This window comes from Tachypleus tridentatus, chromosome 6 (genome assembly GCF_004210375.1).
Source record: "Tachypleus tridentatus isolate NWPU-2018 chromosome 6, ASM421037v1, whole genome shotgun sequence".
In the NCBI taxonomy this organism is placed as follows: Eukaryota; Metazoa; Arthropoda; class Merostomata; order Xiphosura; family Limulidae; genus Tachypleus; species Tachypleus tridentatus.
Genome location: NC_134830.1, coordinates 165,424,776 through 165,492,896, shown reverse-complemented (window position 1 = coordinate 165,492,896; position 68,121 = coordinate 165,424,776). Strand labels below are relative to the sequence as shown.

The following is a 68,121-nucleotide window of genomic DNA, read 5'->3' as shown; positions in this document are numbered from 1 at the left end:
CAACCATCAGTGCACTGTAGCTAGATTACTGATGCCGTTTCGGTAGCTTTTAAACAGTATTCGTCAAGAGAAAATTACGGTAATAAATTCAAAGAGTTCAAGGTTGTGGAATACATTTCAGACACTATGATTGGGCGTTTAGTATATCAGTGAAAGAAAATATGATAAGATTAATGAGTTTTATCAGTGTCGCTTATAATTGTTTCTTTTCTGTACCGCCATGTTTTTCCTCTGTCTCATAAGCGAAAGCACGCATGGCGTACGTGTTATGCTTTGCGAAATAATGTAACTACTTTATACAATAAAAGGCGCTGTATTCAATCAATCTTATATCATTGCACATGTTCACGCTTTCATTTAAACGCTACGTGGCTGCTAGTACACCTAGTTTTAGAAAGAAAAAGTTAAATTAATACCTGTTTTTAAAAATACCAAACATATAAATATTTCATAATTTACACGAAAAGATTATAGTTTGTTTATTTCACATATTCGCACAAAACTACAAAAAGACTATCTGTGCTAGTTGTTCCTAATTTTGAACTAACATACCAGTCAACAGCATCCACCATCAACTCATTGAATACTTTAATCTAATAGCGGGAGTTGGCCCTCACTCTAAAAATGCATATTCATCCCGAAAATTAGATCGCGAATTTGCGACAACAGGATGCGAACCCCAAACCATTGGATTTCTAGTTCGACACGCTATAACCAATAGGTCACGCCCATTCCTAGAGGAAAAGAGTTCGAACTATGCATCTATCAGTGAATACTGTACAAATCTTACGATTTTTCTTAAAGTGCTTCCTGGTTTCGTCAAATGAGCGTTGGTCAATCTGTAATCGAGTCTTCATTTAACGCCTTGAGTTCAAATTCTAGCAAACGGAACTTCATCAGTTGAACCAGATCCCTCACATTCATCACTTTCACTCTCCAAGGAATTATCAGCAGGACAAGTATTCACAAGATCCCTGTCAGGTCCAAAAAATGTTTGTGACGCATCTATAATATCGTCTTGTGAATACGTCTATTATCTGTGTTTGGCTTGCTTTTTTAGCCTTGCTCGATTCACAGCACACGAGAGAAACACGTTCTCCTAAACAACAACATTATCCTAAGATGAAACAGTGATTTGCTCGCTAACCATTTGGGTTCGACAACAACTCTAACCCTAACCAAGCCGTTCCCAGCAATAATGATAAACCCCTTAACTGGCAGAGTAGGTCTTACTCCAACCACAACTAGTCCCGAAACTAGGTTTGATAATAAAAAAAATATTATGAACAGGAGCATTAACAACGCTACCCTTAATACCCTGAGCAATAACAAACTCATTGGTGGCAAAACTAGAATCTAAAGGATTAATAATTAATCTCAATAATGATTGAGTCACTCAAGCATTACGTAGGATATATATGGGTGTAGAATTAGCAGTGTCATTTGTCAATGACACAGAACCAACAGACACAAAATATTTAAATTCCTCCTTAACTACATCCGCCTTTATATGAGTGGCCAAATCAACAACATTGGGTAATTTGGTAAAACTACGTTCACATGTGGACGAACGCAGTGGGTGTTGCCTTCTTTTCTTTTTTAAACACCAACGATCGGATATAGCATGACCAGAATTTTTACAAAAATGGCATACAGACCTTGATTGTTTTGACGAAGTTGTATCCTGACTGTCAGGAGACTTCTAACTAGAGGAAATTGATTTTTAGAAGTATCCTCAACTTTAGTAGATTGAACAAATATTATTTTTTTGCTGAGATGACAATAATTTCTTTTTAGGAAAAGTGGTTTTATGTGATAATGTGTAAACATCAGAAAGTGCAGCTGTTTCTTATAATATTTTAACGTTTTTTCGTTCAAGTAAGGTTTGAGGTCCTCATGTGAACAACATTTAAACTCCTTAATTAGACATAATTTTCTTAGTTTGTTGAAACTGTTGTCAGTATGCATAGAAACACACCGTTGATCAAATTAAACCCCTTTTCCTTAGGCAAATTTCATATAAGTTTGATTATCTTGCTTGCAATAATTTCGAAACTCTTGTTAATAAGCCTCCTGTACTGAACTATGTATGCTTTGAGAATAGTTGCTTTTACATTAATATAATTTTTCAGAGAGAGAGAGCGGCATAGCCTTCTATGCCTGACCAGTTAAAACACTTTGTAATGGTGATGACCTTGTTTCGGTGGGCCACTCCATGGTTTGGGCAACCATCTCAAAATATTAGAAATATTTATCAACTTCATTTTCACTAAATGGTGGTACATTAACTTATTGATTATGTTCAAAGTTGTCATTTTGACTTTGTCGATTGATGTTAAGTCTAATCTCTATTTCTTCCAACTTAATTTCATTTTTGACTTCACGCGGGCTTTTTCGACCTCGAGACGTTTATTTTTATTTCACCTTCGATACAAACTTGTTATTTCTCTTTCTCGGCTTAGATTGCGAGCTTGTTCTTTCTCGGTTTCGATACGAGTTTGTTCAATCTTGACTTGTTTGAGTTTTAACTGGACCTGTAACTTATCTTTATTGCTCACTGACCGGCCAGTTTGGACGCTAGAATATACTCCTAATACTTCCTCAGACAACAAATCAACATCGACTAGTATTTCAATAATATGTTTTTAGTTAATTTTTTCTAATTGATTTTCTAACTTCTAGTTCTAAAACTGTGGCAGTTTCGAGATAAGCATATTTGTTATATCTTTCTAGTTGTTCGAGGCCTGGCATGGCCAAGCGCGTAAGACGTGCGACTCGTAATCCGAGTATTTAATTCAATTTCAAGATATTTGAAACTGTAATGCAATAATATAATAAACTGGATGCTCGTATCCGAGATCTGAATCAGAAATGAAATTCGATCTAAATTAGAATTCAATTTATATTCATCAGTGCTAACAAGACTGATCATGTTTAATTTTCAAAATGATCTTGAATCACCCTCTCTCGAACAACTAGTTTGTTTGTTTTGGAATTTCGCACAAAGCTACTCGAGGGCTATCTGTGCTAGCCGTCCCTAATTTAGCAGTGGAAGACTGGAGGGAAGGTAGCTAGTCATCACCACCCACCACCAACTCCTGGACTACTCTTTTACAAACGACTAGTGGGATTGACCGTAACATTATAACGCCCCCACGGCTGAAAGGGCGAGCATGTTTGGTACAATGGGGATTCGAATCTGCGACCATCGGATTACGAGTCGAGTGCCTTATACACCTTACATGTGCTTTAGTGCTCAGGGGAAGTACTTGGAAGTACACGTGTCGTTTTAGAATTTTTTTCTCTAAAGAAAATTAGTAATTTCCTAATGTAGGACTACTGCCGAAAGCACTAAAGCACATGTAAGTCCCCAAGCACCATCTAAAGAGTTAAAATATTGCAATTCAAGCCATACCACGCAAAAGAAAGTAACGCAGATGGAAAATAATCATAAATGCTTTTCCTGCTTTAAACATCCATTTCGGTTATAGTTTATGTTATAAACTACAAAATATATCAGTTTAACTTAGTAGACATACAAGAGATGAAATCGAAGTAACTGTCGCCGTAATAACCTAGTAATTACTGTAAATTTAGTTGGAAATAGTGAAAATATATAAAAGCTTTAAATCTAAATTATTAAATATTCAATATATACGTGTTCCTTATAGACAAAGAAGAGTGGTTGGAAAATAAAACCAGATTGGCTGACATAGGATATAAGGCATAAATTAAAGAAAAGCATTATATATATAAAAAGTTTGAGTGGAATTGTGGGAGATTTGTAGAACTATAGGCGATCAAAGAAAGCTGATTAAACATGAAATTAGGAAATAAAAATTTGTATGAAAAATGGCTGAGTGAGAATTTCTTCAACTACTTGAAGGGAAAGTAAAATGAAAAGATGATATTAGGAACTTTGAGGGGTGATAAGGAGAGCTAATATCTGATGATTATATGATTGCTGGATTATTAAATTCTACATTTTCTTCAGTTTTTAGTAGTCAAGGTTTAGGCAACATTTCTAACCGAGAACAGATGAAAATAAAGTGATCAGATTAATGCTGAGCTTGTTGGGTAAAACAAAATTGTGAAATTTAAGGAATGATAAAACTCCTGAATCGGATAATAGTTATCCAAGAGTCCAGAAAGACGTTAAGGATTGGATATTAAGTCATTCACTATTATTGTTTCTAATTTATTAAATATTGGGTGGGTGACAAGATATTGCGTGGCGGTCTACAATAACACACCGCTACAAACAAAATTTCGCGAGTTCGAATCCCTGTCACACCAAACATAATCGCTCTTTCAGCGGTGGGGCGTTATAATGTTACGGTCAATCCCACTATTCGTTGGTAAAAGAATAGCCCCAGCACTGGCTGAAAGGGCGAGCATGTTTTGTGCGAATGGGATTCGAACTTCCCACTCTCAAATAACGAGTCGAGCGCATTAACCATTTGGTCTTGCCGCGCGTGAGGATAGGTTAAGATCTCCGACCTTGCTTTCACTGGACAGGATTTAATTGAAGTGTTCAAGATTGTAATGTGAATGGATAGTGTTAATACGTTATATTTTTATAGTTAACGGTAACAAAAGTTAGACTGTAAGATACAAATATCAATTTTGGTAAAGTAGAGGTAATTTTCAATAAAGACAACTTTATTTTTCAAACAAGATGGTTGGCTATTGGAATGAGTTGCTATCACACGTGGTGGATAGTTACTTTAAAGGAAAAGAAGTTTAAGGGGTAGCTCGATAAATAACTGGATTTTAAGGGCTGACCTTGAGTTCTCAGTGTTTTGTTTAATTTACTATCTAGGATGTACTAGGACCTAGATGGACCAAACGTTCCGTTGTTGTCATATTAAATCACCTTTTTAGTTGGTGCTGTTATCTAGGGTTGAAAATATACACTACTTCAGATAAATGCTTCGTTTGTTTTAGAGCAAAGCCATTTAGGCAATCTATAATTTCCACCACAGAGAATCGAACTCTCAATTTTAGCATCACGAATTCGTAAATGTATCTGTGTCCTGCCAGAGGACGAGATAAATGAAAACAATAACTCGGACGTACATGTAGCAAAATAATGCATATTCGATTTGATTTATGCAGTCTTGGTCAAATTCCTGTCCTGTTTTAGAGCACAGTTCAGTTACCAAACTTCAAGAAGACTCGTACAATCCAGCTAGATCATCAGGTGTAATCTTGCATGCCATTAATACTCAATATCATCTTCTTATCTTTGTGTCTCTTGAACTTTGCTTATTCTGCTCCGAGATTCTACTACAAATCAGTTAAATAGAGCAAGTAATTATCGCAAGACATTTGATGAATGTTTCGATATCTAATTTCTCTTGATAGCTTAGAAGAAATGGCCACAATGCCTCTTAGATATTAATCTTCAACCAACCAACTGTCCAATTATTAAGGCTGATCACACGAAGTTCTAACGACATCACCCCAAAAACCATTGCGAGATAGCTTTCAAATACTAAATATTACTCCTTTCTTATCACCAACTCTACAATCAATCAACCATTCCATCTACTACTGCAGCAGTTAATCTCAGCCGAAATGAATAAGATGTTAGCACCTGAATCTATCTTGTAGTCGGTGAATACCGAAAATAAAGTCACTGGACAAGAGCTTTCATTTTGTTTTTGTTTTGTATATACCATCTATTTTGATGCACGATTGCGTTACCCATTCTTTGATGCATAAATTGAAGTTCATAAATTATCGAACAGTTTACTATTTATTGAAGAACTATTCACATGGATAGTGGATGAAGGATAATATGTCAAATCCATTGGTGGCTGTACTTCTTGTCCAAACATTAGGAGGTATGGAGAAGAACAACAAGTCATCTACTGTTTAGTTGTCCAGTGCACCATCATAGCATACGTTAAACGTTCTGTCCAGTCACTTTGGTCAGGGTTCGAATGAGTACAAACGTAACCATGTAGTCAAAAATATACATATGACAGTCTGCGCCACTCTTTTAGCCAGACTTCCAGACTGAAAGTGATATGATAAAGTGTGTTTTCATTATACCTAATACTCAGTACACTTCTGCAAACAACTGTATTTTGAAGTTTGCTTCTTGAGACATGTGGATCAAAAATGTAATATTCATTGTTTGTCCAATATATTTATGAAGGACTGCATAAAAGAATCCACCAAAGGATAAGCTTCAGCCCATATGGTGAAGGCATTAAAATTATCAACACATACTGATTACCTTTGTCAGAGGACAGCTCTCTCAAGTAAAGAAACTACAACTCTCTGTCAAAGATTTCCCGCAAGTTTCTGGATTTTACTCTACATAAAATACCTGGTACACTGTTTACATCATCTCTGAGGGTCTTCATGTAAATGTAAACAGAAAGTAAAACACTTTCAGACTTACAGTGATATATGACACCCTCTGCATCATGGAAAGTTCAAACTATATCCTAACTAAAACCTCTGGGAGCCATTAGCTGCATTTCAGATTGACTATTGCATCCATTTGTTCATAACAATAGTTGTACTATTGCATGCATGCCATCCTGCACTTATAAATAGTTATAAAAATGTACGCACTAACATAAATTAAACAATTTGTCAGTCAAAATTGGATTAGACTGTGTATCCAACAAATATTCATTTGCCCAGTGATACCACTGTCAGGCTTGCATCAGCCCATTGTGCTATTGTGCTACGATCAGTCTGCGTGGGGTGGGAAGAATAAATCAGCGCTGTGTATAACTGACTGGGAAATGTGCTACAGTTGTTTTTAATTTTAGCTCGTTATTGATTTAATTATAACAAATGAATCCTACTAGTGATGTAAGAAAATATTTTAGTAATACTCAAACGTACAAAAACGTAGGACAAAAAGACACTCAAAAGAAAGTCGCCAAAAATAGTACCTGTATTATTCTTAGTGGTTTGGTTTGGTTTGAATTTCGCGCAAAGCTACAAGAAGACTATCTGCGCAAGCCGTCCCTAATTTAACAGCGTAGGACTAGAGTCTTAGAAAAATAGAAAAAAGACATGTAGCAATTGTCTTTATGTTACTTTAACGAAAACAGTACCAAATAAACTTAGTAATGTTTATGTACTAAGGCGTTCGACACGTAATCTGAGGGTCGCGGGTTTGAATGCCGGTCGCACCAAACATGCTCACCCTTTCAGCCGTGGGGGCATTATAATGTTACAGTCAATCCCACTATTCGTTGGTAAAAGAGTAGCCCAAGAGTTGGCTGTGGGTGGTGATGACTAGCTGCCTTCCCTCTAGTCTAAATTAGGGATGGCTAGCACAGATAGCCCTTGTGTAGCTTTGCGCGAAATTAAAAAAAAACAAAAAAAAACAACAAAATATTATTTTATATAAATGATATGTTTCACCGTTATAATTCTTACGCTTGTCTAATGAAGTTCAAATTTAAAAGAGAAATATATTTTATAGAGACACTTAGTTGGTATATTTTTATTTGACATATAAAAATAACTATATATCTATTTTTATTCGAATTGTATATTTTTCCATTTAACTTTTTCCATATTTTTCCATACCAATATTTCTTATAACGAAAATGAAACTTGTAGCCAAGTCTTGATTAGTTCATATATATTATTGCGTAGTTTTGAGTGCATATTAACTCATGTGAAACGTAATTTTCTTGTTTTTTTAGATTATTATACCGTTTCTTAACTAGTGACATGTAGCAATATTATTAGTACAACATTAGGTTTGTTCTAGTTGTAATATTGGGTTACGTAACTTTGACTTGTGAAATTTAATTTAATCAAAAACAATAATAATACTAATAATAGGACTATGCCTTAAATTGACACTTGGAGAAAAAAAATGCTGACATATAGTTAACCTTCGACTCTTTTTATAAACATAAGTGTAAAGAATTGTACACTTCGAAGTAGGTAGTCGGTTCTAGAAAACTAGGCCCACAACTTGGATTACAAGGGTTTACCCTACAGATATTTGTTTCTGCGACAACAACTTAACATTAACTAGAAAGTTTCTTTAAAAATAGAAAAAAAACAAAAGAAAAACGGGAAAACAGAAGAACTCTTTTCGTGAGTGTGAAGTTTTAAAGTATCTTTTTTATTTTCTTAATATTAGTTTTACGTTTTTTAATATAATAATTTACAGCGAACCTTTTCAGTTTCTGTGATAAAACAGTACTAAAATTAAAACGTAGAACTTACTAGAACTTGGAAGTTATGTTTAAAATGTTTTTTTTAAGTTTTTTTATAATTGATAATTTGAGAAATTGGATATTATCCTTGTATGAGTATAACAATTAAATTTAGGAAAGATACTGAATAATGACATTATCAAAAACAAAAAAAGAAGTTTGACTTCCCTTTATTATGTGTATGTACTATAAAAATAACATCCCATTCACAGACTAACTGGTTTTTTAGCAATAGGCCTAAAACGTAAAACGTGACAATGTAAAAGAAACTAGAGACGTTTTTGTTTTTCCATTTCTGATTTAAAATCAAAGGTGTGTAACAATAACGTTTCATATCTGTCCATAATTGGTTTAGAAGTTAGGAACTTTAGTTTTATAAAATACAATTTTTTACCATTAAAAGTACATTATTTTAAACAGTTGAAAATAATGTTTAAAATATATAGCAACTCTGGTTTCTATTATGCATTTAACATTAAATATTTATTTCAGTGGTAATGAAGTGCATCAATTATCATAATACAATGATTGAAATGTTATGATAAAACAACAGCTTAGGGGAGTTTTATAATTATATAAGTTTTAATTTTATATTTTTAATGTTTAAACATTCTTTAGAATATGTTTATCACACTCGTAAACATACCAGTAACAGGATGTTGATAATGTTTCTTAAAGGTTTTATATTGTTTATTTCTAGTTGTACAGCATTACGGGGTAACAAGTGTTCACAGTTAGTGTCATAATTCTTTGCCTAGCATGTATGCGTGCATTTAAGTTAAAGCATACATAAAATAACTTCACCTTTCAAAACAAAAGTATAAACTGTATGATATTGCTTTAACTTTTTTATATCATCAAGCAGCTGTTGGTTATAAGCTTTTCATATTCCATAACTTTATTTACTTTTGCACATTTTGATGCTAGATGTGTTGCTCAAATTATATTGCATTTTTTTTTAAGGCTGGCACTTAATGGCTCTTATATGTTGCTTTCATAAACAATAAGTTCATTTTTGAGCAAATGCAGTTCCTGTCATCTTTAAAGGAATGCAAATGAGCTGGGCAGGAAGCTATTTGGACAATTACTATTAATTAACAACCTGTGCATCCTGATACCCATCATGAGAAGACTTTAATGCTTAAAGTGGTAACACTGGTCTTATCATCCATAAATAGGACAGGTACTGCACAGGTACTTTTAAGAAAGATTATTACTACATGTGGATCTTAGACCTGAAGTTGTTTTTTATTATTATTAGCAACTTTCAATTTATTATGTATTGTCTCTTAAAGTTGCTATAGGTTTGTTGAATTCTCTTTTAAAACATTACTTTTTAACTGGTGCCAAGAATTTGAGCTTCCTCTTTTGTATTTACAACCTCTGTATGTATTTTCTCTAAGCATGTCTTACTCGCAGAGGCTGTGCTGAAAAAAGTTAGACCAATTATGCATCGTTTACTGGTTATTCTCTATGGACTTTAGAGTCGTCACCAGTACTCCAATTTTAAAAACTGTGTGTGTGATAAGAGCTGTAATCAAAACTATTGCCCTTTATTTGAGATGTCTAATTTTACTAAATGGTTTAGTGAAATGAGGTATCTCAAATGAATGGCACTATGGATTCACTAAGGGAAATTCTTGCCTTATTGATCTACCTTCTGCAAAGATGCTACCTGTTATATGAGGACATGGAAAGGTGTGGACATAGTGTACATAGATATTTAAATAGCCAAGAAAATTGCATCAGTGTGGGCCAGGGAGAGACAAGTTAATTAGATTGAAGTGCAGCGAGAGAAAACAAAAGGTGGTTCTTAACAGAGTCAAGCCAAACTTCGCATTAGTTACAAGTGGTGTTCCTCAAAGGACAGAACTTTAAAGCATGTCTAATAAAAAGATTGAAACATAGTTATAGATATATAACTGAGTTTGTAATGTCTTACATTTATGAGGGGAAGATATTGCCAAAATTACAGTACTGTCAAGATAGATCAGTATCATAACTTTCTGCCTTGTTATATACTGTTGCTTTCATTAACAAAATCTGTAATTTTTCACAAAGCTCAGCTTTTGTGTCATTACTTCATGACATTTTCTGTATTCTTTATTTACTTGTCTTTACAAAAGTTAAAAGTTTGACCTTTTGTTTTAGCAAATCCTATCAGAGTATTAATGATGATTTTAACATTATGGTTATTAACCATGTTGGGCTTCACTCTGAATACTATGTAGGTAACATTCCAATTAGTCTACTCCCATTGACAATAGACTAGGAATAAACCTAAAAATATACAATCATCAGGCTATCAAATATAGAATAACATTTAGATATAAAAAAAAAACACTTCAGAACACTTTAGAAGCAGAGCATTTTTGTATTTATACTGTTTACAATTTGATGCAGTATATTTGTAAATCACCACTTACTGATATTTTTCTTGTACATGCATATATGTACTACAGATATATTACATAAAAAGAACCTAGCTTGTTCTCAAGAAATTACAATACCACTTTAAAGTTTTTTTAATTGAAAATAAATTATCATACCAATTTTGCAGAAAAAAATTATTTTGGTATATAATTACATTATATTAGACTAAATGGAAGCAGATGCATAGTTTTAGTCTCCATATTGAAGAATGGATAGTGACTTATTGTAGATAGTTCATTAGATTACTAAGATAATTCCAGTGATGGAAATATATGATAAAGCTTCACTGTTTTACTGAAATGTCACATGAAAATGAATTCAAAAGAGGTCTATTTGACCCACCTTCTGTAACCATAATAAGATTAGTTGAACTAGTTCTCTTGCTAAATGCCATTTCTTTTGAAAACAAGTGACCGATATATCCAGTATAACCAAAATAGGTCCTTCATGGGCTAATCTCATTGTTTTCAAGATTGCATGCTTCTTAATTACATAGGTGCTTTCCCAGACTTTTGTTGTAGGTATACTGAATATGTATTTGTACTGATGATGAACTTGGATCCTTTTCTTCAATTTGGTAAATCCTTTTACCAATGGCTTCAATTAGGCTTCTTTTACTTCCTACTAAATCATGTAATTTCATAACAAATATCTCCATGACTGCTAATGGCAGCTGTATATTGCAAAACATTGGACACTCATAGATACTTACTTTTCCATACCAGTCATTATCCATATCTCTAGAGAAACATTTCTAAATCACAACCCAGCAGATTACATAGGCTTTGTAATAACTATAAATGTAATAGGAAGTCCATTGAAATATTCCCTGTTTTTAAAAAACGTGGCTACCCTAATTTTCTTTGTTGTTGTACTAAAGATGAACATTTGAAGAACGAACATTTCAATTCAGCTTTTTGGGGATTGCCTGCCATAAATAATTTCAGAAATTATAACACCAACACACCGAACAGTTTTAGAGTTTCCAGTGACACCTGATCTACCTCACTTTAACCAACCACTTCTACTGCCTCTGATAATAAATGCATTTCTCACACACTTACATGTGGCTAATTCAGCACAGCTTCTGTATTGTTTAATAAGTTTCACGACTTAACACAGGACAGTATCATCAACCATGTTTCCTAATAAATCTCTAATTTCCTATAAACAAGACATTAGCATTAAAGCAAACCAAATACAGCTAGGCCTCTTAACTCTTTAGTGTCAGTGTAGTTGGTGTACAGGTTTAACTTGTATGGAGTTGAAAGTGACCCCACACTGGCATTCAAAGGTTAAAAAGGACTCGTATTCCCTATTAATATAATATAAGCATTACTATTATGAAAGGCCTAATGGTATTTCTTTGTTGGCTCACTTGAGGTCTGCCTTATGAGACTTGAATAGATAAAACTGCAATCCACAGCAGAAGGAATAAAAATAAAAGAATGCATTAAGCCTTTAAGTCACAGATTATAGTTGTAGTTTTACTTTTTGGTGAAAAGAAAAAAAAAACAGACCTGTAATATAATCATTTTGTTAGAGTATTAACAAATAGTTCACCTTTTTACAGTTTCTGAAATAACCTTAATTTATTTTTAAAGTTGTTGAAATTGTTATGAATTCTTCAAACTTATTATCTGTTTTTGTATTATTAATCATGTTTTATTAATTTGTTTAATGAAGCTCATTACTGTTTTCTTCAGTTTTATTATATTGTCATCACTGTATTTTTATCACGTATTTCTCCTCTTAAGTATTGTTTCCTTTCAAAACCTTCTGTTTGTCATTAATCAACAAGCTTGTTTGAGGCATTAAAATAGCATTTGCTCAAAATATCACCAACAAAGTAAAAACACATTGAATATGTTTAAGGTGATTTGACTCCAGAGTTGTTCTTTCACTGCATTTAACTCAATAAGAGGTAATGTATGAAACTGCTAACTTACGTTAGTACTAGTACTGATACAGTCCTAGCACTGGAAACTGCTAACTCACGCTAGTACCAGTACTGATACAGCCATAGCACTGGCCTAGCATGCTTTGCACTTGATCCATCAATAAGTCCATTAGAGAGGTACACAAATTTCACTTGCTTTATTGATATTTATTTTGCTAGTTCCACTAAAAAGTTAGTGATAAAACTCCTATAACTAGCATGCTTTCGAGAGAGAGACTATTTGAAAATGCTCAGGTATAGGGTTGTTATCACTACGAATATTATGAACAACGAGTAAAATGTCTGTAATTATATTACAAATAGAAAGAGGAACTCTTGTATCTGAAGTGACCAGGGATTTTTACAACATGAATGTAATGCATCCAAGGCAGCTGCAGAAGTTCTTTACTGAAGGCACTATCCAAGATGGCCACGAAGCCCTGAGCATAGCTTTCCATTCCTTTATGTTGGAGACTGGTTTTCAGCCACATGTAAGTTTTACGTACAAGTGTCACTAAAGTACTAAAAATACATGTAATTGGTAATGAATGTCAAACAAAAAAAATTTTTGAGTTTTGTGCAAAGCTATATGAGGGCTATCTGGACTAGCCATCCCTAATTTAGTAGTGTAAGACTAGTCATCACCACCCACTGCAAATTCTTGGGTTGCTTTTTAACCAATGAATAGTGAGGTTGACTGTCACATTGTAATGGTCCATGATTGAAAGGGTAAGCATGTTTGATGTTATAGGGATTCAAACATGCAACCCTCAGATTAAGAGTTGAGTACCCTAACCATGCTGGGCTATAAAAAAACAACAAAACAAAGGCAATAAATATGATACAACATTCTCAAGAATATTCTATATATCTGCTTTTGATTTTCTTTTTAAATACTATATTGTTTTTGCTAATATGCTTTTGATATTGGCATCAACTGAAAGGCTGGACATTAAAAAGTTTGTAGTAAGGTGTGGAGATTGTAACTTTATGAATATTTTGGCATTCAAAGGTGGATGTAATGGTTAGTTTTCTACTTGTTGAGGAGTGCATCCTTGAGAGACAGTTTCATTTTTCAGGCACATTGTTTTTATGTATCAAAAGTAAAGAACACAATCTGACATTTTTATTTTCAGTAACCAATCAGTTTTGGTAACACAGTGACCATCATCAGGGCATCTTGTATTTTATTGTTCTTTAAAGATGAAAAAAGTCCCCAGGTGTTCCACAGTTTATCTTTATAATATCATATATAGTGAGAGGGAAATATATCAACATAAACGTAACTTTTGTTATTGTAATTTTATTATACTAGAAATATATTCACCATAATATACTAGTTGCAAGTATTTTTAGTATTATTTCTGAGATTTGTTTCCAAGTCTATTCTCAGACTGGGATAGAGTTAGTACATGCTGACGATATATGTATGTTTAAGCTCTTTGTTAGGTGTAATAAATAATGTGAGAAAAGCATGTTCATGGATGTATCTTAAAACACGTACATAACACTGGTAAAAAACACTCTCTCATCCTTACATCAGCTTGTTGTAAACACTGTGTAGCAAATGTGTATTTGCAGTGAAAATATGTGCATTATTTTTTACCTTCACAGTATAATACACATTTAAAATACCAATTTAATTCATTAGAGAAATAAAAAGAGCTTAAGAAAACTATGTAGGCAACTCTCTAGAATTTACTTTTTCAGTTATCTGTTTATAGCACTTTTTAGGATAAGAATGAACAGAATACATCATATTGCAGCTACGTCTAGTAAAAGTTTCAATGAAATCTAGTAAAATAGTATGAATATTAATGAGGTGTGCACAGGGGTGTTGAAGAAGGAATGTTGTTTGCAATTCTAAATTTAATTTGTATATCTACGCAAAACGTAGAAAATGTTTAGTAAAGTGTACAAGTTTGCTACACACACACACACACACATTTTACAAAACTATTTGTTCCTCAGATATGACTGAAAATTGAGGATGTTAGTCTGTCTGGCCTTCACTGAGAAATCAGGATACAAGATGATGTTTTGTGAGAAAAATATTTTTTTTTTTTCAGTTTGCATATTGTATTTGCATTATAACCTCTCAAACTTCAACAATAAATCTGGTTTTCTTTTTACATTTACTCTTCTTTACCAAAAATTGTCACTAAATCAACAAGTTGAAGTGAATGGATACTTCTTGCATAAAATATCTAATGTTGAACAGCATACTTTAATAGGTCGTGGCATATGCATTTTGATTCCCAACCCTTAGGGTTAATTTATGCCTACAAGAAGTGCTTGTCATATAGACAAATATTTACATAATAATAAGTATTTCAAAAAAGCCAGTGTCAGTAAGATATGCTTAAAATTATGTGATCCAAAGTTATCACTTATATTGAATATTGATAATTATTGTTACTTTTAACACCTTTGATTTAAAATTTGACTATTACAGGATGCAAAGTCTATTGAGGAACTACCAAACACTTGGAGGAAAGCTGGAAGCTATTGTGCGACTTACTCTCATCCGACATGTCCAGAAGTTACGTGTACACTGACATGTGTTCCAATTGGATCATTTTTGATTTCTTATTGTAGGTTTTAACCTCTTTACAATATGATTATACTTTTCTCATAAATGTTTAACTTTGAAATATCAAAGAAACAATATTTAGGGTTTTGCATGTTAGGCTTACTTTGCCTAATTTCATTTCTGTAATAAATAGTTAAATAAATTTGATTTAAACATTTGGAAACCAAGTGAAATTATTTGTGAATTTTCAATTAGTTTAACAAATTTCCAAGTCATCATATTTATGGTTATAATGTTTGTGTTCTTACTGCACAAAGTGAACTCGCATTTCTGTTTGTTTACATTTAATTTGCAAGTTTTTTATTTAGTGTTTACAGAAAAGTCTCTTGATAGCCCCATTCAACTGAAGATGAAGATTCAGAAATACATTGAGGAGGATTTTAAAAATTCAGGTAATGCAAAAGTATTTTTTTTTTGTCATAAGTTATTAGTAACTGTACATGTCTCACCACAAAACAAAATAGTAAGTTCTAAGGACTGAATATCTAGATTGTTATTCAATTTCTTTTCTAGCAAATGAGGAAGTAAGGTTACTTCATTGTACTTTAAACATTTCAAATCCTTGTGGAGGGAAAGAAGTCTATTTCCAGCTACTTAATTTTTGACCCTATTCTTGTCAGGTTGTTTTCAAAATGAGCTCAGAAAAATCTAGATACACAGTATTTTTGCTAGCAATACTCTTGGTTAGAATCAGTTTATATATATAAAATTTATTGTATTTTGTTTATCATATTCATAAAGGATGATATATATTTTTTTGGCAAATATAAATGGTTTAGGATTAAGCATAAAAACTAAAGAAACCATTACACTAGTTTACAAAAGACAATATGTCTTTTCTAAAACTTAATTGAGTAAAACATTGTTTGAGTATAGTTGAAGTTATTTATACATAAATATGATATGCATGCAACACCTGAAAGGCACACACTGTGTGGATGAGGTTGAAGTCAAAGTGGACCCTTGCACTAGTGGATTGCCTCGAGGGTCATTACTTGGGACCTTACTGTTTCTTATTTACGTTAATGATGTTGGTAGAGGTATAATTTGTAAATAGGTAAAGTTTGCAAATGGCATTAATATTTTGGGTATTTTTAGCAGTATTGAGGATACTGAGGTAATCCAGCACAATTTGGATTAACTGGTTACTTGGACAAGTAAAATGTAATTATTGGAAGTGAGAGGTATTGTATTTGGGGTGTTATTAACTTAGATTATGCATTTAATATGGATGGGAACCTGCTCAATAATGTGACTGGTAAAATATCATGGCATAGTAATGGCATTGTCACTCAAGTCATCAAAGTAATACTTTATTGTATGTCGTAAGTTTAATAGGATTTTAGGATACATTTATAGACATATTTATTACCACTCAAAAGAGGTAAGGTATCTTTATATAAACATTACTGGTTAGACATCACTTGAAATACATTCTACAGTTTATATTTCTTTATTCAAGAAAATATAACTTATTGGAAAAGGTACACAGGAGGGCTACTAGTATAATTCTGAGATAGAAGAATTATTTATGAGATAGGTTAAGATCTTCCCACTTATTTTCTCTTGATTAAAGAGGGTGAGGGTGATCTTATTGAAATTTATTAAATTATCCAGGGAAATTAGATATAGTTTCCTGATTTCTTTGTGCTTTATTCTGAAGACAATAGGAAAAGACACATTTAAGACACTAGACTGTTACCTGAAGAATTGTTTAGGCATAATGTTTTATACTTTGTGATAACCAGGAGGTTTCAGAGATTAAACAAATGAATCATTGTTTGAGTTAAGCTTTGAGATGCACTTTGAGTGTTACTTATTATTTTTTGTTTTGGGTCAAATTTCGTAGTTCTGCAGGTTTGTTATTTTTATGCACTTTGTAGACTTTATATTTTTATGTTTCATTAGTAATAAGAACTTTCAGTATGTTTAGTTCATGTATATTTGGCTACACATCATAAGTTCCATAGGTTCTACAGGTTCCATGTTTGGGTTTCTGCCTTCTGTTTTGCTCCTACTCTATCAATTTTGCAGGTCTCCCTCACTACTCTTCTGGATTGTATCTCATCCAGTTGTTATGTTGAATCTGAGATCTGCTACACTAAACAGTTGGTGCTCAACTGGAATTTTACTCCCATCTGTTTGTTGTCTCCAAAATACACAGAAGATTGGAGTTGCATGATAGCTCTTGCCTGGTTTTTTCTTATCTGGAAACATCTTGCTTCTCTCTAGAATCCTAACTATCACTTCTGTGGGTATTTTTGCCCCAGTGTTATATCGTTTTTCATTGGTTTATCTATGAGTGTTTTATTGTCTAGTTCTAGATATTGCTTATTGATTTTTCTTCAGCTCTGTATGTGGGTTGTTGAGTGGTATGCTTGTTTGCACATCTTCTTTACTGTCTGGGTCTTCGGACTCCCAATTACATGGATAGCTGGTTTCTGCTTGCCTCTTCCCATGTTCAGTTAGTCAGTTATGTCTACTTCTTTGAGAAGATGCTCACATGGGGTTTCTCATCAAGTTGGAGAAGTCCTTTACTACCGTTTCATAGTATTTTGTTCATTTGGGAGTTCTTTTCACCTCCAATCTCAGTCAAACCCAGCCTTCTCCATATGTATTCTCTTCATGGAATGCTTTTCACCCAGTGGAACTTTCCTCAAGATCTCTTGAACTATCCTATTTCCCTTCCACCTGAGACCAGGGCTGACCTTGTTTGGTGGCTCAGCAAAGACTTGACCACAGTGGGAGATTCCTATTCCTCCACTGTGTACTGAGTATCATCTGGTTAAATGCTTTCTTGGTGATCTAAGGGACCTTTCTTCAACTCCCCAGAAATTTTAGGTAAGTAGTCTGTCATGTAGACTACTTTCTTATTCCATATCCTGGAACCTTTTGCAGTTCATCGGGCTCATATCATCTTCTCCCATTCCTGTGCAGATGAGTGGTTATGGTTCATTTTGACAATTCCACTGTTGTTGGCTGTATTACCAAGCAAGGGGGAACCAAGACCAGATCTCGGTGTTTTCAGATTCTGGATCTCCTGTACTAGACCACAACATGATTGTTCTCAAGTGTATTCCCAGAGTTGTGAATCTTGTGACTGATTGCTTATCACGTCCCATGGAGTGATCCCTTCATCATCCTCTTGTTTATATATATAATATGCATTTTTTTTTTTTTTTTGCTTACTGTAATGCCAAACTTCCTTCCTTTTTGGTTTCCAGTTACTCACCTCTGAGCTCTAGGGTTAGATGCTTTCAGTCCATAATGGATGGATCTTTACCAATGTTTACTTTCTAATCACACTCTTTGCCTAAGTCTTTCCCCATATTCATATCAGTCTTCCTACTTTCTGCTAATTGCTTCATATTTGGCAGCCTAAATGTAGTCCCATCTGCTCTGGCCATTACTGAAGCTACAACCCATGTCCTGACCTTGGTTTGATTGGTTCTCTGACAACCACAATTAGTTATTTCACATATCATAATGTCACCACACTTCAGTTTCACATGTGACTTTTGTCTGGTCCTGGGCCTCAATTCTTGGACTTGCTCCTTGTGTAATGTCTTTCCTTCCTTGCTTGTACCATTTTCCTTCCTCCTCATCTATGAAACAGAGGCTATGGTCTTACATCAGACTTTAGTATATTAGCCATGGCTTTTGACCATTCAGTCATTCTATTCCTCACCTTCCCCAATTCTTGCTTTAGTTGCTTGTTTTGGATTTGTCTGTTTCAACTGTTACTCTTTTTTTTTTAGGGTCATCCTGTCAAACACCTTCCTTTCTCCCACTTCTGGAATGCTTTCTTTTCCCTTTTTATTTTTCTCCTTTCCTGGTTCTTTTGTGTGGTCAATCCTCCATGTTCCTTTGTTATGCCAGATTGGGATCTCCATGTTGTCCTTCATGCCTTCTCCATTTCTCTCTTGGAACCCTTTGAAATGTGTTCCTTGAACCAATTTCTCTCCCCTTCTAGCATGTTATCACCATCATTCCAATATTTATTCCATTAATACTTCTCTCATGCTTTACCATTCCTTGTATGTTATCATATACTTCAATCAGGCCTTCCTTCCCAGGACATTGGCTGCACAAGAAGATTGTTGGGCTTCTTCTCATATTTACTTACCTTACTGTTCTTCTGTTTGTATCTGGATTGTCTACTTTGTCCAGTTCCTTACAAACTGTTTTATTATATGGCTCATAGTGCCTCCATACATTTATCTCATTCATTTCTCTTTGTTCTATGAAATTTTTCTGTTTCCCATCCTTTTTTTTACCTGTTATGCTCACTGGTTAGGTTCATCAACTCATATGAATGTCGTATTATGAACATCTATGGTTGGCATCTACATCATGTTTGTTCTCACCATATTTGTCATCTAACTTTGTCTTTAGGTCTTTACAAGCTCCGTCTTTTGAAGGAGATAATTCAGACTGGTGTGTGGACAACTCCCAGTACAGTTGTCACTTTTTATATGCACAACGTAGCTGTGTCTTCCTCGAATGGATAACATTTTTGTCTTGTGGAAATTCTACATGTCTGTTTACCTGTACCTAGGGTAAATTGATACATTATTCCTTTTGACATTAATTCATTAATATACTTCAGATGTTAGAATCCCAGCTGGTGGTGAGTGTATATTTCCATAATGCTCACTGCAGAGATGGGATATTTCTGTAAGACTACCAGCCACTTTCCTGGCTGTATCTGTTTTGTTTCTTTTCTTATCACTGTATCATATCTAAAGAACTGTAACTCGTGGGATGTCTTGAGTAAAGCATTTTGGGATATTTGCCCATCCCTCCTGATGTGCGATTCTTACAGTTGGGGATCTTTCTGTTTTTCAAAATTCTGATTTCTGTAATGAGTATCACCTACCCTTTTTCTTTCTAGTGGAGTACAAAAGTCTTTGCCATTTCTGATTCCCATATGCTGGAGTGGTGGACTGTGGAGGATTCTGTTGGAGTGTAATTTGTGCAGTGAAACAAACATTTAAGTCATATGTACCAACTCTGTGACAAGAAGGTTATCATTGTTATATTTTATACAGTGTCATAATATACTTAATCCAATGTGTTTTCTTAGACGTTTTTCTCTTGGGTAAATCACACTTGTTCATTGTGAGATACAAATTTTATCAAGGTGCTTCCACTGGATGTTTTCTACCCATGTCGACTGCACTTGCTGCACACAATAAGTACGAGGTGTTTCTCCTGGATGTTTTTGCTAGAACTGACTATACTTGTTCACAGAATAATTTATTGATGCATAGTGTTTCTATTAAATATATTGCTGTTTGGATGGACTGCATCTGGCATACTCAACAATATCATGAGGTGCTTTCTCCAGATGTTTTTACCTGGGCAGACCACACTGTTGATATCTAAATAACTTGTGTATAAGATATGAAACAAACAACTTTATACAAGGTGTTTCCAGGTGATTACCTGTTGAAAATTCATTTTCAGTGTTATGAAATGTTAACCTCTGCAATAAACATCTTGACTTAAATCTCCAGTTATTGAGGAAATCTATCCAGTGAGCTTTAGAACAAACTGAATCTCCAGTTATTGACGAAATCTATCCAGCAAGCTTTAGAACAAACTGAATCTCCAATTATTGAGGAAATCTATCCAGCAAGCTTTAGAACAAACTGAATCTCCAGTTATTGAAGAAATTTATCCAGCAAGCTTTAGAACAAACTGAATCTCCAGTTATTGACGAAATCTATCCAGCAAGCTTTAGAACAAACTGAATCTCCAGTTATTGACGAAATCTATCCAGCAAGCTTTATAACAAACTGAATCTCCAGTTATTGATGTAATCTATCCAGCGAGCTTTAGAACAAACTGAATCTCCAGTTATTGACGAAATCTATCCAGCGAGCTTTGGAACAAACTGCATCTCCATAATTGACAAAATCTATCCAGCAAGCTTTAGAACAAACTGAATCTCCAGTTATTGACGAAATCTATCCAGTGAGCTTTAGAACAAACTGAATCTCCAGTTATTGACGAAATCTATCCAGCAAGCTTTAGAACAAACTGAATCTCCATAATTGACAAAATCTATCCAGCAAGCTTTAGAACAAACTGAATCTCCAGTTATTGACGAAATCTATCCAGTGAGCTTTAGAACAAACTGAATCTCCAGTTATTGACGAAATCTATCCAGTGAGCTTTAGAACAAACTGAATCTCCAGTTATTGACGAAATCTATCCAGCAAGCTTTAGAACAAACTGAATCTCCAGTTATTGACAAAATCTATCCAGCAAGCTTTAGAACAAACTGAATCTCCAGTTATTGACGAAATCTATCCAGTGAGCTTTAGAACAAACTGAATCTCCAGTTATTGAGAAATCTATCCAGTGAGCTTTAGAACAAACTGAATCTCCAGTTATTGAGCTTTAGAACAAACTGAAATCTATCCAGTGAGCTTTAGAACAAACTGAATCTCCAGTTATTGAGGAAATTTATCCAGTGAGCTTTAGAACAAACTGAATCTCCAGTTATTGACGAAATTTATCCAGTGGGCTTTAGAACAAACTGAATCTCCAGTTATTGAATCTATCCAGTGAGCTTTAGAACAAACTGAATCTCCAGTTATTGAGGAAATCTATCCAGTGAGCTTTAGAACAAACTGAATCTCCAGTTATTGAGGAAATCTATCCAGTGAGCTTTAGAACAAACTGAATCTCCAGTTATTGAGGAAATCTATCCAGCGAGCTTTAGAACAAACTGAATCTCCAGTTATTGAGGAAATCTATCCAGCGAGCTTTAGAACAAACTGAATCTCCAGTTATTGAGGAAATCTATCCAGCAAGCTTTAGAACAGACTGAATCTCCAGTAATTGACAAAATCTATCCAACAAACTTTAGAACAGACTGAATCTCCAGTAATTGATGAAATCTATCCAGCAAGCTTTAGAACAAACTGAATCTCCAGTTATTGAGGAAATCTATCCAGTGAGCTTTGGAAGAAACTGAATCTCCAGTTATTGAGGAAATCTATCCAGCAAGCTTTAGAACAGACTGAATCTCCAGTAATTGACAAAATCTATCCAACAAACTTTAGAACAAACTGAATCTCCAGTTATTGAGGAAATCTATCCAGCAAGCTTTAGAACAGACTGAATCTCCAGTAATTGACAAAATCTATCCAACAAACTTTAGAACAAACTGAATCTCCAGTTATTGATGAAATCTATCCAGCAAGCTTTAGAACAAACCTACTTTTTATAATGTATATATTTATAACGTCTAAGGGCACGTGCATGCATTTGTTCAGTACCTGTTACATTTTATACTTGTTTTCAATTACTATGGAAACAATAAGTCTACCTGTTGCACAGCTGAAGGTAGCAGTTAATTGGCATACATACTTTTAACATCTAAGGTACAATTAATGTACTATTAGTACATTATCTGTAATGTTTTATACTTGTACAGGAACATGTATACTGATCTGTCCTAACTTGCTTTATTTTCTTTTAACTTTAGTGAAAATGATACTAATTCAATGCTTACAGGATAATTACAGTTTAAACACAGTCCCGTACGACCTGGTTATCACAATGTGATATTCAATATTCAGGTACTTCATTTTCATTGGGACATGTAACACTCATTTAGTGAATTGCTCGGACATAATGATTTATTTGTGGTAATGGTTAAGGTCTCATGTCTCAAGTAACTCTGTCACCTAATGAATTGTTCCAGCAAAGTGCTTTATGTGTACTAAATAACTAGTATTATGCATCTCAACTGATGCTGTAGGTAGTGAGTTGTCCTAGCAAAGTGCTTTGCAGCTACTCAGTTGTTCCACCAAAGTGCTTTACACGTAGTAAACAAAAGGTATCGTTCATCTCAACTGATACTGTAGCTACTGAGTTGTTCCACCAAAGTGCTTTACGCATAGTAAATAACAAGTATTGTTCATCTCAACTGACACTGAACCTGACGATGATTGAAGAAGGTCGAAACATTGTTTGCTCCTCTCCATAAAAAATTTTCTCAACCCAAACCAGCCATTTTTACATATATATTTTTCTCATCATCACTAATACTGTAGCTACTGAGCTGTTAGACCAAATTTCTTTATGTGTGGTAAGTAACAAGTATCGCTCATCTCTGGTAATACTGTAGCTAATGAACTGTTCTAAAATAATGCCTGATGCTGGGTGTAAGAATGTAATTTATATGGTTTTGATCAGGTATTGAGTGTATTTTGCTTATTCTTTGGTTCAACAACTGGATAGTTGGTAACTGATATATTATTGTTTATTAGACACATTATATACAAGTGATATATTGTTTGCGATCTTTACTAAAAAGATGTATTAGTGTTATTATGATTATAGATTAGTGAATATTGTTGGAATACTAACCAAACGTATGTTACAAATTTAATTGGTTGAATGACCAGCATCTCAAATCTTGTGTAAAAATTTCAATGTAGTGAATTGTTTGAATGTGATATTTTGTGGGGGGTAAATGAAATTTCTCAACTCTCGGATAACACTGTCAACCTCTAAACAGTTGAGGTCCAGATATAATAATGTAGTATTAGCAGTTAACGGTTTATTGCAACCATATATACATTTTAATTTTACCAAGTTACAGTGAAAGGTATAAAAACAGTAATGAACTTTAGGCTATACAGTAATGAAAACATTCAATTTCTATCCAACTTGCAAATGTATATTGGTGATCACAGATTCATAGTAGGAACAGAAAAATTGCTTTATTGTATCAGAAATAGCATTCAAATTTCAACTTTATTTTATGTATTTATTTATAGTACATTAGTCACAAAGTAACCATAGTAACATGATTGTGTTTAAAGTTGTGTGTTTCTACTCTACTTTAATTTTTGAGAATAAGTGATGGGAAAATTAAATATTTACTTATTTTTATATTTTAACAACATGTTCATTTTTCAAGTATGTTTTTGTAAATTTCTTAAATACTTTAATGATACATTCTATTTTTGTTTTACTGAAATTTGTTTATTTTTTTACCATTGGTTGTATATCAGCTTTAGATCTTGTACCTTAGTAACATAGTTTAGGCTTATTTGTTGTATATTTCAATAGATTCTACAAACAATATAGATAAAGTATACAAAAATTTAACCCATTTGTCCAAGATCTTCAAGGATAGTGTTGCTTACAAAATTCTGGCTTCCCTTCAATCAGGTAAGTCCTAATGCGCATAACTATCTATAAGTATTCAGTAAAGATACTGTCTTTTGTACTCCTTATTTTGATTATATTTGTGTATTTATTAAATTATTTTGATTGTTTTCCATTGTCTCCAATCTTTGTTTCTCCCAACTTGGTCAAAAACCAAGATAACCATAATATGTTTTCTGTTCAAATCTCTTGTTATTTTACAATTCCTATCCAGTTTCTAGGAATTTGGTGAACATTTTATGCTGTTTATTTACATGCCAGAGAGATATAGTATGGGATCTCCCTTCATTTCAAAACACATTAATAGTGTGCAGTCCTGATAGTATAGTATTGCTTGTCTGAACCATCAGATGTTGAGAGGCAGCTGGCCTGTAGTAAATGTTTACTGTGTTTGTTATTCATTATTGTTAAGGAAGTGAAATTTATCTGTGATTCTGTTTATTACAATAGTGATTAGTAAACAGTTGAAAGAGAAAAATGTGAAGAAGGTAATTAATGTTCTCTAACAGTGAAAAGGGTTACTTTGTGAAATTTATTACTCTTTGCAATAATAACTGTGCTTTTCTGTATTGTCTCATAAACACATGAGAATAATACATTTGCAATATAAGTGCTATTTAACCTTCAGACAACTATAAAGATATAGATTATTTAAGATGAGAAGATAACACAAACACTGTGAACATAAAGTTTGCCACATAAGGCCTAATCTTGTTTTTTGATTCGTCCTTGTCCAGGGGGCTACTTTTGAGGGGTGGAATTCCCCTGAAATTGTTTAAATCAGTCACATTGGTGAATCTGCACATATATATTAAACTTCACATTCCTTTCTTGTCAAAATTTAAAAGCCTACCAAAAAATGGCATGTGACTTGCACTGCAATTCAAAATAATAGTTTTCACATGTGGTATTATAATATGAACACAACACTGAACTGTATCAGCTCAAGTTTCATTTTAGCTGTGAATCTGAACATTGGACTTTATAATAAATATCACTGATTTTGTTTTTTGTAACATTAATCACAATAAATTCTCTATCTGTTTTTTTAAGTATCTGTATTAATTTCTTTATTTTAATAAAATAAAGAAAAAATTTTGTGTATAATAATAAAAATAAGAGGATACTTTGTTTTTCACCAGTGTAACTCACTGATTTGTTTGGAAGTTTGCCCAAAGCTACGTTAGGGTTGTCTGCACCATAAGTGTGGCCTTGTAAGTGTCTTCAGCAAGAACATTTATAAGTATAACATTTGAAATTATGTTTCAATAATAACCCCATACTGGATCAACGGTAAACTTGTGGATTTAAAATGCTGAAATTCACAGTTTGTTTACCTGCAGTAAACAAAGTATGGATAGCTTTGCATTTAAACATGCTAAATTTGAATAATAAACCAAAATATAGTCGATGAAATGTCACTGGTATGTGTATAGAATATTTTACAAATGAAACCAAAATTAGTTTAGCTATATTCAACTTTATTTGAAAGTGTTTCTAAATTTTTTTTTTTTTTTTTTTACATTTGTTTTGTGACATGTGTTGATAAATTAAACCTGTTTTATGGATTACCATCAAATATAACTCAAAGAGTTCTGTTGTAAATTGATTTTAGATTTGTGGTTTGTGTAGGTGATATAATTTCTACCTATCATTCTAAGTAGAGTTAATATTTTTTCATAATTTATTGTTTAAACCTTAAAGGCAAAGGCAAAGATTAGACCATTTCTTATTTAATTTGCTAGAGTTAACAAGTTGTGCATTTGAGATTTGTGTGTACATGAGCAAGAAATTCTGTGCAATGATAGAGCTAAATTATTATCAATTTAAATATGTGCAACTCTCATTTGTAAAGTATTTCATGGTCAGCCATGAATATTTGTAAGTTTCATTTTTGTATGTTTTAATTTAAACATTTTTTTTTAAAAGTGGTAATGTCCAACATGGTGCTTTTATTTTATGTTTTAGCAATGGGTATATGTCCTACATTCGGGTTTCCGTGTTTACCATACGATATAAAGGTAAGTACTATACATACTATTAGGTTTTTCAAGTCAAATCTCAATTAACGTGCAAGACTGAATTATTTCTTTTTCTTCACAAAGTTTTGGTCACAGTTTCAGTTTTACATGAACTAAAACACCTGGAAATGGTTGCTGAAAGTTTGAATTTGATAAAGGATACAGTGGAAGAGAAATCTTCACATGTTGCGAGTCTATATCATTATATAGATAAATTATTATTGTGGAATTAACTTGAGTACTGGATATTTCTCTTCTTTTTCCTTGTTTGTTGATGACATTTCAAATTCTGTAGTTTTCCTTTTATTACATGCATGAATAACTTAATATTAAACTCGGATCTTTGTTAATATAGAAGAATCGAATAATAACACATTGAAGGCATAATAGTTATACTTGTGTTATATTTTCATAGACAATGGAATTTTTCTTCTCTTATCCCTAATATGAAAAGGGACTTAGTATTAAGTCAGAAACATTGTTAACGTTAAAAGAATCTGCTGATAATGTACTGAGTACACTTTATAACAGTTACACTTAGTTTTTTCTAGAAATTGCTTTTACGGTCAAGTCTAAAATGTACTTTGATGTATGAATAGCAATATAAATAGATTGATGACGGTATTCAGAAAACCATTTTAATAATTTTTACTTGTTTTGTTATCACACCAGAATTATTTCTTAGTTTTAATTTTCTCTCTCTCTTTGACTAGGTTTTAATCCTCATGTATCTACCTGTGAAAGATATTTTAAGCATGTCAGCTACCAATAAAGAGTTTCACATCATTACTCAGGATACTCTACTTTGGAGGTATTTGTTTTTCAGGGATTTTCCATCAGGTGAGTAGCATGGATACTGTGGTATTAAGGTACCAACTTACAGTTAATTGTTCATTGATTCATTTGTGTCATTTCATCTGTCACTTGTTATCTTCATTTTGGTGTTCATGTCATGTATTGAACTGCTATGTAATGCATTACATTTGTAGAATGCAAACATACTAGGTGTTTTCTATAATTGTGTAAACCTGTTGTTAGTGGTCACTGGTTAAAAGCCATATCATATTGCATTTGTTGGCTGCTATTCAAAATTTTGTTGAACTACTATTTATGATTGTATGTCAGTAAGCTTGGTGTCAAATTGTAGATAATAAGTCAGATTCTAGTATGATACACTAGTTAATTTCTTAATTTAAAAGTAAGTATTGCAATAACATACCTAAATAATAATTTTTGTATCACATGTAGCATGTTGAAAGCAGCATTGGTTCAAATCAGATGTTTGTGATGTCCAAATACAAAGACTGTAGTTTCTTATAAATTAGGAACTTAACTTGCACATACTGACAAGCTAGTATCTACATTAAGAATCTCCGAACCTTTTTGTTTTTAAAAATATTCCTACATTTTCTGAATCAAACATAGTAGACCTGCCCACCTTTTTTCCATTTTTGTAGATGTTTACATACACACATTTTTGCCTGTGATGTGTAAATAACCAATCAAAGGCTCAAAATGTCACCCTAGTATCTTTCTTAGCCAATTCAAAGTATTTTGGTGGCAAATCCTTTCTTTTTATGTTAGAATCCAAGTGGTATGCAAGTCTTTAGTGAGCTCAAAATTTCATATTTTTCAAACCCAGATATAGCTTAGTCGCTAAGCTTTGTAAATTATTGTGGAATTCTCGAACATCGACATTCTAATTTATTATTTTATTTACTTTAACATGTATATATAAAATCTAAAAACAGATTATTTCATTTTGTGTCTTCCTCATGTTAACTTGTTTGTAAATAGTGGTAATGTACGAATATGCATAATATATTACATCTGAAATGTGATTGTTTTACAAAATACTAGTCCACTAAAACACAACCAAGGCAGGTCACTTTGTGAAGACCAGTTTCACGTTTTCGAATACAGTAATATGAGAGCATGTGTTGCGCCATAGCAACTTCTGTAATGTTAGCCAGGCACAGCCAAAAAGTCATTATAATAAAAATAATAAACATAATGTTATGAGACTTAAGCTATTTAGACCATACATTTGTGTTTTTGTGTCATAATTTATAGTCATTCTAGAACAAAAAGAAACAATTTATTTCCTAATAGTGAAAATAACAGATAAAATATGTGTTGTTTTTTTAATAAATATTTGATAATTATCTAGATGTTATAAAGATTTTGCCTGTGAAATTTGAAAATGTTCTGATGCATAAAAGTATTTTAAATTTTAAAATAAAAATTACTTTGCATGTTGTATAGTCAACATACGAAAAAAAAAGACACTATAAAAACATAACTTAAGAAATTTTAAAACAATCTGATATTGTGCATTTAAAAGCCTTGTAATGTTTGGTAATAATTTGCCAAAGTTTGTAAAGATAGAACTACTTTATCAAAACAAATCATAGTCTAATTACTCTCATGCATACTTTTGTGGTTATAAGTTGGGTGGATCTCAAATAAGATGTGATGAAGTATTTCAATGATGTGTAAGCTTTTATGGGAAAGTTCACATAAAGTTGTTTTTAGCTACTCATATCCATATATGTATGTAGTTTTAGCATAAAATATTGGTGAAAGGAAGTACCTAAGTTTCTTACATCCAAGTTACCTATTGTTATGGGTTATTCACTTATGGTATTATGTGATTTCTCATCGAAAAGATGTCTTCAAAATAATCCATATTAAATGAAAGTGTACAGTGATCTTATCCACTGGTAGATTAGATTATAACCTTTCTTGTTTTTAATGGGAATGGCCCAATAGTCACACAGAATTATAGATAGTGCATGCACATGGAAAACAATAGCATTATTCTTTTGTGTGTATAATGCTATATTTTCTCAATCTTGAAATGTTTTTGACAGATTTTTGAGAGCTGTTAGTCTCTAATAAAGGTACTTTCCTTTACCATACTCCTCACATTTAATTTTTTTTATTGAATGATATTGTTATACACTTTGCCCACCTTCTTTCATCTTCATTCAGTCCAGTACAGTTTAATTATGTATAATATTTTGTGCTTGAACATCATGTTATTCTGTGGTTCCTCCCATTTATTATAAAGGAAATTCATACGCTTAATAATACCACACCTCACAAAGTTTTGCTAATCATTTTCAAATAGCATAGCTTAGGAAAATTGTAACAGAACCACTATCTTGAACTTTTAAAAATAATTGCTTTCAAACCTAGCAGATTTAAAACATATCTGAGGTTCTTTTTTTTAAATTTATGTAGTAAGCATAATGCTAGGACATTTAATTGTTTTTATTGTAACAAGAAATATTTTGATAATTTCAGAAGTCCAGAAGTATGAAAAAAAAGTCCAGATTGGAAGCAGGTGAGTATGTATTGCACAGATGTGGTCAACTTTTTTAGTGGTAACTCTTTGTATATGGTCATTTTCATTGACATATGAATATATATATACACCTGTGTGTGTGTGATTTCAAAAAGCTATTTCTTAGCTTGTCAAATTTTATTACTTTTGTAAATGCCTTACCAAATTGCATTTATCTATTACAATAATTTGCATTTCTATATTTAGTTCTATCAAAAGGAATACAAGAGAAAACAAGAACTTCTTTCTTTACAAAGCCGTTCTGTAGTTGTTGTTCCAAGTTTCCCCTTTCAAAGTAGTGATCATGAAGGAATTCCAAGAGTAATGTGGCCACCAGGCATTTTAGGTGGAGAATTTGATAGACACCCTAACCTCCCAGGTAGAGTATACTTTGAATATTATATGGATGGTACTAAAGATTAACAATACATTCAGTTGTTTTCCATGTTTTTATTGTGATAAAGAGAATTAGACAAATTGCCTTAGTCGTCACAATTTTCTTTAATTTATGGAAACTTAAAAGATGGACTAATATGGTTGAAGTTCTCCAAGCATAATATGTTTCTAATACAAGTTAAAGTTAACATGAGCCTTGCACTGCAGGGATGGTAACTTTTGTATAAAGCTTCAAATTATTTGCTGTTATTACATTGCTTTACGTAGGATAGCAATAACTTGTAACTTAGCTCTTAAGTTAGAAACAAAGAAATTTTATGCTGACTTCAGTCTGATTGTCATTGAAAATTGTTCTTTGATTATCAAAATATGGTTAAGATGCATACTTTGTATAACCTGTCATCAAATACAGCTTAGATGTGCTTGTAAGTTTAATAGTTGTTTGCATTGGTTTTTGTTTTCTTAAGATTTAAAAACTATATTTCTGAATTGAGTTCTCTGATGTAGTTTACGTGTTTACCTGTCCCTGCTTTCTGAAAGACTAATATTGGGTTTGCTAAAAGAAAATTTTTAACTTTTGTGAACGTGCAACTTTGATATGCATGACTAAGGTGACATACTTGAACATGCTATAGGTGAATGCTATGTAATTATGCATTGAAGTTAAGACCTTAGCAAGAGGCAACGATAAAACAAACAAACTTGTGTATAAAAAGAAAGCATGCTAGTTCATAGGCCTAAACTAAAACTAAAGACCTCAGCTTATAAGTTACTTTTTAATATATTTAGTTTATTGAATATGATTTTATATGTAATATTTATGTCAAATATTCCTAAAACAAGCAGAAAGAAAACTATATTAGAAGGTTTAAAGCTATTTTCGTTTAATATTTAGGTGTAAGAAATAGTTAAAAAAAAAAAATTGTACTGATTTTTAGGTTTAAAGAAATGAAGAAATTATATTTTACTCATGGTGTTATTTTTATTGTGTTAAGGAAAGAATGTTTATCTTGAAATTAGTGTCTGTTCCAAATTTCTATTTTATCTCTAACATCACTTGTAAGTTTTAAATGGGAAAGTAAATATCATGTAACCACTTTATCATCTGTTGTTGTCCAAATATCTGTGGAAGAAGTGTCCCAAGAAACCCATTTTATGTAATGTACTCTGCTGCAGTGAAGGGAATAACCTGTACCTTAGCCTCAAAAGTCATAAACAGTTGAAAATTTTGTGCTAACCTGAGTCTAACAGTTCCTGAGAGTGATGTGTTAACCTCAGTCTCATAATTACCTAATTTTGTGTATACCACAGTAACTTTTATTTTTTTATTGGCAGTAATGAATACAGGAGACAAAGAATCAATTAAGTAAGCTGCAAATTTTTGAATAATCCTTTTAAAATTTTCCTTTGTTAAAAGATTACAGGCTGATTCAGTACTTGCAGTGGGTTTGTGGCTACTGCTATTTTGTAGTGTGGTATGATTGACACTGTAGGACAGAAATGAGACCTGTCACTCAGACGAAACTTTCAAAACATAATGACTGCACGATTTGTAATAATAGATGCTGTAAATTATTGTATCAATATAAATGATCTGCTGAAAGCTTACATTGTTGTGTAACTTGTTTCAACTGTAGCTGCCTGTGTGGTATATCACAATTCAAGGTATTAGGATGCAGTGATTTGCTATAGTTTTTGACTCACTTCACTGCAATTTAAGTAAGAAACTCAAACACTAATCTTAATGGGGAATTATCAAAGTTTTGTTGTTGAAATATTTGAGGTTAGCTCTGCCCACTGATTGTGCTAACGATTCTGCACTCATCTGTCCTATAATTTCTCAATATGTGTTATAATGACAGGTGGCTATAACATCTGTATATATATATATATATATATATATACACAACCTAAATGTCATTGTCATGTTCAAATATTGCTTGCACGGGTATTGTGTAATGACAGTCAACCAGGGTAAACTATTAATGATAACTTTGTTTCATTATAAGTTACCAATATCAATATGTTAATAGCATCCAATCAAAGAAACAGTTCTAAGATACTGATTTCATAACTGCTAAGTCAGTGTTCATTACTATTTAATAAAAAGTTAAAAATAGGTGTTTGTTTGAACTTGTTTCAGTACCTTATGCAAAATAGTGAAAATATATGCAATAGTCTAATTCACAGGCCTGTGGTAGAGCACACACAATGGTTTCAGGGTTAACATGATTTTCATCTTTCATTTCTAATTGTATCATTTACTGTTTTCATCTACTTTTTTATCCCAACATACATAACTCTTTATTATTGGCACTTTTAGATGTGGTTTTGCTCGACAAAGAATTTCAATGTTGCACACAAAGTTGTGACAGATGCACTATCATACATCTATATCAATGTTGATGTTTAAGTTAAATTTATATTTAGAAATGTACATAACGTATTTTAAATTTTTACTGTGAAATACTCACCTATTCACTAAATTTACAAATGCAAGAAACAACAACAATGCATTTATGTAAACACTAGTGTATCATCAGTTTTGTTGTGCAGGCTGAAATTTCTAGAAACTCTTCTCAAGCCCATAAATGTAACTGACATGCCAAGAGACAGTATATATTGTTGGTTTGCTATAGTTGGTATACTACAAACCTTGGAAGCTTTAATTGTGGTTAACTCTTATTAATCAGGAACTTCAGACATTTAACTAAGAATGTTTATAAATTTCAAATATTACAGACCATTTAACTTCAGTAGATTCACACCAGACATCAGTATTTTTTACAAAGACGTTAAATACTTTCAGCAGTGAAAAAAGCTCTACATGAGGTAAGAAACTCAGAGCTAGCTAGCTCCCTGTTGAGTGAATTGTACTTACATCAACTCTAAATTTACTCACTTATGAACCATAGATAAGATAAAGGAAGTTCCAAATCAAACAAAAGACTCCATATTGTTTATAAGCTTGTAAAACTCTTGTGCATAAATCACTATTTGTAATCACTTTGTATCATAAATTGTGTTGTTATTTGTATATTAAAACAATTGTATTAAAAAAGAAACTGTATCAGTCTTGTTGGGAAGTATCATAAATTGGATACATATTGGCATTTAACTTCTAAATCTAAATTTCAGTTTGACTCTTCAGGCTAATTGAAATTGTAAAACATAACATTGACTGGAGGGAATTTCACAATATAGATTTAACATTATAGGGTATATACATTTCTAAATATAACTTAAATATTGATAATAACATAGATATATGACAGTAAACATACAGCTGTGTGGTTTCATGGTTCATATTGTCTTCTGTACGTCAGAAACTTCTGTAGATAGCAGTCAAATATTTTCAGGTACCTTTTTGAACCAAAGTATTTTATAAATAACTAGTAACATTATCAGTGTTTATAAAATGAAAATTACAACACTTTCTGTTTCAGGTGGTACTTGATGGAATGTCAAAAGATCATACTTGTATATATCAAACTACTTAAAGGTTTTGAAGATGTAAATAATTTTAACCCATGAAAATATCTTATGTTTGTAAGATAATTCAGGGTCAGTAGCTTCTTTCACCCATCCGAGTAATGAAAGGTGTAAAACATATATTAAAGTAACTTCATGGTTTAAAAAATACTGGAACATTCTATTCATTATAGATATCTCCAGTTTCTGACATGATAAGTTTGTTTTGTGATATAAAAATGAACACTGTATTTTGAATAGGAATTATACTACTAGTTTTTTGTTTTTGAAGTTCAGTAGTGCTACACTTAGAGTTTGTCTTTTTTCTTGTAAGCCTACAGTTAAATTGTTACTACATGCAGTATATGTAGCATGTTCTAAGCCAACCAAGGCAACTATTTATATTTTATAGTATCAAAAAGATCAATATTCTGGAAAGTTATAAAAATAACTTTCTTTTAGGACTGGGAATAAGTATCAATTATACATGTCACAGAACACTGTGGCATATTCAACTTACAGTTACAATGGCCAACAAAAAAGTATTATAGCTTGAAACTAATTTTTCTAACCCATCTATGCAAATTTCAGATTTTCCCCTAAAAGTGCCTGCCATTGTTAACAACAAAATAATTCACAGGTATTGTAACTACAATTGACACAACTAGCCACCCAATGTGAGCTTTCACAAAGTACATTTTCAATTTACCATTATTGTAATATACTTAACTATAAAACTTTAGATCTGTGTTTCAGATGTTTTTAAACACACATTTATAGTGCAGTTACAGTAAGCATACTTTTTAATTTTAGTTTATTGTAATTCTCTCTGTTTAGGCCTACCCCCACAACAAACCTTTAGAAATTTTGGTCCAAGGATTCCCAGCAACTTCAGAGGACCTGCACCACCACCATTTCACTTCCTTTAGGTTTATCTTAATACTGATAAGTTGCATGTTTATGTAGAGAAAAAATTATAAAATATATATGTACACACACACTATGTTCATTTATTCAGTAAAAATTCAATTTGTTTATAAGTTATTAGTTTCAACTGACTAGAAATTATAATTTTGACTAGTGTCTACTGAACAGTTAAGAGCCTGTATTAAGTTTTCACTCTGATTTACATGATAGACACTGTTTAAAATAGTTCTCAAAAACAGAATCAAATGCTGAAAAATAGTATTTTCTTTAAACCATTGATAAGTCATTGTTCTAATCTTTAATTATTAGCTTCCATTTTATCTCTGAATGTTCTTGAGCATGTTATGAATTCTATAGATTGTAAACTTGTGTAAAAACTTTTACATCAACAATTGTTAATACAAGATTAAATTGTGATGGATAATTTTAAATACACAGCTTATGTAAATTTAATGTTTAAGAGTAGCACTATGTGCCCTACAAAACTAGTTTTGGTTTTTCTTTTATCAGGTATTAGTTCTGTAAAATATAAACCCAGTATAGTTACATTGCTTAAAACACTAAATATTTTAAAGTCTTCTATAACTCGCTGCCATTATTGTGAGAATGCAGGTAACTTCCTCTTGGAAATAAAAAGCCCATTATTTAGTTGTTGTCATATTTATTATTGTTGTGCAATAATGCTGTGATAGAAACTATTCGATTGAAATGCATTTATTTCAGTTATGTAATTTAAAGTTTTCTTCAATGAATAAACATTTTGTAAATGAACTCTCAATATTCATGGGTATGATTATACAACATTGCTCTAAGTCGGACTTTCTACACAAGCCAGGACTGAAAGTGTTTTATTGGCTTCCTCATGACAATAGTGTTTCACAACATTTACTTTGTTTGGAATCACTGCCTTACTGTATAAAAATGAATCTGCATAGGATGGAATAGCACCTCAATGTTCTAGCAGTCAGCATGCTCTCAGCTACATGTAGCTCACCAACACTTAATCAAAATGTGGCTCCACGGTTGTACTGTTTCACTATACAGTTCTACTCCAGTTTTCTTTCTGCCATCATCAAACTGTCAGTTGTTGTCAAACAGCTGGAAACTTGGAGTTGTGCAAAGAGCATAAAACTTTTTTTCTGCCCCACTTTTTAGTTTGGTTACTTTGACAGTGTTATACAAGAAAGTACATGTTCACTGAAACTCCTTTGTGTAACATTTAACATCAGTACTCACAGCAAGGTTGTTTAATCTATGCTTGACCACAGTCATAGTACATAAACACCAATTTTCCTGTTTTATTATTCAGTGCAGGAAGGCAGAGCCAAGTATGAACATTTGGGTGGGAGCATTCTTCACATACACTATGCATATTAAACCATACCACTGCAGTACCTATCCAATATCAAAGAAAAACTTAAGCTGTTTCCTGTTAAGTGTGTTAACCAATCCAGAATAAAGTAGACATGCTAACTTAATAATAAAGAAAAAGCAAACCAAATTCATATTTAACTTTCCAATAACCACTGTACTGTTAAGTCTGAACCAAATGTGCACTAGTCAAAGGTTGTAAATAAAAGTTTAGCAGTTTGGTTTCCCTTACTATCCAGCTACAATGCAAAGAATAAAATTATACTGCTGTTTAAGGTGCCCACACTTTATTTCAAATTCTCACTATTAAACTTCCAATTTATACTTGGTATAGGATAAGTACTTAAGCTTGAATTAGAGAAGCATTTCATAAAATAATTTTCCACAGAAGCAAAATTCAAGATTATTAAATTTTAATGTATTATATATGCAACGTTTATATAGTAAAAATCTTATCTGTATTGGGAAGATTCTTTGAACAAGTGACAACTGGTGTGCCACCTGCTTGTAGGAGAGAACACTACTGCAACTCCTTGCAGAAATTTTACATTTTTTTTTTCCTGTTAAAAACATAATTGCTGTCTCCTTAAAATAACTTTGAGAACATGATGGATTAAGCACAGAATTTACTTTTACATGTAAGCTTCCACCAAGTGTAGAGTTGGATATGTAATTTGCCACTTGCAAATTAGTCAAACTGCACATTAATAAACACTGAAAGTTTGGTATGCCCTGTTTGAACTTGTATACAACTCAGTACAGCCTTTAGTTCTTTTCTACAACCTGTAGTTTGATTTCTGTATACAAGTATTTTGTATTTATTACATAGGTACTAAGGCTAATTTTGAATTATTTAACAGAGTAAATGTAGCAAAACTAGAACTTAAACCAATGGTTCCAAACCTTTTTACCACCAAGGATGTCCCCCTCTATTCTTCCCACCAGACCTTATGTTTAAGATTCCATCTACCCCACCATTTTTAACTAATAACTAACTTTCCAATTTTTTACAGTTAAAACATGAGTGTGAAAAACAAAACTAGTATGAGGAATATTTGGGATTATTACACAGGTGTGAAAGGGACTTCCCAGCTCTCTTTAAAGATTTCTATACATGTCACTGATAAATTTTTTGCATTACCATTGATGCAAAGAATATCAAACTGATTATTGACTTTTTTGTACACCATTTTAATAGAAGTGCTTTTCTCTACATCCAATAGTAGAATGAAAATACAATCTATCATTATTGCTAATATAAATTATTTTGAATTTGAGCAACTATTAAGTTTGGTGGCTAACTTGTATTTCATATACAAGAAACAAAGGAATCCTCATCAAGTATGGCTACTTGAAGTTCCTTTAGGCAGTATTACAGTAAACTAGCCTCCAAGATGCTTCCCTCGTTTATTAGCAATATTTATTGTGCCAGTAATACTGATTGTGGGGGCTCATGTATATCCAATTTAATTTTATTACTCAGGATCTATGCCACCCTACCCTCACACTGAAAAATATTTCAGGCAGGATTAGAGTAATTTATTAAATCTGTGGCCGTGGTGAAATACATTAAAAGGGTTTGACACCTCCAGTTTGTAAGTGTAATTAGATCACAAAATGGTGAAGAAAGGATACAGCTACTAGCTAACAGTTTGTTAAACAAAATCTCATAACTGCTTAGCCATACCTAAAAATACATTTAACCAATGTCACTTCCTTTTCACATAGTTCAACATCTGTATTATCAAATTTTACTAGTGAATGTAAACTGCTTATTAGCATGTGCCATGAATAAATATAAACAGCCAAAATTGTAAATGAAGTGTTGAAGATGTATTTTGTGTTATCTAAGATCTCACTTTAGGTTTATATAACAGTAGGTATACACCTTTTACAGAGGAAGTGAATCAAAATTGGTTGTTTTTCTGTATAAAACTTTTAACTTGAACACGTATAAAATTAACCTGTGCAACAGTATGAAAATATATAAACAATTTTATGTTCCACTAATAAGGCACTTACTTATCAGTATTTAAGACAAGATGTTCAGTGAAGTCTGATCACTTTGAAAGTATTTTATACACATACTACAGAAATAAGATGTTAACCAGGACAACATCCGGTTGAATTATTTGAAAGAGATGAGATTCGACAGTTAATGTAAAAGTATAGCTGTGAAAATTTTAAAATACAGACACTAAAGTAATGTGTGTTATGCACATTTCACCTTTGAATCACTCGGAACTTTTATTTTACATCAGTTTGTTCTAAGTATGAAAAAAAATTGATTTAAAGACGAATTTTGTATAAGTCATATTTCCTACTGTGTATTTTTACAACAATATCCGTACATCGTTATAAAGTTACAAAAATAGCATAGAAGTGTCCTGTTGGATGCAAGAATAAATGTCTTAAGAAAGGAAAAAAACATTTGTCACAGCAGGTATTTTAATATTTCATTAAATTACATCTGTAAGTTATATAAAACTGACGATGATCAACTGATTATTTACACTGGCAACTGGTAAACTGACCTGATGACTAATGACAAGTTCTTTTTGCACCCACATACGGAGAGAAAAATAATTATAAGATCAGTTTACCCTTGTTACAAGCAATAATTTGCTGAACAAAATTATTAATATTTTTTTTTTACAAGAACAAGACAGTTCCGTAAAATCTGATGATGAAAAGTTGCTACTGAAGCTAGATATGAACAGAAGGGAACGCCAATTGTGGTAGTGTTACCTCTAGAAGATATTCTGCAATATAAAAATTGTTTTGACTGAAGAGCTGAGGACACATTCAAACTGAGTAGTCCCCATGGTTTGTACACAAGTTTTTTCTAGCTTTACAATAAATAGGGTGTTATAACACCACAGATGATCAACACACACACACACACTGTTATAGTCATATCTTGACAGACACTGTAGAAGAATTTAGGCTTACAGCAACATCATCAACTTTCACGTACCACAGCCAAGTGGATGTTAACGTCGTGGAACATAATTTCCTCGTCCACCACCTCTGTCTCCACGTCCCATGCTAACCATTCCTCTTCCTCCAAATCGGCCACCTCCCCCCATCCCTCCACGACCCATCATGCCCCTATTCCCTCCACCTAACCTACCATCCCCTCCACCCCCTGAACGTTGTTCTCTGGGCTTTGTTTTCTTCTCCTCCACATTCAGTCGGTGCTGATTGAAGTATATAGGCTGTAAACAATAAAACTTTATAGTTCAACTTTTTTTGTATCGTTAAAGGAAATATCTGGGAATCAACCCTGAAAATCAAACCTCATTTTTGGCACTTTACTTACTTGTAATGTGACACGAGTCTAAACACAATTGTATAACATAACTATTTTTAAAACTATAAACAGTTTAATAATAAAAAATTAACACAAACAACAATCTGGGCATTCAATAGACCACAGTAAGTCAAAATTTCAATTTCTTTCTTAAAACAAATTCACGATGCAGAAAAAAACATATTTTGCACTTTTTCCACAAACAAAAACAGACAAGCCTCTCAAAATTATTTAACATTTTCATTTCTGCGAGCAATAACAAATGCACTTTGGTTTAGTGTACTGTATATAATTACTAGCAATTTGTAGTACATTATTTCCTTCTGTGTGTCCTAAAGATCTTGATGTATGATTTTTTTGCCAAATTAATAAATTTTGTATTATTTCTAGTCTGCTTGAAAAGTACTAACAGACCACATCTGAAATACAGTCTATTAACTACCCATTAAATGTCACATATTACAAATGTTTAGGTTTTATTTTCCTGAAAATATATACTTGAATTCAAAAGTTACATGTTATTATCAAATTAGAAAAACGCTGGCCATAAATATCATTTTAATATAATACCGCTATCATAATTTTGTGAAATAGAAAGTTGAAAGTTCTTAATGAACTGTAGATATTACCTGCTGTAATATATTTTTATTGTTACTGAAGTACTACATGACCTTTGACTTATCTCTAAAACCTCCATAACATATTTGTTGAAATAACCAAATATTAAAAATGTCTTACCTTCTTCTGTAATATACTGGACACATCTGCAGGATCATCCATTACAATGAAACCAAAGTTCTAAATAAAACAAAACGAAGAAGTTCTACAAATGTAATTCTGACTAATACATAAATGAAAACATCCTTTTTTCCCATAAAAAAAATTCTGCCAGTTCACTTTCAACACTTATTCCAGATATTTTATATAATTTAACCCTTTTAAGCAATAAATGATCAAATACCTTTATTATACATTATATTTTAATACAATTATGGAAACTCCATATATACTATTTCAATTGTGGATATGGAGCACATTTATTATGAATTTGTTCAAAGTCAACTGAAATTAATATATTAAAATTGGTAATGTTTAGTGAATCAACAATTAAGTTACCATAACATGTAGTAAAATGTCAGTATGTTTGTTTTGATTTGTTCCAAATTTCGTGCAAAGCTACACAAGGACTATCTGTGCTAGTTGTCCCTTATTTAGCAGTGTAAGACTAGAGGGAAGGCAAACAGTCATCACCATCTCTTGGGCTACTCTTTTAGCAATGAATAGTGGGATTGGCAATCACATTATAACACTCCCATGGCTGAAAGGGTGAGCATGTTTGGTATGACAAGGATTCAAACCCGCGACTCTCAGATTATGAGTCAAGTGCCTTAACCACCTGGCCATGCAGGGCCTCAGTAGGTTTGTAGCTGTTACAAAGTTAAGCATTGACCGAGATGGACACTAAACATTTTTAATACTCAACTAACTTAGTGACCATACAAATATAACAGCATAACCATAAATACAAGTTTATTGTAACTTCCTTTTTAATGGTTCTTATACCTTCAAGGATACAAAGGCCAACAAAATTTCACATTCAATACATATTCAAATTTGTCTTTACCGAGATCATGGACTTTATTTCACAAGCATTTATTAAAAATGACAAACATAAAACTGAAATGTAATATGAAGTGGAATTTCATACACACCACAGTAAACCAATAGTCACTTATTTTATGATTATCACTCATAGCAAAGTACTATGCCAACACAATTAACACTAATTTCCACCATAGAAAACTACGTTCTCACAGTGAAAATGAAGATAAACCTGGTAATCAGTATAGCTAGACAATTTCTTTACATTCCTGCACAAAGATTAAAATACATTTTTTACACCTGTGGGTACCCTCGCTGTTAACAGTACAATCCAATAGTATACGATTATAATATAGGTCAATTTGAATTTCCACAGTACCACAAAAGACAAAGGTTCCAGAAACGTGCCTAAGCAATAGTTGCTCTTAACATTTTCAGTTCTTAGGATTTCTCGAAGAGCGTATTGTGACATAATCATCACATAATATTATGTAGCGAGAATGAGGGACAGCACACAGATACACTGGATACATAAGATACATGGATGGGTAGGGACTTACGGGCCACCCTGTATATTCTCTACCTCAAAAAGGACTGATAATTTTGACCAACATCATAACCACAAAAATCTAACATCCTTTTTTTCTGTCTAGAATGACTTAAAATTGCAACATGAAACTACATTTATTTATCACAGGTAGTTTTGAGCATGTAACAGTATAACAATTTATAATTAAGTTTTTCTGTTTTACTGCCCTTTAAATTATATTATCTACCAGTATTTGCACCATTGTAAGTTGTAAATCATTCTGGGCTTGTGCATCCCACATTAGCAAATCAAATAACATTACCCACAAGCTAATATGAGCTGTTCACAAATTTTTGTTATGCAATATAATCTTAACTATCCTAAAACAATCCCTATTTTTACATTTTAGTTACTTTTATAATAGCAATTAAAGAATAAACATGAAAAACAAGAACAATACTCACCAAATCTTTTTTCTTGCAGTTGACTGGCAGACACTTGAGCCTCCCCCCCTTTAAATACTGATGGTAGTAGTGCATTAAATTTTTTTATTTAATTAAATAATGACCCAAAAAACAGACAACTTACTCTAACAATGACAGTTTTTCTGGCTAACTATGTGGCATGAGCCATTACATATTCATTTATGCTAGCCATTGCAATTCCATTGGGAACCAACATTTTATTACAAGTGAAACTGACTTGTCTAATCAGAACACAGTACAATACACCATTTGGCATATGAAAACCTTGACTTTCTATTGGTTATAAGTAATATATATGTTATAACACTTATATTTAAAACAAAAACAAGTACAAGGAACCAATTATACATAAAATAATTCAATCTCAATTTTGAAAAAAACTAGCATAAACTTATCTCCAGAAGAAAATAAACAATCTAATAATAATACCATTTACATTTAAAAAGGGGGCATAAAAGAATAAACATATAAAACTTACTGGTACTTTAGTACCACTGTTCATTTTCATGGGAGGCTTTGTGTTGATGCGCATTTCCAAAACTCTGCCATATTGACTGAAGAATTCTTTCAGTTCTTCCTCACTGATAGAGTGGGGCAAATTCCCCACAAAAAGCTGCTGTGAATCTGGGTAAGGTAAAATACCCATTTTTCTTCCTTCTGAATCAGGTGTCCCTCCTATTCTTCCTGTCACAGAACTGGGGGTAGCCTCTCTAACATCTCCCCGATTCATTCCTTGAAAAGAGCTCCTGGGAGGACGAGACATTTTCGGGGCTTGAGACGAACCTGCACCCAAGTTTGAAGCTCCACTAGAGGCCAAGGAAGAATTTGAAGTAGACATCAAACCTGTTGGTTGAACCTTAATAAACACAGGAGGCTCTGGTTTAGGCTGAGGCTCCACTGCATTGTCCACAGGTCCAAGTGCTGTTACACTGGATAGAAATCCCCCTACACCAACTGCATGTTTACTTACCATGTTGGCATAGGTCTTAGGTTCTGTAACCATCAAATTATAGAAAGTCATCCATAAAAAAACAGTTCAATCATAAATAGTCTAACTGTAATCTTCAACAAACTGTCACATATTGAACATATTATTAATGTTCAAAGAAGCTGAAAATATACAAACGTGCATGATTAACCTTTATTATTGTTCCTCCTTAATCTTTCCTTTGAGTTGTTGTTTTCATTACTCAGAAAATTATCTGCACAATGTTTATACTCAATCCATGTAGATTTTTAAGTTAGCTTGTAAGGGATTGAAATTCTTGACTAATTCTTGCCACGCATTTGTCATTTCTCTTTGAACTAAGCAAAATATGTTCATACATGGTTTCCAAGAATAATTTAGGGCATACTTTATTGCAAATTTACTGAAAAACTTTGTAAGTTTAGAACTATGTCCACATTCATATCCAAGAATGAAGATTAAAAGCATATTTCAGATTAGTATATTAGAAGGCTTGGACTGCACTGTCCATCTTATCCATGTAAGATTTTTTTTTATATTGTGTTTCTCAACTGTACCTATGGTGTACTGATGTTTACTTAATTCTCGAGTCCCTCTAACAATTTTTGACAAAAAGTTATAAGCTTTCAAACACTCGTAAAACATAAATGGGAAGTATTGTATGGTTAGTTTTGGTGACTGAGTTTATGAATTTATATCCATACAACTACTGAGTCAAACAAATGGTGATTAAATGAATTTCAGTTATATTTAATTTCCTTAAGACAGTGTTTTTTTACAGATAGCAATGAAATATATAATTATCACAAAGACCATCCTTTGCTATAGTCCAGGACACCTGAATCTCCAATGTGGATACACCACATCCTTCAAGCAAACCTAAATAAGGCTTACTGGCCAGGCAAGTCAAGACTGTTTGAAGATATTTAGGAGAGAATAAAACAAAACAAAACAATAAAATCCAATGATCCACCAAAGACCAATTTACTGGTTTGATGATCATATTTGCTCTGAGCCATTTAATATGTTTTTGAAACCTATTTATAGTTTATTTATAAAGCCACAGAGTGGTTGGTTTTGCAACATTCTACTCTAGAGACCAGTATATTTGGAATATAAAATGCATATATGAAAGTTAACCAAATTTTTTGAAGAGTGAAATTTGCAAGTTTCAATGAGGTTTAGGAAATAATGGTATCAACTGAAAGATTAGAGAGCACTATACACCTTACGTATATTTTTCCTTTATTGCTATATTACTTTAACCAAACAACTTCTCAACTTGTCTGAACAAATTTCAATATTATTTAACAGTCAATATAAAAGTTTACTAAAACATTTCTTGATGCAACATCCAACACTAACTACTCAGTCACTAAATAATATACTATCTGCATTGGCTTTATCAGTAACAGCTATTGGGTTTTCACTATGATGTATCCCTTTAAAGGGAGAACAAACTGTCCCCTGTGGTTTAAAGCAAACATAATAAAAACTACAAAATTAAAAGGAAGCACATTACAAGATTTTTACAAACAACCCAAAAATAACCAGAAGTATAAAAAGACTCAAATATAGCTATTTATAGTAACAATTATAAAAACCCAATATCATCTGCTCACCTGGTTGTAAAGAACCAGTAGCATCATCAGTCTCTGGTTCATCAGTAGGACTCTGCCCCTCTGGTGTAAACTGCTCATCAGGCAACTCCCATTCAGATTTCTGGGGCTCTGGTTCAGGTTCAATTTCTTGTTCAATTTCAGCCTCTGCTGGACACTGTGCTTCTGGAGATACAGCAGGAGAAATAGGTTCTTCTGGTGGACAAGTTTCCATCTCATGACCATTACCATTTTGAGGACTGTAATACATAATTTAGTCAGTAAGGCATTATGTAATGACAACATACATATGAAATATTTAAAAGTTACTGATTCCAAACTCTTTAGGTGGGGATTCATTTTGTTTTCAATAAATGTTATATTTTCATCCAGTAATCTTAAAATTTAGGTTATCAATGTTTTTAGTAACTACACAGGATTATTCTACACAAATAACAGTTGCTTAGATTAATTACAAATCATACTTTTGGTTCGGTGGGTGTACACAAATGGTTTTTAATTGCACTTATATAATTTTGTTATTACAGTGAAGCCTTACTTGCAAGATCTACACGTTTCTTGGTGACAAAACATGGAACAATAACACAACAAAAACAAATATACTGTAAATCCCAATAAACATTTTAAACATGGTTATAAGTTCTTGATATAGAAGCAAGAAGCATAAATAATTAAATATTTATTATGATGCAGAATAATCAATGAAAATTTGAAAATATGCAAGATCTAATTAAACAAGTAGGAAATATGAGCTAAAATTATAAATAACTATTAAATCAAAGTTTTCCCAAGATTTTATGTAACTTAGTTTTAATACACCACGAGATATAAACTATGCTGGCAGAACAAACACTAATATTAATTGTTACTGCAAATCATACATTAAGAATCACAAAGCTTTACTGCTATCAAGCATCACGTCTGTATGGGTTGATGGTGTACCTGACAACTGCTGTAGCCAATTTAATCATATGGTACACAAGCATTAAAGTAAAGGACAATATTCACTTATTTAATTATACAAAAGTATAGAAATGAAATTTAGTTTCTTGATTAATGGAATTGCAGACACGTATCTAAAACACACAACTGCATTATTTCTCAGTGAGTTTATGTTTCAGAAATTAAATGAAATCAATTAGCACACATAAAATAATGCTGCATTTTAGTCTCAACTGATCAAATGGTATTTCAATACATCAGTCATAAGTGGATATTTTAAAATTAATTTTTTTTTTAAATTGCAAAATAAACTTTCAATCCAGTCACTCATTTTGATTCTTAAATATGATTGGATGTTCGACACTCGTCTCTTTCAGAACTAGCAGTGGACACCTGTTGTATCACTTCAGTGATACAAACTACCTCATAATGAAGCATGAAGAGAAATAAGTAGATGTGTATTTATTAAAAGTAACCAACACATTTCTTTACACATTATATAAATCATTTTACTTCCGTTTCACACAATTAATGCTTGTGAAACTTTAATTTCTGCACACACTTTTCTACACAGTAACTAAACTTATGATGGACTAATTTCCTCTTAACTCTGATTTGATGATTTCAGCTTTACCTAGCCATCATATTTAACTTCCATTAAACAAACAGATATTTTCTTATTGAAGGCTACCCTGTAGTAACAAGTTGCTACAATGACACTTTTAGTAGCTTGTGGAATAGAAAGTAACATCAAACAATCATGAAATCGATGGCTACTTGGCCTTTTAAGCATGCATGTGCCAAGGAGAAGTTTTTCTGTGAAAAGTTCAATCATTGTACGTAACAAAGTTTAAATTTTAACTATCACATGACTTTCATCAGAAGTTAAAAAAAATGTGCTTTATGTATACTGTTTATTTTACAAGTCTACATTACAAAAAAAGGGTTTATATTACAGTGGAAGAACTCAAAGAAATGATGCAAAATGCACGTGTACTTCCCTCGCTTTCTCTTAAAGAACAGCAGCATTCCCCTCACATCACTTGAATAATAAGTAATTTTTCAAGTTAATTATAAATTTTAAGTTTTGGAATTGATTTTCAATTTGTTGTCTTGCTTTGCTCTTTTTATTTTACATAAATTATATTAATTGTATTACTCTACTAAACCAGCTAGGGAAAAACTGGAAAATTACCCTGGTCAACAAAACTAACTTGACCAATACCACTATAGGTCACACTAAATTTCTTTTTATGAAGAATCAATTTTGTTTCTAACTCACCTCTCATTTATTTGTCCAAGCCAATTTGAAAATAAAATGCTCCAATAGTACAATATACCAAGAAGGCTTTTTCATGAACATTTTTTTTGTTATTTGAAACTATGTAATGATATTTAGAAACAAAACCAAATAACAGCAATAATTTATTTTACCTATGAGATACAGAATTAGGATTTGTGACAGTTTATCGTACATGCCTACTGGACATCAAAGGACAAGTTTAACAATCATTTGTCTATGGTTTCAAGATATAGAATAGCTTCATAATATTGAGAATCACAAAAATTTTCTATTTAAATACTAAGTAAAAAGAACAAATTGTTCACACCTGATTACTTCAGGTCCAAAATAATCCCCTGCTGCAGAATCACCAACTTTCACTGGTGGACTGCTTGGTATATCTACAACTGTCTCTTCAATCTCTCTATCTGCAAGATAAAAACAATTACAAAATACTGCATATCTGTAACAACTGAAAACTTATGAATAGCACGAGTCTCTTTTCTGTACAATACAGAGGTATAGAAACAGTTCAACATATTTCTTGGTTTCAAATTAAATGTATGAAGTTTAAAGTGCCTGGCAGAAGTTTCTTTATTAGAGAATTGCTCCTTACCAATTGTCTCTTCCTGGTTGTCTGTTACCTCTTCATCATCATAAATGTCATCTTGATAACGAAAGATGTCATTCCTTACATAATACTTCTTGGGGGACTGGGGTGCTAGCACAAAAGTTTGGACAAAGGGTCTCATTCCTTGCCTATTGTTGGACAATCCCCCTGCAACCTATGGATACATAAACCAATAATACATTTTGTAAATGTGTAAACAAAAATGCAGAATTTGATAACCTACCTGCAAATTAAAGATGAGTTACTATTACTTAGTTATTTCCAAAGTATAGAGTGATTAAGAGTTACCAATACATTTCTCTAAGATAAAAATGATTTAAGGGTTATTAATACTAAGTAATCACAACAGAAAGTTAAAAATCAAATAAATTACTAATATACTAATTTAATGATGATGTCTAACAAAAATTACATGACACCATACCTTACTCAATAAATATTAAACACCTTTATCTGTACCTAAAACTTCAAAAATAAAACTGTTTTTCTTTCTGTTACCTGTACAACAACTCCATTTCCTAATGTCTCATGGCTGTCCACTTGAAGAATTTTTGCACGACAGTCCCGGAAATTCAACTGCATAATTTTCTGATGAATAGCCTTTAAGAGTTGATAAAAAGTAAGAAATACCATCAATGCCTCATATGTTAGCTACATAATTAATAGTGGTTGAATAATAACCAAAATAATACCACATTTTTCATAACATTTTCTTTATCCTTAAAACTCTATTACTTCTGATGTTTAAGCATCTATGTTTTACATCTCAGTCCAAATATTTCTGACTTATGTTTTTCACTGTTTCACCACCATTATATTTATACCTTTTGCTGGGCTGTGCAATCAATTTATCAAATTTTGTTGTACTGTCATATTTCAAGTTTATATACAGCCACACACAATCACGGAAGACAAGATGATGCATTTTTGTTCCACACACTATATTTTACAATTCAAATCAGCAAACTTTTTATTTATCCTTATAAACTGGGTGCTAACTTCACCAGAATTCTGGTCAGAGAGGAAGTGCTGGATAGTATATTAATCATAAAAGCTATTCAAGTTTTCTTTTATATAACAGTAGCTTTTGGTCCAAACATCTCTTTGTTTTGTAATGCTGTTTGTATACATCATGAGGTCTGAAATGTCAGCTTATCATCAACAGTGGAGTGTGTTAAGAAACTTCTCTATAATTTTTACTTTATTGCCTCTTCATTTCACTATGAACCTCCCTAAATGTGGCTAGAGCATTGAGTTATTCACATGAACTATCTGCACTAGCTATCCTTAATTTGAAATACAAGAAAAGCAACTACTTAACACTTCCCAGTGTCACATGTTGGGTTACTCTATTGAACAATGGCACCTCATCACCTCTCATATAATGTATATCCATGGATTTAGATGAGTATATGACAATTTTTTTATGTAATAAATAGTTACAAAAAATGGGAAAATTTTACTTTGACTAATCAATAACATTTTATTACAATTTATAGTTTTTATCTTAAATAACAGTTTTTAGAACAATTTTTCAGTAAAAAAAAACAGTTACTAAATTAGGTAAATAGCTAATAACTTCTGGAATGGTGGAAACTGAAAAAGTGTCTTCCAAAATGTCTGTTAGTTGGCAATATAAACAGTTACGAAATGACCGTGACAAAAGGTAATATACTTACATGCAATACGTAATAGGCAATTTCACCAATTACAACACAAAACACTTGCAAAATCATATGGAATTCTTCATACAATCAAAACATATCACTAAAAAAGAAGATTAAAAAGTTTAAACAGCCTTAGTGAGTATTTCATCCTTACCTGTTGTCCAACTACAGGCTTTGACTCTTGTCCAGGACAGTCCAGTGCTCCATGAACAAATGAAGAGTTATAATTATAAAACCTAAAGAAATATAAATTGGGGAAACTAGTAAGAATACTATTTTTGTTGTGCCCATTAAAAAAAAAAAATGTCTTCCACTAATAAATGAACAAAAAATGTAGGAAAAATGAATACAGTTTAAAAAAACTATAAAAATTAAAGTTTATTAGGATTCATCCATACTAGTGCAATACTTTTCTTTAGACATACTTTGTATAAATACACATCTCAGAGGAATAAAATGTCAATCTGATTTCAACAGGACAATCTGCCATGCAAATCATTATCCAGAACCTAAAATTGATAAAGGTTGTCCAACAAATCACCAGGATTATAGAGTACCACAAAGACCAATGTTAGGGTTACAGAAAGATATTGAATAAACCAACATGAGAAATGTATAAAACAGTAAATGTAAATGGTTTGGTTTGAATTTTGCAGAAAGCTACATGAGAGCTATCTGTGCTAGCTGTCCCTAATTTAACACTGTAAGACCAGAGGGAAGGCAGCAAGTCATCACAACCCACTGCCAACTCTCAGACTACTCTTACTAAAGAATAGTGGGATTGACCTTCACTTTGTAGTGCCCCCACAGAAAGGGTGAGCATATTTGGTGTGATGGGGATTCAATTCAAAGCTGCACCCCTCAGATTACAAGTCGAGTACCTTAACCACCTAGCCATGCCAAGCCTAACAGGAAATGGACGGTGATAAGTAGAGATGGATGACAAATGGAAGTTGCTAGTTAAACTCCTTCACTACAGATGCATTAAAGTGCATTCTTCATGACTTTTTACATTTACATTCAAAATTTAATTAAGTCATAATTTTCCTATACTGAAAATGTATTTCCAAGAGGTACTTTCCCTCTCTCACAAGATAAGCTATTTTTGTTCAGTGCTGCCCTCTAAGAGAACTTTTTCTTTACACATACTGAAGAGCCAGATGAGAAATTCTACCAACAACAGCAGGCTTGTCAGTAGGAAATCCTTCATTAGCAGACCAACAGCAGAAGACTTTCCTCTTACACTAGTACAATTCTGTAAAACGAAAATACAACAATGTGAAACTGAATCCTTTCACCAAGGATTGGACAAAAGCCAAGTGTGAAGATGTAAGATGAGGAAGACTAGAATGCACAATGTTGGATCAAGGTTGACAAAGAAAGGACAGAAAAATGTGGAAGACAAACAGATGTTGTAACCTTTGTAACATTTGAGGCTTGAAAAAACACCAAAAAAGGTGTGATCCATAACTCAAGAAAATGTTCACAAATTGTCAAGTACAGAAACAGAGCAACAAAAATGAACTTGTATAGGAACCATTGTGTGCAAAAATAAAAACAAAACTATTGCACTGGAAGCATCATGCACATAAAGGAAAACATCTGTAATCAAATGTTACCAAAGATGTAAAGGTTTGGTAAAGGAGTGTAGAAGAAGTCACATTAGCATGTCATACTACTATTGGTTATGAGAAGACACAATTTGCATGGCAGACATACTGGAATACAGTAATTCCAAGAAGTCTTATAGCATACATAAAGAAAATGTTTGCATTTAGAAGGCTGTAGTGATCAAGAATAGCTAATCTTGTGAGTGGATATAACAGATGTTTTATCAATGTACATGAATAAACTAAACATTAAAACTTATCAATAAATACTATAGTATTATATATGTAATAGTTTAATAACTCAAGAGGAAATACTTAAATATAACCTGTCTCCTTGCATGAGTATCATGTTATTTGTTTACATTGACTTACCCAGTTCCCATTTTTTCCCTTCACTGTCTCACATTTTAAGTTTGACAACTTACTCTTTCTAGTACAGATGTTTCTAAGCATTGTCCAATTTTTCATCATCTTCAATCTCTGTTTTTGACATAATTATACGCTAGAAACTCATTCAAAGCAAAAACAAAGCTATCTCAATTCTGGGCTGCATCAAAATCAATACTAGAAAAAAAAGTCTACAGCAAACTATTTTTTATACTCCCATCAGTTTTGTAGCAGACAGAACATGCTGATCATGTGACTACTATACACCAATTATACTGAATCATTGATACAGGCACAGCTAGCTTCCTCTACCATAAAACAATCCTCTCTTTATATGTTTAAAAACGGCTGGTATGGGTAGAGAAAGCACTAATAAAATAGCAAACATTTCGACCTTCTTCCGTCATTGTCCAGGTTCACAAATAAAGAAAGGGTTACTGACCCGTAGCTTCAAGTGAGTTTTCTCATCATCATGGATTAATCCTCACTTTACAAAACTGGTAGGTGTAAATCCTAAACATTTCATATCAGTGGAAGGAAAGAAGTTAGAAGAGCCAAGTACCTATTAGAAAAACATTTTCAGGGTAAGAAGTTAACTTCCAAAACAATACTACCTTTTATCACCCAAAGTTAGAATCCCACATTGTCATTGTGAAGGTATCAGTGAAAGCACAGCAATAAATATAACAATTTGGGGCAGAACTGAATTAACAAACATAACTGAAATCAAAAGAAATATATAGCACTAAAACAAATCAATACATAACACAAAGTACAAAACCAAAGGAGCACCTGAGTATCTAATTTGTAAATCCACCCAAAGAACAAATAACAGTTCATAACAGAAAGAAATTATCTAAATGTAAGACACAAACTCCCTTTGAACTAAAGCCCATGTTTCATCAGCATACATCATCAGCCCTGAGACTTGTATCAGAAGTATTGTTGACTGTCATGTGAAATTTTATCCACTATGTTAAATCTCAGTCATATGTACAAAGCAGAACTTGAAAACAAATATTTCTAAAACAATTGAAATCAAACACAAGTTGAAACTTGAAGCAGAAACTGACAAAGTTTTGATCAAGCACAATCAAAATTTTGTAGTTATGTGATCAGCACATTTAGAAATTGCACAAAACTGATGTGGTACAGACTGATGCACAGTAGCAAAAAAGTTTTTTAATGTTTAGAATGTAGATCAGAATCAAGATAGCTATGGGTGAGAGGAGGTAGCACCATTTTGGAATTTGCACTTTGTGGTGATTACAATGTTGGTTGAATGAGTAAGAAGACATTTAGATAAAATATAATGTTTTAACTTCTTCAGCACAGACTTGGTTCCTGAAACCAACCACAGCCATTTTGTGCTTGTTATAGTTCTTATGCTTTAATATAATACCTTTAAGTGTATGTTCAAAAAATTTGACAATTTATCAATTTTTTTTCTTAATGTTTATTAACCAATGTTTCTCTCAAGCCTCTTTTTTCACATGTTGCCTATCATCATGCAATGTAATTTTCATTTTAAGATTAAAAAAAATACTTATGCATCAGAAACGTTTCAAATTTCACATGCAAAATCCTTGTGATGTCCAGGTAGTTTTATCAAATGTTCAAGAAAAAAAACATGTTTTCATATTTTCACCAACAAATCTCGGTATAGATTCAGTCGATTTGACCAATTTCATAATCACCACACAAAATTAGAAAATTAATATAATTATGACATTGTTCTAGAATGACTACAGATCATAAAACAAAAATGTTGACTAAATACCTAAAACCTCATACATTTATTTTTAATACCATGACCATTCAGCTATTACTCGTTAACACAGAAGTAACAATAACATCTGCCCTCATGTTACTGTATCCAATAATACAAAACTTACCTACAGTTTTTACAATATTTAATGTGATTTAGTTGACTAATATTTGGTAAAATACAGTCACCTCTCAATTATTGTAAACCGTATATGCATATATATATATACTACTTACCAACAAATTAAGTTTTCTTACAACACAGAACAGTAAACAAAGAAATAAAGTACACAATTATCTCTTCTAGTTATGACCTGTGTAATTGTTACTGTTTGTCGTAGCTGGGTAAGTCAAGAAATTTCTAAGTGGAGGATTCAAAATGAACTCATTTTTTTGGCTTCATTTATACATTTGAATAACCAAAAATTCATAAAATTACTATATTGATAACAGAATCCCATTGTAATTTATCAAGTTTAATAACTAAGTTCTATTTGCACTGTTGGGTTTGGTAGTAGCCTGCTTCTACCAACACTTAAAATTTGTGCTGTAACTGTTGAAAATTAGCCCATAAATTCGATTCATCTCCTTCCACTGCCCATTGATAGAGTTTCAAAGTTGGGAAAATGGGTATCAAGAGTTGTCAGCTGATAATTTGAGAGAACAAGTAGACATCTGCACATTTCTTCACTCTCATGAAATTTAAGCTTCATTTTCAAACCACCTAGTGACTGAAGATGGGAAATGAGTACTTATCAAAATGTCAAGTGCCACTGACAAGGGGTTAGTGCAGGAGACAGGAGAACCAGCTTTGTCACAGCCAAAAGCAAACCTGCACCCTAAGAAGGTTCTGCTTCATGTTTTGTGGGATAAAGACAATCACTGCTGATAGATATTATCAGCAACTGGATCAAATGGACACTGCACTCAAAAAAAGAGAGAGATCTGCTTTGGTGAATCAGAAAGGAATTGTTTTCCACCATGGCAATGCAAGTCCTCACACCACTAGGATCACTTCCAGAAAAATTGAAGAGCTCAACTGGGAGAAACTTCCCCCTTCTCCCTTATGCTCCTGATCTTGCTCCTTCAGATTGTCATTGTTTCAGAGGCTTGCAACATCATCCAAACAAAAAACAGTTTACTTCCATGGATGAGTTAAAAATAGCCTTTACACCTTTTTTACCTCAAAACTACAATTTTTATTAGCATAGTATTGAAGATCTTTCGAGACACTGATAGTCTGTTATTGAAAGTGATGGAAAATACATAATTGACTAAAGTTGTTATTCGAGTTACTTTTTCTTCCTTTAAGTCTTAGTGTTACAAACGACATTACTTATGTGACGACCCAATATACTCTAGCTTGCCAATATTGTTAACTTGAATTACTAATTCATACAAAACTATAGACTTTGTACTGTATTTTGATATCACAAACCAGTTCTGCATTCAACGTACCATGCAACACACACAAATCAGTATTTAAGCATGTTTGTTTAATATTTACTTTTAAATTGAGAAATTATATATCAAAAATTAAATTATAATTACAGTTTGATGTCAGACATGAGGAGATAAATTAATAAAATAGTAGTTCAATAACATTTTGAATGCAAGTCAGCACAAACAAAATAACATGGCCTTTGACCCATAACCTATCTGGAAAGGGTCAATGGAAAAGTTGATATTCATTTAGTAGCTTTTTAAAAGTCATGCAATTGAAGTATGATTTTTTTAAAATGAAAATAATAATTTTAATCTTACGTAAATACCAATGCACTTGGATAAGCTAATATTGACTACGCATATTCATTACAAATCTTTGGTAAAAGTACTTAATCAAAAAAACATTTTTTGATACTTTTGTAGTTGCTGGCAGTTACAAGGTGTCAGTCAAAAGCAACGAGTCTGTAAAGAATTTATCACCAGGTTCATTAATACATTAGAGTAATAGTTGAAAATAGTAATCACTGAAAACTAATTTAAACTAGATTATTTTCACGAGTCATAACATTAACGTAAGCAGAAGAGAACTGTTTTTGAGAATTCTTTATTTTCTGTTCTGTGTTTTAAGAAAAATAACTGAAAGTTGACAACTCATTTGTAAATGGTAATATATATACATATATTATAAACCACAATGTGACAATTTTACAAAATATTGGTCCACTTGCATGCAGCCAAGACAGGCTGCTTTGTAGAGATCAGTATTATATTATCAGATATGGTAATGAATGCACATACACATCACTGCAACTAGTCAGACATGACTGAAAGGCCAATAAACTGTGTACAATTTTGAGATTTAAGCTATTTCGACAAAACACTTGTAGTTTCGTGTTAGAAATATGTAGTCTTTATAAAATGAAAATAGCATAATTTATGTCATTTGCTAATTTTATAGCAATTACAAAATCGGTTAACTCAAGCAAACCCATACAGATACAACTACAAAAACAGACGTTTTTCTAAAACATGTTTGGTAATCAGCTAAAGGTTATTACAAGGTTAAAGATCTTGCATGTGAAATTTGACAGTTTCTGATGCATAAAAGTATTTTATCTAAAAATTAAAATTACTTTGCATATTGGACAGTAAACACTTGAAAAGAAAAAACATGTACGAGCAAATCAAACCTTTAAAAATTAAAACATCTGATATTTTATGTATATTAAATCATTGTAATGTTTACTGATAATATGCAAAATTGTGAAGATACATATCCTGTATTAAAAGTTATAGCATGAAAACTATAACGCATAGAATGGTCACAAGGTCGGTCTTTCTGACAGAGCTAAGTTAACAAAAGAGCTCTAATTAAAATACATAATACAGATTCAGTATCAGAGAATGATATAGAATGATTAATTTTCATCCAAAAAAACTAATTTTTCAGAATTATAAAACAAAGTTGTGATGTCAAGAAAACCCACTTGTAGAGAAAAATATGTAAAAACAGCTCGTTTGGGTTAAGAAAATTTTTTATGTGGAGGAGTGAACAATGTTTCAACTTTCTTTGGTCATCATGAACCTGATGACGACCGAAGAAGGTCGAAACATTCGCTCCTCTACATAAAAAATTTTCTTGACCCAAATGAGCTGTTTTTACATATAATGTTGTGATTCATAATTCAAGAAACCTATATAAATTCTTTTATACCAATTTATTTCTATATAAATTTCCAACACAAAATCAGAGTATCAAAATTACTTAACACCTGCAGCTGCATTAACTGCATATATACAATTCTCCAACTGCCACTGTATTAGTAATATTCCAATAAATAGTCATGGAAGGATATATTACATCCATGCATACACATTTGCAAGATAAATTCACTTATAATACACCTGGAAATAAAATTAACTAAACAATCAGCTATTTTTTGGCTTTAACACAATAGCTGAAAAAGGCATCAGTACCTGTGAAGGTATAGAGGAGCTTTGTTCATAACAGTGTAATACTGTCTGACAAATTCACGACCAACACACTGAGGACTTGGAGTATCCATGACCATGACGTATTTATCTTCAGCAACCTGTGGTAAGTGGAAGTAATCTGCAATGCAAACATCCTAATATTAAAACACCTTCTTGAAATATTCATGAACCACATCAGAAAATGAGAACCATTTGCATACTTTAAACCTTTTTTTTTACATCATAAATTTGTATTTTGTAGTTCCTAACATAAAATAATGATCAGTCATCTAATAGAACCCAATCAATTTTTGTTGTATAATGAACATTTCAAAATAAGGATGAATTTGTTGACATCTCAAAAATGGTTAAAATAAATGCATCATTTGTTCACTATGCTTAACCTTAGAATTACCAATATAAGATGGATCCCACCAACTTAACTTTTTCTAAACTATTTACACAAAACAGCTTGTGAGTCAACAAAGCTTGGGTACAAGGTCCCTGATAGCAAAAGCCACACAAAAAATGTAAACAAACATATCAGTACTGTAATCACAATCCTACTAATTGCAACTGGAGTCCCCTATTTACTACTTTATAAAAGTAAAAGAATGATTTCATACAAATATTTTAGGTTAGCTCTTATAATGAGTGTTGGTAATGGATAAAGACAGTAAACAACATTAGCAAGTTAGTAATTTAAGTCTCAGTGTGACATAGATCAAAATTATGAAACTATTTCCAAAAATGATAATTCAGAAACAGAAGTGAACAACTATTAATTAAACCACAACTACAAAAACACAACATTCATCTAGTTACCAAGTTTGGCTGGGTGTATACAACATTATGCTTTGTTCATAAGATTTGAGATGGGGTGTCAGTGTATGCAAACAAGCACCACTGAAAATTCACCACTTTTCAAAGTGTTATGACAATATTAATCAAAACATTAAACCCTTTAAGTCAAATAACAGATGTTTGACATATTGATCTTAAATGCTAAACATTTCTCAGAATGTTCATAACAAATCTTAAGTCATTCAACTACTAAATTAAGCAGTTACTACAATCAAGAAAACTATAACTTAAAAACAAAATGCAAATATAAAGACTGAATTAGAAGACTCTTTAGAGCAATTAAATACTCAGTTTCATTATTTTCTAATTTTTCAACTTTCTACAACTAAATATTTAACAATCCTAAGAACCTTAAATGTTTATGGCCAGTCTTTTATATGATGATAATAATAAAAAAGAGAGCTTGACTCTTTTTTAGAACAATAAATACCTGAATGAACAATTCCTCAGACAAATTTTACCAAACTAGGATTCAAGCTGTGCAGCTACAGACTACCATCAAAAATACCTTTGGGAACTGATTTTCTTTAATTTGATACCACTTGTGCTTAACCAAAAAACTCTTCCTTTTAAAAATACTTGTAAGAACATATAAAAAAAAAATTTAAATGATGACCTGAATAGCATATTATTCATCTCTTTTTTTTTAGAAACCATTTCGCAAGTTTGTTTTTCTTTGTTATCAAAATTGTGGCAACTTTATAACATCTTAAAAGTATGTTCACTAGCAGTACTAAAAATATTAAGATATGCACAAACTGCAGTTTGATACAGTTATGAATGGTACTGTCATGAGAAGGAATGATTTTTTTCATAACTTACTCAAACTTGAGTTTTATACAAATGTTTTCAAAATGGATATTACATACACATAATTTAAGGACACAAAAAAACCTCCTGGTACATACAGCCCACTACATCCACTAAGCTTTTTAAAAAAAAAATACACCATTCAAAGCAAGCCTTTGTGTGTGTGTGTTTTGTGTGTTTTCTTTTAGCAAAGCCACAAAGGCTATCTGCTCAGCCCACCGAGGGGAATTGAACCCCTGATTTTAGCGTTGTAAATCCGGAGACATACCGCTGTACTAGCGGGGGACACAAGCCTTTGTCAAATACTTAAAAATGTCCCTTCAATTACCTACTTTTACCACACTTGAAAGCAACCAATTTCAAATGGCAATAATGCTGTTAAAAAAAATTATTTTAGCCAAAGATGACTCCTTCCCTGACAAACTTCATTTGCATTCACTAGTTTTGATTTTCTCTCCATTAAAAAAAAAAAAAAATGATGTATCAACACTATGAAGTGCCTTAACAGTCTCAAACATCTCTATCAGATCCCCTCTGATATTTGTTTTTTTGAGAGAAATTTTCAGAAATCTTAATCCATCCTCATATGACAATCCATCTCAGATACCACCTTAGTGGCCCTTCTCTGAACTACATTCCACAATTCATTGTTTTTCCTAAAAGTAAGGAACCAAAGACCAAATAAGTATTAAAACTAATGGGCTATACAGCAAATTACAAAGTCCAAAGGTTTACTACTGTTCCACCAGGGGACTGATCAACTTAAACAACAAAATCCTATTTCCATTAACACCAATACACAGTCTGGGAGACTAACCACAAGTTAAGAGGAGAGGGGAGCAATGTAATAAAAAAAGAATGTCTGTAAAACATGCAGAGGAAACTTTCCTGGGCTATTATCTAAGCTTGTCTCATATTATATGAGCTTTCAAACCATTGTGTTCTGAACCAAAACTGTCACTGAACCAAAAATAATTTTATGTTCTTGTTTGGAAGAGAAACAGTAATCATTTAAAACTTGAAAAACAGGAAACCTACTTCTGCTAAGTGGCAACTAACAATAAGATTTAGCACCCAAAATGGTTTAGCTTAAGCATTGGATCCTTGGGAAAAAAGATTTGTATCAAGCTCTGAAACTGGTTCAAATCAGGAAAATATATAAAGCAAGCTATGAACCAAAGTCATTAGAAATATTAACCTCATCTGCCCAATCACATCACTGACCCAATGAAATAAAGTACATTTGGACAAAAAGAAATTTATTATATCATTCAATAATTAATATAAAATATAAATACACTAAACAAACAGACAACTTTCATAGAGAGAAAAACATTTTAATTATTAAAGCAGTGTTTTGTTGATAGTAATAAAGCTAACAATTTTTGGTGTTGTAGAAATACTTATTAAACATGAATAATTCTCCAGACACAAATCAACAGCAGTTTCTTGGAGGATGAAATACCTTTCAAAGTCAAATCAAAGTTAAAACTGAAAGTGGTGAAATCTTAACTTCTATCAACGAGACTTTTCATCTCCATAACTAGAAATTAAACATGTAACATTTTAATACATTACAATATTCCAAGAAAATGTTAGCTAGCTACACAGTTAACATCCTGTTTCAAAATAAAAAATAAGCTGAAGCAATCTGCTATTTACAGAAGGGCCATTCACATCTGTACATTAAAACTACACTTCGGTGATTAAAAGTCATTAGCATGCACAAAACCTATAGTTAATTACCCATATTTAAATTGAAAACATTTTCTTCATCCATACAAGCTCGCTAATAAGCTTATTAATCTAATAAGTCATATGACAGCTTCCTCAAAAACACCTGTGAATCAAGTAATGAAACCACAAAAATATCTTCACGAACAAAGAGGAAAAGAATACAAGTTAGCATAGTCATAATAAACCCAAGTGTTTTTCTTTAAGTCTCAAACAATTATTGTAGTATAATGCAATTTATCACTCAGGTCTTGCACTTCACACTGATTGGAGCATCCTAATCATGCAACAAAATAATTCTGACATATGAATAGATACGTTCCTTACATTAATGAAACAGTACTCTGCTGCTAACAGTACATTATTTCAGGTTGTTTTGAGCATAATTACCTTTTGAAAAAATTGCTACACTAGCATCACTATACTGTATACATTTCTAGTCTCCTTACCTAACAAGCACTGAATTAATGAAAATGTTCGTGAGTTAAAATGCTTCCAGGTGTAGAAGGGTTATCTTAATTTACCTTGTAAGCTCCCAATAAGTCAGTTTCACTTTCTAACAGAGTGAAGCTCATGGAATGAGTTTTCCATTTGTAGTAGTGGAGGATGGCACAATTTTAATATACAAAATTTAAGGACAATGGGGCATTTCAGTCCATCTATGTACTTTTCATGCACTGTAATAAATTCCAAAATAAAAACATACTCAAAAATAGTCCTTAAATTACTTATCAATCCTTTCCTTAAATTAACAGTATTGACCACATTTGAAGACACCCCTTTATACAAGTCAACCAACCTGTTATGAAAATAAAGTTGTCTTAGCTGAAGATGGCTCCTACCTAGCTAAAATGTATATTTACGTACCCTAATATTATTACTCCCAACATTAAACATGAAAAAACATGATGCAACTACACTATCAAAATGCTTCATTCTAACTACCACAATCATATCTCCTGTTACTATTCTTTCTCCAAGAAAGAACCTGCAGAGTTTTTAACATCTTTTTTATGATTTTTTTCCCCATCCCAGGTATCATCCTTGTAAGCCTCAATGAAAATTCAATGTCTTTTCTAAGGTAAGGAGCCGAAGAACAAACAAGACTAAACAATGTCCATTACAATAACCTTATACCCTCTTCAGATTTACATTCAACATTTCAGTAAATATCACCTAAAATCCTAATAGTCATATCATAACAGTACACTGCTTGGATGGCTTAAGAGACTCAACCAGAATACCAATCTTCCACAACCATCTTAAGGATTTTTCCCATCAAAATTATACCCATAATTCAAATTGTGATATCCCATATAAATTTATTATAATTAAAAGCCACCTGTCATTTATTTATTCAACTCATCAAATCCTCTCATAAAGCAGGAGCATCCTCTCCAAAACCAGCAACACCCTAAATCTTAACATCAGCAAATTTAAGATTTATTGACCATTCAATGTTACTACAAAAATACTATCATCTTCATGTTAATGCTTCACTATCCACATGTGTTCAGCAAATAATTTCATAAGTTGTTTGTCCTAAAATAGTAACATTTCAGTTTTAGCTACCAGTTTTGATTGTTGAAACTTATTTCATTCTGATTATATCTGCCCAAAAAATGTTTTGTATTTTGTACTTTATTAGTTTAAAAGAACTTAACTAACACCAACTCCAAATAAACAAATATTAAAACAATGATATCAGTATTTTTGTATACCACAGTATAAATGCATTGACCATTCTTTTACCTACATCACTGACACAAGTCAAAACGAGTAAACGTTACGATTAAGCCCCGAGGTATCCCATTTATGACATTAATCCAGTTTTTCTTACAGCAAAGCCACATCTGGCTATCTGCTGAGCCCACTGAGAGGAACTGAACCTGATTTGAAAGTTGTGAATCCATAGACTTACTGCTGCACTAGCAGGGAGGTAATCCAGTTTGACTAAACTCCATTTGTAATAACCCTCTGCTTTCCTCCCTTCAGTTTTCTGTATAAGCCAACATATTATACACCTAAGAAGAAAACTTTATAACAAGCCTTTTCATGTGGCTCCTTGTGATATACTTTCTGAAAATACAGATGTATCAAACATACACCTTTACCCTCATCTGTATAAGCAGTAAACCTTGGCATAATATGTCAAAATATTTATAAAGCAAAATCTTCCCTTGGTGAAACTATGTTGACGATCCAATAAAATTTTAAACTTTGGTCAAAGAATTTACAAACCATATTTAATCAAAAGATTAATCCATCACAGGACTACAATAAGTAGAACAATGTTGATCACCTATCATCAACATCAGCCAACTTTAAACCCTCTGGTACCTGCCCAGAATTTAAAGAAAAATATAATTGCAGATGGCTCACATATCCAGCCATTAACATCCTTGGTCCATTCTTCAAACTTCCCAATTTTTTTAAAGTCAAAATTAAAGTTCAATTATGTTTTCATATAGCAAGTGCTCATAAGAAATATTGCTTTACTCGTTAATAAAAATTTAATAACCCAGCCATCCCGTAATCATCGGTTATTAGACTTTCTGTACCATAAACAGACACCACTTTTATCTTAACATCTTGTTTAACATTAATGTATTAAAAAAAATATATCAATTTTCACATTTTAAGCAACCCTTTTACATACTTTATTTCCCAGCCCCATGCCTGATCAACTCACTCAGTCTTGTACAATCCTTAAAATATCTTACAGTAAGTGAACTTCTTAGATATACAGTGTTTCACGAAAACAGTTTTTTATACTTTCTACACTCTGTGAGCCAACCAGGTTTTTCACTTGCAGGCCACTTTTCTATGGGGAACATACCTAACTTAAATATTTAAGAAACCTAGGTTTGATCAGCATCTCCAAATAACATGGTTTTCCAATTCAAAGTGTATAATTCTTTTATTATTCCTTCAGGTGTTTTTTTTAAATCTGTAACCAAAATCTCATTACTTGTTATCTCCTTGTACAGCAAAACGTTAAACCCAATTGAACAATAATCATTTGCAATCCAGATGCTTTCCAATCTCCACCCTGTAAATACTTTCTATATTAAAGTTAATCCAAAATAATTTTCTTAGTATATTCCCCAAATAACTGGTCAAGAAAATCAAAATGTTTCTAAAATTTTTTCATTATTTGCCAATAATATACCATCAATTAATAGCTCATTTCTTATTTGGTTGCTGTTTATTTTATAATTTTGAAGAAATCTACCCAAAGGATATCTGCAATGCAAGACTATGGGGAATACAGCTAGTCATTACCACCCACTGCCAACTCTCAGGTTATGACCTGTGAGCCCTAACCATCCAGCTATGCCAGACCCTCATATAGTTACAACATTATTAACAGTTGAAGTCCCAACCTCATTCTAGAATTGCTCATTAATTTTACCAATTTTATTTAATTTCATGTAACAACTTCAAAGTAAGAGATTCTTAAATTATAATAAAAAAATACCTAAACAATTGCAACTTCACTGCTGCTAGCTTCAATATCAAATTGAGCAGGATAAAACTGAATTTACATACAAAGCCACTCCCTCTCTCTGTAGTACCATATCCTTACAAAAACCTGCATTTCGAAGACAGTGGCCTATCATTTCCATTGTAATAAGATCCTCCACTGATCTAAAGCCACCCATTTCTTATATTTCTAGCATAACAACACTAAGTTTAACTTACCAATACTTTTGTATTTTGTTCATACACTATTCCTTTTATCCCCCTCTATTCTGGCCCTCACCGCTACCTAGTCCGAATTTAAATTACCCTTACAGTTGCAAACAAGCCAGTCCCTATGCTATTTGAAGGCAACCCACACATTCCAAAATGCTCTTTTTCTTTTCAACTTATCCTACAAATCCAACCTGGCAACACACTCATCTTTAACTGTTAGCCAAAACATTGCATTCACCTAGTGACCTTCTTGATAACATCCCAGAAGTCTTGGAAGTATCCCCCAAGAGAATTAAGCCACTATGGCCATTTTCTTTGAATGTATTTTACTCTACATTTAGCTCATCCTACCACACCTGTCCCTACGTGCATTACAAAGATTACACCAGTGCTAGCACCCTTCACTACAGCTACATCACTAGCTATGTCACATATTCCCTATCCCTGGATAACAATTCTCTTCTCCCTGTTTTACTTGCAAACTATCCTATCCATGAGACATACTAAAAAAAATCTCTTATTACAACCACTTTCTTCATTCCCATCTGTATTGCTATTGCTCTCTTGGTGTTCCTTCCTCTCTCGCTTCTTTTGTACAAGCTAAAGTAAAGGCTGAAATCCACTAATCCAGAGAACCTCTTCATTATAATTAAATTCACTACAAGCACTAGCACAATTAATATAATTTCTATCTTCCTGAAAGTCAGTATCAGCTTCTGTATGTGAAAGATACAGTGACTATTACTTCCTACAATTCATATCGACCTCTGTTCATTGCCTTTGCCATACTAAAAGATAATCCTCAGTTTTTTTCTAATCGACAGGTCTGCATGTAAATTTTCACTGTTAGCTTCTTTAAATGTGCATTATTCCAGTTCCAATAAATCATCCTTGCAATTTTCAACCCTTAACTATATGCACTTAACACCTACACTTATTTCACCAAATACCCTTGAAATAATGCTAAATACACAAGTATCTGAAACAGCCTAATGGCAACAGTTACCCTAAAATATAATAAATATTTTACACAATTTCATCACCATGTTATCTATTCACTAAACTAATCAAGTTTATCTTTCAAATATGAAGTAACAAATACCTAGTCTTTAGATTATATCTATGTTATCATACAATACATTTAGCCTGTTTCATAAGTTACCAACAAGTTTGATTTATAGCTCAAGCTATGTTACATTCACTAATTTAAACTGTATACATGGCATTAAACAATGTTTAAACTTACAGGGGATAAATTTATACAATTTTTTGGGAAGGGTGGGTTCAAATTTTACTTTTCTAAATATTACTTTTTGCTTTCTACTATTATGCCAATTTTCAATCCACTTCCTTAATATTTATCAAAACAAAAAAAGGGAAGAAATGCCTACATAAACACATGAATATTGAACATAAAAACAGTTAAGCCTAATAAGCAATAACATACTTGTCTTTCAAAATTTGTACTGCATAGTGGAGGGATTTACCTATTTTGATAAAATATATTCTTCTATATTTATCTGGAGTGTAAAGATCGTTTTTACTTAACTTTTATCAAAATGTTATACTCTGCAAGATCAGGTAACATTCTTGAAACTTGCAGTTAATTCAAAATAAAGATTTTGTAAAATAAGTTGTAAAAATACAATAAAAATACTTCAATATAAAGCGAAAAACAGTTATAACTTGTAAGTAGATTTCGATAAACTTGGATTAAGTGCTTAAACTAAGCATTTTTGTTTCAGTGTCCAAGCTATCATTCACGCGTACTTCTTACATTTTCTCTTTACACTTAAGCTGGTTACAAAGAAGGTTAAGCCTAACCCAACTTCTTCAAATTGCAGTTGTACTAGTCAAGTGATAATTTACATATTTTATCCATGTGGTCATAACTTATACTCTTCCAGTCAGTGAATAAGAATCGATATAGCTGCAAATCCAAAACTAGAAAATAGAAACAGGTAAAAGCACAACCAAACAACTACTGTAATTTCTAATTGAGCAGTTGGTTATAGCAGTGTAACTTATATAAAAATCACGTTTAATGTATTGTAATGTTAGGCTTACAGGACTACACAACAAACATATTTCGAAAACGCTTGATACTTAAACCTAGCTAAGTTCACTTACTTGACAGATAAAACTCACGTTTAACTTTAAGCTTAAAACTAAATTTTAGTAATTTAAGCCTGAAGTATATTATTAGAACAAAAATAGAAACTATTTCTGTTTTACTCAAATAAAAATAGCTGTTAACTTTTATCCTTCAAAATATGTTATTCCGGAGAATACTCAATACTGCGAAATTTTGTACTTATTCTCACCATCCAAATGCTGTTACACTAAGCCTACAACAAGGGAATTCATATCCAACATCGCAACACTAGTCCGTTTTATTACTTTTGAGACCCCTTTTCTTTTCCCCGGCCAAAAATTATTTTATAGAGGGAGCATGTAAAACTTTAACCTAATAGAAAGTGAACCTTTTGAGTAGTTTTCAAACCATCATTTCTTTAATTTTCTGTTACGTTTCTTTTCCTTCAAGGGCCTAAAGTATATAATTAATTTGTAATCAACAAATGAAAAAAAAAGAAGTATTTCTTATATAAATATTAACCTAATACTTGGTTTTCATAAATAAAATCCCCACGCTAGAACAGCGGTATGTCTCCGGATTTACAACGCTAAAATCAGCGCTTCGATTCCCCTCGGTGGGCTGAGCAGACAACCAATGTGGCTTTGCAATAAGAAAAGCAAAAAAATTCATAACTAAAATATAAATGTAAATAATACAGTTTAAACATACATTCATTGACAGAAATGAAAACCTACATCTTACCAGTCAGTTTATTTGTTGTTAAGTGCAAAAATACACAATGAGTTATATACGCTGTACTCATCACGGGTATTGATATCCGAATTTTAATGTTATAAACTTTGAGAGACTGGGGTTGCAATATATTAGAGACAATATTATATTTCAACTTAAACTATTATTATTGTTATTAAATTATTAGGGAAAGAATCAATTGTATACTTTAATACTTTCGTTTTTAGCTTACTTAGTGATTAAAAGTATTATTTTGTAAAATAATTGTATACTTTATTGTTATACCTACATTAAACACTGTAGAATAAAATAACTTTTTAATTACTATTATTATTTTATTCGATTAATATATCAACAGATAAACTGGAAAATGAATTGATAACTTTTATATCTTTTTTTTTTGCATAGAAAGAATGTTGTTAAATCGTTAGTCCGTTCACTCTGCCCGGCATAAACAGGTGGTTAGAACACTTGAATCGTAATATGAGGTTGCGGGTTAGAATCCCCATCACACCAAATATGCTCGCCTCGGTTTTTTAGTCATGCGGGCATTATAAAGACATGATCAATCCAACTAATCGTTGGTAAAACAGTAGCTCAAGAGTTTGTGGTAGGTAGTGATGATTAGAGGCTTTTCCTTTAGTCTTACACTGCTAAATTAAGGATGGCTAACGCTGATAGCCCTCGTTTAGCTTTGCGCGAAATTCAAAACTAAACTGTTCAAACTCGAAATATCGACAACTCTTAACGAATTATTTCAAAATTTTATTATTTTAATTACAGAGAGTTGTAGCGTTGCGAAAAGCATTTAACTTTTTTTCCAAATTGTAATTTAGAAATATTTTCTTAATTATGTATTAGTTTGGCAATATAATACGAAAGCATGCGTAATAATTTGATTTTTTGTTGTGAAGCGCAAAGCTACACAATTGGCACTTATGCTCTTCTCACTGTTGGCATCAAAACCTAATTCTATGATGTCAGAAAAAAACGTAGGTTCAAGAAATATTGATATAATGTTATAAAATTCTATAACCCGAGCACTATTGAAATATTTACTGCTTAGCTATTAGGAGAGTTTAAAAAAATAAAAACAGTTGAAACAAACAAACTCTATATTAAAATATAAATTAAACAATAACCCTGCTTTAGAATTTAAACTACTGGGAAACCTCATTTAATTGTTCTATCATGTATGGGCTGGTGTTTAGGGCACTAAACTCGCAACTTGCTGTTCATGAGCTCGAATGGTGTTGCCAAATACGCTCGTCAAACATGCTCACTATTTCAGCAGTGAAGGAAGTTATAATGCAATATATATGTAAAAAACGGCTCGTTTGGGTTGAGAAAATATTTTACGTAGAGAAGTGAACAACGTTTCGACCTTCATTTGTCCTAGCTTGGCATGGCCTGATGTTGAAGAAACGTAACTTACAATCTGACGGTTGCAGGTTCGAATCTCCATCACACCGAACGTGCTCTCCCTCTCAACCATGGGAGCATTATAATGTGACAATTATTCGCATGTTTCTTTGACAAAATAGTAGCCCAGAAATAGGTAGTGGGTGGTATTTGCTGGCTGCCTTCCCTCTAGTCTACCACAACAAAATTAGGGATGGCGAGCGCAGATAGTCCTCATGTAGCTTTGTGCTAATTCAATTCAAATCAACTATTTTCCTAATTAGGAATCTAATTAATCGAATAATCCAATTAAAATATATTCCAAGCACGACTGACTATGTGTAACATTATTTACCCCGCAAGAAACCTCGCATTTTTCCCAGACCGACTAGCATCAACATGTAACTGATCATTCTCATGATATACTGGCGGGGCTGTATCTCTAGATATTGCATGTACAATCATTGAAGGACTCTGCTGTCGATATAGATACTCAAGGCCACGTTAAGCAGTATTCTCTATGGACGTTAACAAGTATATATTCAGAATAACCATTACAACCCTATTCACTTTATAAGAGAAGGACCACACAGGAAATTTTAGAATGCTCCGAATTTGAAAACTCGAATAGGTTTTAAGCTGTGTGAGAAATAAACA

At 32.3% G+C, this 68,121-nt stretch overlaps 2 protein-coding genes across 5 annotated transcripts; one reads left to right on the top strand and one right to left on the bottom strand.

Annotated features, from left to right (window-relative positions):
* Nucleotides 1–7,567: 7,567 nt before the first annotated feature.
* Nucleotides 7,568–35,305, top strand: LOC143254364 (F-box only protein 7-like). Of its 2 annotated transcripts, none has more exons than XM_076509431.1 (10): nt 7,568–8,088; nt 12,907–13,073; nt 15,038–15,176; nt 15,484–15,567; nt 24,272–24,373; nt 26,339–26,391; nt 27,105–27,231; nt 29,701–29,740; nt 29,948–30,119; nt 34,445–35,305. In XM_076509431.1, exons 2-9 carry the CDS (start codon nt 12,951–12,953, stop codon nt 30,006–30,008), a joined length of 729 nt encoding a protein of 242 aa, XP_076365546.1. In that variant the 5' UTR covers nt 7,568–8,088; nt 12,907–12,950; the 3' UTR covers nt 30,009–30,119; nt 34,445–35,305. The 2 variants fall into 2 exon arrangements, with proteins under 2 accessions (XP_076365546.1, XP_076365547.1); XM_076509432.1 differs by lacking the exon at nt 7,568–8,088 and adding an exon at nt 8,193–8,522.
* Nucleotides 35,306–38,335: 3,030 nt separating this feature from the next.
* Nucleotides 38,336–65,709, bottom strand: LOC143254360 (ras GTPase-activating protein-binding protein 1-like). 3 transcript variants are annotated; one of them, XM_076509425.1, is made up of 10 exons: nt 65,558–65,709; nt 56,130–56,265; nt 49,097–49,178; nt 47,774–47,875; nt 47,261–47,429; nt 46,973–47,072; nt 44,424–44,659; nt 42,313–42,827; nt 39,957–40,016; nt 38,336–39,123 (listed from the first exon to the last, which is right to left on the bottom strand). In XM_076509425.1, exons 2-10 carry the CDS (start codon nt 56,222–56,224, stop codon nt 38,899–38,901), a joined length of 1,584 nt encoding a protein of 527 aa, XP_076365540.1. In that variant the 5' UTR covers nt 56,225–56,265; nt 65,558–65,709; the 3' UTR covers nt 38,336–38,898. The 3 variants fall into 3 exon arrangements, with proteins under 3 accessions (XP_076365540.1, XP_076365542.1, XP_076365541.1); XM_076509427.1 differs by having other exon boundaries at nt 65,491–65,617; XM_076509426.1 differs by having other exon boundaries at nt 65,364–65,577.
* Nucleotides 65,710–68,121: the final 2,412 nt, after the last annotated feature.

Bases quoted from the DNA above. Each gene is read 5' to 3' on its own strand.
- LOC143254364 (XM_076509431.1), top strand. From the start codon at position 12,951: ATGAATGTAATGCATCCAAGGCAGCTGCAGAAGTTCTTTACTGAAGGC. The intron at 15,568-24,271 runs GTAATGCAAAAG...ATATTTCAATAG, and splicing joins GGAGGATTTTAAAAATTCAG to ATTCTACAAACAATATAGAT. The intron at 27,232-29,700 runs GTGAGTAGCATG...TGATAATTTCAG, and splicing joins TTTCAGGGATTTTCCATCAG to AAGTCCAGAAGTATGAAAAA.
- LOC143254360 (XM_076509425.1), bottom strand. From the start codon at position 56,224: ATGGTCATGGATACTCCAAGTCCTCAGTGTGTTGGTCGTGAATTTGTC. The intron at 49,179-56,129 runs GTACTGATGCCT...ATATTTCTTTAG, and splicing joins GCTCCTCTATACCTTCACAG to GTTTTATAATTATAACTCTT. The intron at 44,660-46,972 runs GTGTGAACAATT...TATGTATTACAG, and splicing joins TTTGGACCTGAAGTAATCAG to TCCTCAAAATGGTAATGGTC.